The 72,089-nt window shown below is 42.3% G+C and overlaps 1 long non-coding RNA gene across 1 annotated transcript; it reads left to right on the top strand.

Moving 5' to 3' along the window:
• The first annotated feature begins 32,461 nt into the window (after positions 1 to 32,461).
• On the top strand, positions 32,462 to 61,668 carry LOC113963369. Its single transcript, XR_003532775.1, has 2 exons — positions 32,462 to 32,616; positions 60,949 to 61,668. It is a non-coding gene; the product is annotated as an uncharacterized LOC113963369 (long non-coding RNA).
• Positions 61,669 to 72,089: the final 10,421 nt, after the last annotated feature.

The following is a 72,089-nucleotide window of genomic DNA, read 5'->3' as shown; positions in this document are numbered from 1 at the left end:
TTGAATATTTTCACATTGTCAGGTGCTTCTCAAGGGATATCTGTAATGGTTTTGGGAAAGGTGAGTCTTCAGTACCACCCTTAGTCATGGTGCCTCCAGTCATTCACTTTGCACTACTAACAGATGACCTGGGGTTGTCTTTGGAAGGAGCAAGCTAGTTTCCTCTGAAATAAACTTCAGGTACACCTACGAACATAGTTCACTCCAGGCTTTGCTTCTAGTAGGCACTGTGGACGATAGACCAAGCCTGGCTGCTCTACAAAGCCCTCCAGTGCTAAACCAGCACTCTGTGTATCTTGAAATATGACATTATGTCCATAAGCCATGCTCATGAGAGAGACTGCAAGGAAGATATTTGGCTTATTCACACTCTCTAGTTTGCTGCTGGAAGCATTGATTTCCATGGTGCTTTTTGGAAGACCAGAGGAGAAATCTGTTGCTGCTGGAAATCGCAGTAGCATTATAGGTCTAGGTTGCTGCGAGTAGGACAGATGGCCCAGAAGTTGTGCAGGCCTAACTGCTGCACCCATCTAGAAAGTCCATTGCACAAGCAGGACCAAACTGGTCTCAGTTGCAAAGGAAGAAAGGTATGCTATGTAGGAAGGGAGCAGGTGTTTACTTTGAGTGTGCTGATGACCATGTACCTCAGTGGGTGGGGAAGCTCAAATACGACAAGTTCAGTTAGACTTAATTTTTCCTAGCAAGAAATGCCAGAGCACTGATGCACATGGCCAAAGTTTTGCTGCAACCTGGTGAAAAGGGATTCTCCTACATTGCTCCAGACTGTCCTGGAACCAGTTAATCCTGTCTCTCCTTTCTGCTGCTTCTGAAGATTTGTGCTGTTCCTACTACCCCAAAAATTAATCCAGAATATTTAGAGACTGATCATTTTAAATGCATTAGGAGCAGCGCAGGTGCTGGAAGTCCAAAAAAATCAAAAAACAAAAAAACCCCAAAACCCCGCAAACGAACAAGCAAAAATACCCCCCCCCCCCAAAAAAAAAAACAAACCAAAAAAAATACAGAAGGTGGGGTGAGAACATGGAAGAGAAATTAAAATGATATGATGTTCTATGGGTACATGAACTCAGTGACAGAGAGCAGACTAAGATCTTCCAGACCAATGCTCCAAACTCCAAGCCCCAGAGCTCACAAGGGCAGGTGTACCCAAAGAGAGCACCCCACAAGAGCAAGGCCAAGTGTTGTGTCCACCATAGGTCTTCCGTGAGCCCTCTGCTCAGTTAGGACAACCTTAAACCAGATAGAGGCTGTGTGTATACTAGTAAACTGAAAATCATCAGGGTATGACCCTGAACAGTATCTCATACTATTCATACTACAAATTATGGAGACAGTGCAGCTTGCACTTTTCCAGGCAGTGCAGCACCAGGGTTAGCAGATGGTTAACCCACTCCCAACAGTGGTCTGGAGAGAGCTCAGCTTTGAGGAATACTTGAATCTGTCCTGTATCATCCCAACCACGAAAACATGACTAGCAAAGCCCTAAATCAGATCATCTTTTAGCTCCTCTTGACTTGCCCTGCTCCTGGTTAGTAATGCCTCTTTTGAGGCCAGCTCTGAATTATCTGCCAGAGGGAAGTTCTTAAAAAGCTTTATGCTGAAGTAGTCTGCCTTATGTTCTCCATTAGGCAGGCTTTATTCCTCCCATGTTCAGCGTTACACCAGCAGAAGTTGGATTAGACTTGTATTTCTTGGCTAAACAATGACTAAAGGAAGCACGATAACTATCTACAAGTATTTGATGGGTGTAAACTCCAGTGAGGAAGAGGAATTGTTTAGTGTGGTTAAAGGACTTTTATGGCTAAGAGCGATTAGATTAAACTGAACAAAGCAAAGCATAAACTGAATCCCCTTTATAACACTAGCAGGCTGCAAGGGCAGCTCCCAAGAGATGTGGTAGAAGTAGTGATGTCTGGGTCAGTTGAAACGTCACAGGGAGCCAAGCAGTATTTATGTTACTGACCTAAGAACACCATCCCATGAACAGCATGTCCACTTTCTCCACCATGTCCACACCCACATTTCCCTGCATCTATGTGAGTGCACACCCCAATGAACAAGGAGGGAAGAAGGGTGTCACAGGATGGTTCAACCCCTGCCTGTACCTGATTTGTCCCCTTTGTTTGGTGGTGTAATCCATTACCCTAAACAATAAGTTTTTGTTCTGCTGACAGTGATTCTAATCTTGTGACTGCTAAGGGAGAAGTTATGCTTCCACTTTCCATAGTGAGCCATGAGTAATCTTTCCTCAGTACTTCAGCAGGATGGGGCTTAAGCCCCAGTTATCTTAAGCTTGCTAGTAATCTTGGGTTATCACATACCTACAGAAATGCCATCAGCATTCCCTTCAGGTTATACCTTTGTCATCTGACAGGATGTGGTATAGAGTGATCCACTCTGTACAAGAAGGGAACTTACAGGAGTACACAGTTCCTCTGAAAATATACTGGTGGTCCTTTATTCACTAATGGAAAAAACGAGCTTAGTCTCTCACATGTGAGAAGTAGTATGTCATAATTTCATCTTGCCCTTTTCCTCTGGAAACCAAACACAAGAGCGTGCAACCCCATCCATCAGGAGTTTCTGATGGAGATCATGAGCTGACTTGGGTACTGAAAACAAATGTCAGTGTCTCGAGCACAGCTATGTCCTCAGAATCCTGCAGCCTCTGAGGGAAAAAGAAATACAGAGAAACATGGGGTTTGATGAGTTGGGATGCTTTCCCTGGGCATGATTGTTTCTCTGCCTAATTACACAGACACAATAGCAAAGAAATTAGATATGCCAGGTAAGATTGTTATGAGTGTCCTGGTCGTCTAAGATACAAGAACTTTATTTACCTGATGTGACTTGTAAACAAATGTACCCTGTTTTTAAAACAGCATATTGCTTCCAAATTGCAGGTTATCCGTTCTGAAACAACACCACTTAATGGGTTATCTCTCCCTTTAATCGGGTGCCATTGTTGACATGTCATTAAATCCCACTTAGCACAAGTGTGAGAAGGCTGCTGTTAAAAGCTGCAAGCAGAAAGACAATGAGGACATACCATTCTCCCATACTGCTTTCAAAGAAGGCCCTGATCTGTTCATAAAAGGTCAGGAAGGCAGCAAGGAATTCAAAAGCCTTAAAAAACCATCCTGCACTGTAGTCTTCAGTAGTGCGTCATCACAAGTTCTCTTCTCCCGAGGGAGTAATTCTTCAGATGTTTTACATGCCCCTTGCTGGTGTCTCTCCTGTTTATCTTCAGCAGAGATTTTTCTATTTGTACATTTATTGAGCTTCCTCTGTTTAAACAGAGGCAGAGCTAATAGGCATCTCTGCCTATGGTAGAGAAAAACAGGGTTAATTAACACTGCCTCCCTTGCATGTCCACTGTGCAAATGCTAACACTACCTGGTTACGTGTGCACACTACGGACCATCCAACAGAACAGGCATGGCACTATTGCAGACCCCCTGCTGTGCTGATACATTCTTCCTCCCACACCTGGCTGGCTGCAAAGAGTTCAGATAATAACATTTTTTCTGGTTTATTCTCATAGGTATGGAATACCAACCTTGGTGGCTTCATTAAAAATTGCATGCTTAAGGATGGCATTTTACATAGGCTAGTTTCCCATCCTGGCCAAGATTTTTCTTCATATAAAAGGCTGGCAGGTGGTCATGCTTTTGGTAATGTTTAGAAAAGATTAATTTTTTGAGGCAACCCTCACAGGATTGCCTTCTCTTTTCCTTACTCTTGTGTCTTCCAGTAGAAGATCAGTATGCAACCAGGGAGGTATATTTGTCAGGCCAAAAGACCCAACAGGTGTTCTTAAAATTTAATTAGACTTTCATTTAAAAAATACATCACCAATAAGGTATCTGAGGACATGACTACCAGAATTGCCACCTGGCCATTTACCAGCTATGGAGCACATCTTATAGCGATCCCCTGGAATGACCTTTCTGGGAGGAATAGCTCATCCTGCCTGAGGGGATACCAGAAGTGCAGCAGAATCACTGAACAGGTAAGGTTGGAAGGGACCAGACCTTCTCCCTAGTCTCCTGGGTCAGCAGTCCCCAAGGGCTGACCTTGGCAATGAAGACTGAAACAAGAACACGTGCAGTATCTCAGCCTTCTCTGCAACCCCTGTTCCTTTCAGCAGGGGGCCCACATTTTCCTTAGTATTCCTCTTGTTATTGATGTATTTGAAGAAGACCTTCTTGTTGTCCTGAACATCTTTAGCCAGATTTCCTTCCAAATGGGCCTTGGCCTTCCTTGTTGCATTTCTGCATACTCTGACAACATCCCTTTATTCATCCCAGTGGGCCTGTTCCTGCTTCCATCTCATGTATCTCCTGCTTAAGTCTGGGTTTTGACAGGGGAGTTCCTTGTTCATCCATGCAGGTCTCCTGCTCCATTTGCTCAATTTCTTGCCACTGGGAATGTCTTGTAGGCACTTCCTGGGCTGCATGCACTTAGTGGAAGTGATCCCACTTGAGCCTTGTTTTGCTGTGTGAGAGAAAGGCACCTTGTCCCAATTTCAGGGGTAAGAAGAGGCTCAGGTTCAAAAATGCCCTATGGTGCATCCACGGAACCTTAGGCAGCATGCCAAAGCATAAGCCTAACCAACTCCCTTCCTTGCTTTACACATTATTTATTTGTTTTACCTAGTGATGCAACATATATGAGTCGTCCCTGGCACTCCTCTTTTCCCAGGGCAGGGACTCTCCTCCTATCGCACAGCCACTTCCTGGCTTGGCTGCTCTCTCTTGGCAGCTCTGTGAGCCTTGCCTTCTAACCCAGAGGTCAGTTAGCATGTCATGAAGGCATCAGCTCCAAATTCAGACTGTGGTGCTTAGGACTGCTCTGAGGACTGGAAAGATGCTCCTGAGATGGTAGGGGACCAGAACCCAGTTTCCTCCCCACGAGGCAGAGAACTCATCCTGTGTCCCATTTGAAGGAGACAGGTAGATTATGAGGTACCTCTTCTTTGCAAGGAGAAAGACTTGGAGGTGTTGGTTGATGAAAAGCTGGACATGAGCCAACAATGTGTGCTTGCAGCCCAGAGAGCCAACCATGTCCTAGGCTGCATCAAAAGAAGTATGGTCAGCAGTTCAAGAGAGATGATTCTGGTCCTCTACCCTACTTTCCTGAGATCCCACCTGGAGTGCTGTATCCAGGCTCCAACATAAGAAAGGTGTGGATCTTCTGGCATGAGTCCAGAAGAGGGCCATGAATATAATCAGTGGGCTGGAGCACCTATCTATGAAGACAAGGTGAAACAGTCTGAAGAAGAGAAGCTCCAGGAAGATCTTCTAGCAGCCTTCCAGTACCTAAAGGGGGCTACAAGAGAGCTGAAGAGGGACTTTTTACAAGGGCATGTAGTGACAGAACAAGGCATAATGGCTTTAAATTGAAAGAGCGGGTTTAGATTAGATATCAGGAAGAAATTCTTTACTGCAGGTGATGAGGCACTGGTACAGGTTGCCCAGAGAAGTTGTGGTTGTCCCACCCCTGGAAATGTTTAAGGCCAGGTTGGATGGGGCCCTGAGGAACCTGGTCTAGCAGAAGATGTCCCTGCCCAAGGCAGTGGGGTTGGAACAAGATGATCTTTAAGGTCCCTTCCAACCCAAACCATTCTGTGATTCTTTCTAGCTGTTGGAGGCTTCACATGCTCAGTGTCCCATATCTTATTCTTTGGCTTTCCCCTTCCCTGCATCAGGAATTGTAAGCAGTCATACTGCACAGCAACTATCTCGTTACTGGTTTTCCTTATGTGGCAGTTTGACAAAGGGGTGCCTTGGTGTAAAAGAGACATCTGTAAACTGGAGGAGATTCAGAAAACAACAATAATAAAAAGCACAATGCTCTTGGAAACATCTGTAAGGCAGCAATTTAGAGGCCAGTATGCTGGAACAGACCTCAAGTCAAATAAAAAGAAATTAACTTGTTAAATATCTCTAAAGCAGGCATGTAAAAAGTATTGTTGTCTCTATGTAGATAGGTTGTGTATGCAGCCTTTTCTACTTGGAGCTACATCTCCATAATTATGTATTATTTGCAAGAAGAATGAAGAGCGTGAGGAGTGAATATATTCCAAATGTGTCTGAACCCTGACTAGGCGAAGGCTGAGATTTTAGTTCACTTCAGGGAGAGGAGAACAAGCCCATGCTTTTTGTTTATTCTTCTTGAGCTCTTTGTGACAATTTTACTTTTCACTGGAAGTGACTCACCTGGCAAAGAAGATAAGAAACCCAGAAGAACCACTGAACAAAAATATAGTGCTGGAAACTACCCTCCAAATTTAAGGCTTACAGTCTGTCTGAAACTGTAATCATATTCAGGCCCTTCAGGCTTCCCTAATTACTGAGAAGAAGAACTATCATTCTTTTCTAAATGTGGTGTCAGCATTTGTTACAAGCAACCAGCACAAAATTATCCAAAAACCTTCTGGTGACCTATAAACCTGCAATTTGATATGCCTCACCCAATATTTATTCTGTAACAATCGAATTTTTTGCATAGATTTTTATTATAGAGACTCTTCAATCTACTAGGCAACATGTAAGACCCCATGGCTGTAGGCTGCAGCTAGCTATGTTTCAGCTAGCAATAAGGTGCACATCTTAACAGCAATCCATTAAGCACTGAAATTAGTCCTGAGGGGATATGATGAATTTACCGCTTCTTGAAGTCTCTGAACTTTGTCTTTCCAAACCTCATACTATACCTGAAATACAAAGTGTGGTCTTGGTACAGGAATTACAGGGAGGTACAGTGTTACAGTATTTCTTAAAGGCCATAAAAAGACATTTTCCACATCAAAACTACAGTTTCTTCCTTTCTTTTTTTTTTTTTTTTAACACATGTAATGAATTTCATTCTTTCTTCCAGTATCAGCTGGTCTTCTTCAGTGGAAATCAAGAGTCCACTGCCAAACTATACCAGTAAATAAAGCCAAACTTTTAAGAACGTACAGCTAAATTTGCAGTTGCCTACTGGGTTGCAGAGCAGAATTTTCAGACATGCTGCCGCCCGCTCCTAATTTTTAGCAATGTCTCTCTTCCACTGTCAAGCCTTCCATCTCCAGAACAATACATTGCTATTGAAATATTTAATGAGTCACTTGTAAATAACCCACAAGAACAACAGCGTATTTATCTCATGCTGCAGAGCTGTATTTTAAAAATAGTTGTCTTAAAAAAAGCCCCATGCAACAACTGAAAAAAGTCCAAATGTTTTCCCCTTCCTACTTCACAGGAGACTTTCTCTCTCTCTGCCTTTCCCTTTTCATTTCTCATCCACTCTTCACCCACGGGGTTATGCTGAGGTGACTATGAGGACGCCCAGGCTGAGACACTCTATTTGCATTCTTCAGTCAATTTGAGTTGGCTCTTCTCCCCTATGTGGGCTTGGCAATGTGAAAAAGTGACCTTGTGGCAAACTTGGGTGTGACCTTATAAAACAGCAACAGCTCCCAGCACGACTGCTGGGTCTCCTAACTCTTACTCCATGGAAAATGTGAGGCAGCTTATCCCATGTGCGCTCGCTGACAAACTTACATTTATCTTAGGGCAGGAGCATGCATCTATGGAGTTATCACAGTGGGGCTAACTCACCATGTTGTCACATCCTGGCCCCCCTGCCAGTAACTTGTCACAGAGCTCTACTCTGTGCCTCCTTGCTTTGTTAATAGTGGTGTGCCAGAGCCAGATCCTTGCTGTGCACCGTGGTACTTCTGCTACTGCAAGATCTCAGTAGCACCATGAATTTCTGCTGCTGCTGCAGCTTCCATGACTCTCTTGCTCTACCTATTCCTTCAGCTCAGAAGATGCAAGAGGAGCTTGGAGTTGCTTTTCAAAATTTCACCTTAATCTGATGCTATGATCCTACTCAACACATGTAAGAAGTGGTTAAGAAAGTAACTGCTGGATGCTGCAGCTCTGAAGCTTTTCACACCATGGGCACAGAGAAGACTCTAGGTGTGTGGATTCATGTATCTCCATTTTGGGATCAAAGCGAACCTCTGTTTTCCTAAGGATAACATCCAGTACAAGGACTTTGACCGTAAGGGTGATACCTGAGTCAGAGGTTCTTGCAAAGAGGTTCTGATGCACCAAGGAAAATTACAGAACCTGCAGCACTAAACATGATCCAGACACAACTCATAGAACATCACTCTGTGTCATCCTGGCTGTTCCTCTGAACTGGACCACATTCTCATTACTGTGCAAAGAGTGGACCCAAAAAAGCACAAACCATTGGCCTACCTTGTCCATGAATTGTGTACCCGAGCCTGCTTGCAAGGCTGGATTTACCCTCTGTTTACCACCAATGACCAAGCCACTCCAGCCTGAGCTACACAGCTCTGGGGGGGTCACACTGGGATTATCAATGCACTCCGTATGGGCTAGGTGAGTCTGGCCTTTGAGGGCATAGAGAGACCTTCCAAGCTTAAAAAGCTAGTTTGGAGGCAAGGGAGGACAACATCTATTTCTGAAAATCGGGATAATGATGGTCTTCCGTGTTGTGCCATATTTTGGACTAGTAACCACGTTGATCTGGTTTCATCAGTAATCAGAGAGAAACTTTTTCTCTGCGGAGGCGTCATTATGCATAGACATTAGCACTACTAGAGCAGCAATTGTTCTGTTTTGGGTTTTTTATTCAGCCTCTGACAGACTGAGGTTGGCATGCAGGTGCCAGAGCTGGCTGTCCTTCATTGGCATGCCACACAAACAGTTGCTTTGACCTGCTTTTCCCACTCCCCAACCCATCCACATACACTGCTTTGCTCCTCATGGGAGCAGAGCAACAGAGATGAAGCAGCTGTGAAATACACCTGCCCTTCCTCTGCAGCCCTGCTCAATTACATACTTTTAACTTGGAAATATAGACTAGTTATGCTGTAATATAAATACATTTCTTTCCTCTATCCACAGCTTTGGATCAATCAGCAGCTTGAAACAGCAGGAGGGAACTGAAGTAGCAACATACAGGGGAAAAAATAAGAGTTGAGGATGTAATCAGCCATCTAAATGCCCTTAGGACATAGTGTCCTGAACAGTGGGCGTACAGCTGCACTGGGCCGTGACCAAATCTATTAATAGGCCATGCAGAGCTCTTTGTAGTCCCAAGAGCAATGTTCCTCAAACTTTTGAGCCTAGAGTTCCTTCTCTGTGACTTCAGTAACTCCATTGGGGTGTTTAGTTACAGTAGCCAACTCTTCAGAAAAAATCAAAAGTCTGACTCTAGTCTCTTCAGACTAGAAGTCAGAAATCCTGCTCTTCATTTTTTGGCCAGGCTAGAAGAGAAAAATAATGCTAAGACCATAAACTTAGCCTTAATGTGGACAGAAGAGTGCCCATAGAGCTTCTGATTTGCTCTAGACTTGATGGTAGATATGAGGGGCAAAGATTGTGGTGGAAAGTGCATGGCTTGGTTTGCTGTTGATGTGGAAAAGGACCTTCTACATCACAGGGCCAGGGGACCAGGCTGTGACATGTCTGCAGTATCCTACAGCCTGTGGACCAGCACACTTGCCATGTTGCCCCAAAAACTGACTGTCATTTTGGGATCATATGGCTCCTGCCAAGAACACCTACATGAGAAACCATCCCCTTAGTCTGTAACTCTAGAGTGACAAGCAGACAATTTCAGCCTACAGTTACTGATTTTAGAGACATTTAAAGAAGATAATTTCTACCTCGCACCCAAGAGACACAGTATGAGGGAACAGGGACGATCAGATGTTTAATAGCCTTAGGGAAGGTAACTTCACGTATCAATGCACTGGGGAGCCATTACTCCCTGAAAATATCTGTAACACCCTTGGGCTGCTCCAGTCTCTTTCCTCTACCAAAGTCTGGTTTGTGGCTGTAGCCAAAAGCCAGAACTGCAGCTCTATGATTAATTCTCATCTTCCCCACAACTGGGGAAGGGACTTGAGGTCCCTGGAGGCAGTGAATGCTTTCTGCAGGACATGACCCCAAAGAATTGGAGTCTGGTGAATGTCTGCAGTGCTGTCTGAAACTTAGGGGTGAAATTGTGCTTGGTGGGAAAGAGCAGCAGCAATGTGGGAGAGAAATACTCGAGGGAGAGGGTGTACCCAGAGTACAGCAGAGGAAGCATGTGTGAGGCAGCAGCTGCGGAAACAGGCAGCAGGGAGTTGGTAAGCACTTGGGAACGAACCCTGGAAACAAGCAAAGACAAAGCACGGTTATGGAAGAGGAGATGAAATGAGGGCTGTGTGTGGAAATGGCCTGGGGACAGCCCTGCATGGTGACGGGGTCTCTCTGACTTGCACTGTGAGGGTGGTTCAGCCACTGCAGCCACAGCAGCCATTGCGGGCTGGGAAAGCCTGGCTGCAGCCTCTGGGGCATGGTGGGGAACCTCTCCAACTCAGAGCAGGGCTGCCACCTAAGTCCTCATGGGCTTGGCTGTGTAAATTTATTTATTTAACTGAATTGTCCAAGCCAGGAGTTGAGTCACCTTCAACAAGTGTCGGTAAGGCTTTCACACCTTGCAATGTCTCCTCTCAGCCCACCGGCAGCAGCAGGGAGGGCTGGTTGGGACATGAACACAGCAGGCTTACCAGCCCTGCCTGGGGCTCCTTCCCCAGTCAATGGAGGGATGGGAAGGGGGTGCAGCCTACCGGCAATGACTCAGCCCACCAAAGAGCAGAGGCGTTTTCATGAGGTGCGTGTTCCCCTGCTCTGACTATAGGAAGAGCTTAAAGCAAAGACAGCCTGTAATTTAGGGATCACAGCCCAAAAGCTCAAAGTAAGAGAGGATGAGTCTGGATATCCATGTAGATAAAGGATATATGCAAATGTTAGCGTTGCGTAGCAGAGTGAGAGTAGGTGAGTCATCTTGGAGAGCACTAGAGTTGACTGTATGGTCTTCTGCACAGTAAGCACCACTTCTTGCGTAAATATAAATATACATGAAGCAGGAACTGATGTGTTGGCTATGGCTCCCAGTATTGCACATTTCAGTTCAGCTCTCTGGAAAAACTAGCTGTCGGAATTAGTTTTGAGATAATGCCAGTGGGTAGTGAATGGCAAAGTATTGCTGGCAAACTATCAAACTGTTAAACAACCACTGAGAAATACAAGTTATGCATTTCTTTACTGTATTAATTTGACATTAAATATCAGAGATAAGCAGCTTTACCAGGAACCCAAATGAACCAGAGTTTTATTCATAAGGTGCATCCGAAAAAAGTCAGTAATACTTAATATTTGTATACTATTCCCCAACTTCATAGCTGATGAAAAGCTAGATCATTTCTATTACCAGGGCTAGACATACTATTCTGGCATATGCTGTTGTGTTTTTATGATGAATCCAACACAGATATGCTCTAGTCATTTTGGACTATAAAAATATTTCTGAAGGCAGCAGCAAGGCTTCCTACAATCAAGTCAGGGTGAGATTTCAAGGGCAGTTTTTGTCCTTTCTTGTCCTCACAGCTGATAGTACTACCAGACAGTACAGTATAGTGGGTTTTTTCTGGCCTTTTTCCCATGTTTCCTACCACAGATGAACTGCCTAGGTAGAAATGTAGAACCTACAACATGCAGCAGCCAAACAGCCTGTGCCTCTCTCAGTCAAAGCCCCACAACAGCAGACACCCTTCTGTCCCCTTGAGCAGGGGCCTCTGTCCCATTAGGTGACCCGTGCAGGGTCTTTCAGACCCCAGAGCTGATGCATGGCTTAAAACATGCTTCTTCCCACCGCATGATCTATTACAGTAGTTGATGTCTCGGCTGCATTGTAAAAGCTCTCAGTGCCCAGGGAGCAGCAATGCTTAAAGCTACATATACAATCAATGGAAATGTGTCAGTAGGTGGGTAAGAGAACATAATGGAGTAAGCAGCAAGCATTGTAGACTCTGGATACCATGGGAGAAAATACAGGGAGTGGACTAAGGCAAAGGATTTGAGTTTGTCACACATTTCACCTCTGTTCCACCTTCTTTTCACTCCTTTTCTTCATTTTCTGGTTGCTGGGATAATGCAAGCAGAAAAGAATATCCAGACCCATCCATTCTGGCTTTCAGGGTACTACTTTTTAAATAACATCTACTATACCGGAGTTTATGAGGAGAACATCATGGGTAAATATTTTATGCCATGGATTCAGTTTTCTATTAGGACCTGTATTAATAATACCTGTATATAGGTCCGATTGTTAGTGGGCTTCCAATGAATGCTTTGTTTAAATGTATATTGAAAACTTGTTTTTACAATGGCTTTCTTCTCTTTAATAGGATTTGATGTGTTGGCTGTAGTGTAGCATGCAAGTTGTTTGTATAAAGCTTTAAAATATATTTCTGAACGGTACCATATAAATACTGCAAGCACTGAATTGTACTATTTTATAGTGCAACTGAAAGGCTTCCTGTTCTATACCATAATATGATTTGTTATTTTTCCAGCACACACATTAGCCTGCATTCAACTTCTGCACAAGGTAGAAGAACTCAAATTAAATTTACAAGCACACCTGAGCAAAGCTAGTTAGCTCTGACCAGATCATGTTTCTATGATTACATAATGCTGGCTATTATAATACATTGCGAGAAAGTGCAGCTATAAATCCCTGTCTCAGTTTATTTCCAATGCTTTATTGTGCCATAGAAACTCTGCTATACTTTCTAGTAAGGCAAGACATGGAACTGAGTCCCCCTTAAGCAGATATGTTAGATACTAACTTGGAGGAGATAAGAGTAACAATGCTGTTCTCCCGTGGTCATTCCCCTCAAGGACTTTCCCATGCTACACAAACATTAATAAATCGATCTTTGCTGCACCCCACCACATAGTTTATTAACTGAGGAAATTGGTTCCCAGAAAGATTTAGCGTTTTGCTCAAGGCCAGAGAGAAGGTCCAGAGCAAGGAGAAAGAATTGTGATGGAGACCTTCACTTACTGCCATTTAACATTAACATTTAACACAGTGTGCTGAAGGCACTGGTTTCAGAGCCTAGTGCGCAACATGCCTACAGTGCAGCAAGACTGTGCTGAGCATGTTAGTCACCACCATGTATCCCTGGGGACCTGTCAGGGCAGCATGTCCCTGGCAGGGTGAGGGACCATCTCCTGCCTGCTTGTGGGGATGAGAAGTCTGTGGCTTCACCACTGTCCTCACTGGGAAGCATCAGTAGGTCTCTCAAGAGTCCAGGAGGATCTCTTGGGGGCCATGGCTATCCAACTTAGGGAACAGAGCTGGGGAGGTCCTGGTCCCACAGTCATCTGGCGCACGTTGCAGCTTGCAGACAGTTTTCCTTTTGTGGAAATGAGGGTGACAGTGCTATATGGGTGGTTGGTGTGTAACCAGCTCTGGGCTGAAAATATGCAATGTGTGTCCAGGACATACGTCTGAGACTGAGGACACTAGGGCAGCTCAACGCCGTCTAGAGTTCAAGGTTTTTACAGGTGGCTCTGACAGTTTTGCATTTTATTAAGATTTTTCATTTACCAGTTACTTACATTGTTGCCAAAATTTGACCATTTGCTATTAAGTTTTCCAATCCAGGTGTTTGCCTCCAGCTGAATTATTTTGGCTGGAGTGGGGAGGAAAGCTTCATGTAGAGCTGTTCCTCAAGGCCAAGATTTAGGCTGTGGGAAAAGACTTATATGTAAAAAAGTGATATGACTTACCCTTTAAAATTCTCCAGTGCTCTCTGAATGAAAAGGTAGTTGTATGAGGGAACAGAAAAAAAAGCAGACACAGAATTGGGCTCTATGGGAACAACTTAAATTGATGGCTACTGTGGGCAGAGGAACGAGAGTACGCTTTATCTCCCACATATTGTTAGAGCCGGCTCTCACCCCACAGGTGTGGTCTTTTAGCTGCCTTGGCAAATCTCAACATCGTGGTGTTTACCCTGCTGATAAGTCACACGGATGTCATGCAACAGTACTTAACTCCCTTTAATTTTGTCTTTAATTGCACACATGCACTTGGGGTTTCTTCACGTATTCAAAGTCCTTCAGTCTCATACTGTGCACTAGAAGAACATGTCTCAGCTGAAAAGCACTTATTCAGTCTGTTATTTTCCAGTATATTCCTGATTTAAACCATATTTTTTGAATCCTGAAATATTTCCTACATGGGATTTTCTATAGTCTTGCCATTGCAGAACGAGAGCTCTCCTGTTCATTTTAGCAGAATTTCTTTGTCATGAGATATCATGATATTGTCATTTGGTAAACGAGCATCTAAATCAGCACTTACTGTATGACATGATACTGTGAGTCACTGAAGCATTGCTCTGCCTGTCTTAGCTGAGATTGGGAGCTCAGCATTTCTGCAAACCAAACCACTGGGTTTGGAACTCAGTCATCTAGAAAGTAAAAGGACACAATTAGAACCCTTCTAAGAAAAGTTTGACTAAACAATATTTCCCAGCTCTTTGGAACAAAGAATTACATCCGAGGATGTAATTTTGTACTTCCTCTGCCCCACAGTCCTGTTCCTAGTTCACTTAGAGTTTTTGGAATAACATGAAGTAGAGATGCTGCCATAGCCACAAAGTGGGTCTCATTTGTGTGCTGAAGGAAGGAGCTGTGTGGGAAAATACTGTCTGATCAGACAATCCAAATTGTGTCTGCATAATACATGTATGTATGGGAACAGAATTAAAGTATCAAAGGTAATTTTAAATTAGCATTTTCTAGCATTTATATGCTTGTTCTGCCAAGCGTATTAGTATTCCTTAAAAGGAGGGATTTCATTTGTTTTGGAATAGAGCTTATTTATTCTAATTATGCATAGGAAATAGCTGGTTCTATCTTTCTTACAAAATATTTTTGTAAATGGTAGAGTGCCCTTCTTTGACATTCCTCACCAACTTGGGTTCAGCATTTGAAGATGATAAATGGGCATCAAACTCAGCATTTCCACCACCTCCTACCTACTTTGACTCTTGTTTCATTAGAATTTCAGAAATGTGCTGGTTCATGGCAGATAACCTCCTCTCCCTCTCTGGAGCGCCTGTGAATGTGTAGGGGGTGAGGGAATGGGTGCATTTCTCATCTCCTCAGCATTTATTACATTCCTCTTTCTCTACCTCCTCTGCAGCAATAAATCAATGGTACTTGTTATTGTCTACTCCTTGGTCAGAGTCTCAGTGGGAGAGGCAGGCTCTCCTGACTATAATGTCGTGTGTTTTATCAATTGCCAAAAAAGAAGTAAAGAGCCAAAGGAAAACAAAGTCTTTTTTTTTTTTCCAGATTTTGAAAAGAAGGACTGTATCCAACTGCACACTCATCAAGACACTTTGTCCCATGCAGGCTGCACTTAGCAGCCCCAGCCTTATGTTGCCTGCACAGGCAGAAGAGGACTGTGTGTCAGTAGGGCAATGTTTCTGTTTCTACTGTGGGAAAAAAAATTTAGAATTTCTGGTCCTAATTATTTCCTGCCTGCAGGTAGCTCCAGGACTGGGATGCTGGATGCACCATTCCTGTATGTGTGCTGAGATGGGTGCACATTCCTTGCACTTCTGCTATGGGTTAATGGCAAGTAAAGCCCTAAAATTAGGTTGTGGCTGGAGTAAAATACAGCATGATTATTGTTTACTCTACCAAGAGCAAAGGCACACACACTGGTGCCTGGAGAAACTGTAGATGTGGTGCTTGGGGACATGGTTTGGTGGTGGATTTGGAGCATCAAGTTAGACTCGATGACCTTAAAGGTCCTTTCCAACCTAAATGATTCTATGATTCTAAATGAAAAGCAGCTTCATAGTGGGTCTATTAGCAACTCCCTGGAGAAACTTTGCCCAGAAAGCCTCTGACTTCTTGTTTTGTTGCCTGCTTTCTAATCACAGCAAACTGTTTTGCTCCACATAGTCTTCCTGATTTTCTACTGGTAAAAAGGCCCAGCAACCAGGGATTAGATGTTCCTTCTCTCTACAAGAACACCCTGAAGAGATGGGCTAGAGAAATTATCAGAAAAGAAAACAGTGAGGTGAAGGAGGCAGTGAGAAAGGCAAGGTGCATGCCTTCTAGAGTAGAGGTGTTTGGCTGGTCCAAGCCCAGAAGCACAAAAAAATACCTGACACACCTGCATAAACATCCAGGACCAAATTACACAGGCAGATTTAAGCTGGGGTTGCAGCTGGAACTTTTTCATCCTTAACCCATTCCGATGTTAACTGGGGTAACTCATCTGGGAACCTTCAATGCAGAAGTTTCTGAAGGGGTTTGCAGGCAGATTCTCAGACTCTGAAGTGCCAAAAAAGGCCCCCTGACACATTAGCATGATTTTATTGTGGCTTTGTAGACTTATTTTCATTTTCTTTCTGCAGTGGTGAAAGGTGTACAGTTAGGTCCCCCCAAGCAAGAAATGTACTTTATCAAACCTCAGTTTGTCAGCTTTTACCTCAGTAAAAGCATGCACACACATGCACCTCTTTCTCTCTATGTCTTCCCTAAACTTTGCCTAGTTTTTATTAAAATGGCTGCCTCAAGCTACTGACAAAATAACAGGAGATGTGTGGGGTGTGAAAAAAACCCTCCAGCTTCAATTGAAGCTCAGATTCTTTCTCCTGCTCTGATTTTCACCATAATTTTCTGCCCCTAGCCTTGTTTTCAAGGGCACATGTGTAGGTCATGATGCTTTTTTCAGACCCTTCAGGGAAGATGATGTCCCTGCATCAGACCTCTTTTAGGCACAGTTGCCCCCCTCTATCAGGAGGACTGCCATGCTGCAGTCTGTGAGGACAAACATGCAACTTGTGCTGCAGAGGCAGGCCTGACATGCAGAAATGATGCATCTATTTCATGCTGCTTTTCAAGGCTACAAAATATATTGATGATAAGCAGATGAAAAAGTATTGTGTGCAGAAAAGGGAAGAGTTTGTTTCTGTTTCTTTGTTCACCTTTCCTAAAAAATATCTCCCTAGCCTTCAGACAGTTGTTAGGGCATGGACTCACGTTACAATAGACATCAGATGGGTTTGCAAATACAGCACAGCCTTTGAGGGAGAGTTCTAGTTCAAGAGCCCTCCTTGCCGCATGGTATGGTGGGAGGGGTTGGAAAGGGACAACCTGGTACAGAAATGGGGGAAAAGTATGTTGGGAACAACTGGGTTTAGCCTGGGAGAAAATGGGTTTTGTGGACGCTGTGGCCACTGCTGGGAAGGCATGGTCCTCGTAGTGCAGCTCTGGACTCTATTGTCTGCTGCATCTGGGGGTCTCCCAGGTGTCCACATCCTTGAAACTCACTTGGATTGGAGAGCTGGTGGTTTCTCTTCTTGTTGAGGGCTGCATTGCAGTTCAGCTTATCTCTGGTTGAAGGAACCCACTTAGACATGTGACTATTTAAGACAGAACGAATTATGCACAGCCCACATCTGATTTTTCCACAACTCTCTCACTTGCAGATTATAATTGCCCTTTGATTGCTTTTATAATTTCAATTATATAAAAAATAGGCTGTACAGTAGCTGCCAAAAGTATCTATTAATTTTGTTTATTTTGTAATCATTAATTGACTTAAAATAATTCCATAATTATGTGATTTCCATAGTCCTGAGAGAGCGGTGAGTTCATTCAACAGGTAGGTGGACTTTCTTTGCATACTGTCTGCTCACACTGGGCACAAGTTTGCCAGTTTCCTCTGTAGAGATTATTATTTTGATCTTGTAATGCTGACCAAACATCTTTAATGTAGACAAAAGGATTTCACCGTTTATGCAATCAAATACTGTAGGGGTATCCATCAGAGTGAATGCAGGCAACAGCCAAGAGCAGACCATTCATCACTGTCACTAGGCACTGTTTTTGTTTTGCGTGCCAGCTAGATGCTGAACTGGAAGATGTCCAGGATCTTTGCAAGATTGAGACAGAGACAGGACCAGCCCTTCTCAAGAGCTTTTATCATGTTCAGGGTAGAACAAGATCAGATACTGGGTTATAATGAGAGAATCTGCTTGCATAAAGCAACAATTAAATAATAAGGACAAGCTTTAGTTGGAGGCTAAATGACTCTTCTGGAAGAATGCATGAATGATCTCATGTGAAGTTGCTCTGGCTTTTTTTTTCCCCTGGACAAAACAGAAAGAACAGCAATGGAAAGTTTCATTTCAGACTCTCCTTTATTACTCTTGTGTAGAAGGAGTTGAATTGGGAAGTAGAATATTGACTTGCTGGTCAATAAGGAGCCTGTATGGAGCCTTCTTTCCTGAAATGTCACATTGGATGGAGATAGATTTCTGCAAGAATAAGGCTGACAATGATGGGTATTAGAGATATTCAAGACCGACAAGATTATCCATGGCTCAGAATAAGGTAAAAAGTGTAATGAAGGAATCCTGTGACTGATCCTATGCAGATTGTTTTCAGAATGAATAGGTTTAGAATAAGGCATATAAACATGAGCATGTTTTAAACCATCAAGCAAGGAATCTTGGTCTATAGTAGCTATTTTAATCTTGTCTTGCATTCTTATTTGTTTTTTTTTTCTTTAAGGAGAATATATTTTTATTGTTTGGTAAATACTAAATTGCATTTCTTAAATAAGGTATGGCTGCTATAAACGACCTTCTTCAGTTCTTTTTGTTAAAGTTAGTCAGAAGTATAAGAGGTCCTGGAGGATACACCGCATGGGAGGCCCCTGATTTTAAACAGTCATATATTTGTTTGGAAATGTAACTTTTATCATTTTTATTAAAGCGAGAAATAGTGAATAATCCACTCATTTTTTTTTCATTATTATTCCATTTGTGTTGGATTCTACTCTCACAATAAGTGGAATTAAATGAAAAGCAAAAAGGACAAAATTCCTAAAATACATTTATTTTAAAAGGATGCATTTGTGGAAATGATGCAATTGAATCTATTTAGTCACATAGGTTTTCAAGATTTTAAATGAATATAGATGATCCTCTCACCCCAGAGTCCAAAAGTGGGAAAAAAGTTGTCCTGGTTCTTCAACTCTTAAATATATTCTCAGCCTAAAGTGAATAAAATGGCAGGCTGAACTTCATCCATCTGTCAAATATCCATGGTCAGTTTAGTGGGATTGCAGATTAACTGTCTCGTGGGTGCAGAGACATGAGCTGGCTCAGTGCAACGTGGTTTATCAGTTCAGGTGCAGTGTCATGTGAAGGTGGCATTAGGATTTTAAGGTCAGAGAGGGTTCAGGAGATGTAGAGTTGTGTTTGCAGAGTAGTGAGCTTAAGCTAATAACCTCTGCGGGGCCCAGCCTGGTTCCCTGCACAACTGCCCCAAGTGTCTGGTGCCATATGTTCCATGGTATGCTTTCTTCTGGAGAACACACTCTGGCTAGCAGCTTTTACTGTTATCATCATTATGATGATGATGATGATGAAGAACCAAAACATCCTTATTGCAATACCACAGAAAATATGGAGGATGCTTGAGCTGAATAAACAAAGCAAACAGTTTTGTTTCAAAAGCTAGTTGAGCAGACCCATAGATTCTGCTTAGTCTATGATTTTAACAATTTCAGATTTTTTTACCTTTCCTCAAAATTGCTAAGTGAATTTAGAGTGCTTAGTATGACAAATATTCTTTCATTATAACTCAAATTGTTTGATTAAATGAGTAAATTCAGCCTTTAACATGTGCTCATCAAAACTTTAGATGGGCTCATTTTAAAAATAAGACAAATTACAATTTAAAAGAAAAAATATTTCCATTTGATCTGTTGTTTTTCCCCCCCCATGTTTCGTGCCACTGGCAATTTTTATTTTTCTGACTTCCTTGATTTTAGATTATCATGAAAAGCGTGGAATTCCATAAGAGGGGATCTAAATGGAAACTAGGAAAAATAAAAGGTGAATAAAAATGAAAAGAGTAATAAAAAATTAAGGTGTCAGAATTTTCTGTGCTTGCTTCCTACAACACCATGTGACCATTAGAATCTATTTCTCTTTCACTAATGATCCTTTCTTGGAGGGAATATCTGATTATTTGACTTCCATGACATATCCTTTTTCTCCCTCTTTCCCTTCAGTGGCTAGAGGGTTTGGGGATGGTCAGAAATACTGCAACATCAGTTACTTCAACTTTCCTCAGGAAATGGAAATAAAAGCACACCGTTCAAACATTTCGAACTCTCTTTAAAGTCTTGTGGAAGTAGCAGAAGGTTTGAGATGGAGTTTCTTAACCTGTCTAAATCAGGAATATAAATCAGGAATGGAAAAATTCAACCTTTTGGCAATTTGTGTAGGACTTCGATGATAATTCACCTAGAGACATCTAAGTGGTACAACATGGAAAAACAGAAACTAAAATTAATGGAGTTGAAATGGGATTGCATTGTGCAGGGCCCCCACATATGGTTCAAATTTGGTGCTTCCTCTGAATCCAACGGGATTCTTACAGCAAGAATTCTTCTGAGGAACTGCTATTGCACCCACCATGAAAGCATGGAGAAGAAAACCTCATCACACAGTGCCTGTTTGATCTTCTTTCTCCTCCCTTGGTGAATCTTTGTGGGTTTTGTTTGTGTTCACAATTAAACACAGGTCTGAGTTCACTCTCCTAAGCAGGCTTGTCCATCATTCATGATACAAACCTCAAGGCCAGCACTGGAAGGTCACCTTGTTTGAAAACAGTTGATATATATTCCATGAGCTCAGTTAAGTTGTTCACACGTAGTACCAAGAGCCACCAGAGATGCCATGACATAGCTGAGATATTCAGGCTGGGCTGGCAGATGTGATCCAGTATCTCCATGAGGCACATGTCCACCTGGAAGGCAACTGGAGGCCAACCATACTATTGCAGAACAACACCAGTGGGCAGTGTTTCAGAAATTGTAGCCATATACTTGGTGTCTAAAGATGAGACAGCCTAAGCTCCCACTGAAATCCCTTGAAATCTAGTCAGTGCAGACAGCAGCACCCAAAGAGCCAAATGCTGAGGTGCAACTCTGTTGCATAAACATAGGTATCAATTTTCTTTTGAGATGTCCTGTATTTTGGGTATTCACACGGGACTGGTAAATATGATTTGAAGCTAATGAGTTATTAATAGTATCTAGGAGAAACAGCTACATGATAGATAGGCTATTCAAACCAACCAGCACCTATGTTTTGGCAACCAAATCTCAAAGTCTAAAGAGAGGCACACGGTCTGTGGAGTGAACAACAGATGATTCAAGTTTAAAAGCAGCCCAATGGCAAAAACATCCAGCTTAGTTGAAAGAGCCAACTTGGCTCTTCCTGTGCTAGCTATGATGGTGTTTCAGCACACAGAGTGAATGAAAAGCATGTGAGTCATAATGCTTATGAGTTAACCTTTTGCTGAGTTAATTCTTCACCTTGTAGACGGAAGCTACAATGCCCAGTTAGCCTATGGCAACCATTGACCAACAGGTTGTCTTGCAGGAACACCAAGTAAGTGAAGTATATCACATTCACACAAACCTGGCAGGAACCAGGCCAGACACAAACCACTGAAATGGTGAATTTGTGCCAAAATATTAATTTGTCTTTAATTTCACTATTTCCATTGTACATAATTATTACCATCGGCATGAATAGTGAGTTATCCCCCTTGCTCAAGCCTGCAACGAGTGTGACTTTTTCATAGCTATGCTTAATTGTTGCCAGGGTTCCCTGTAGCAGCATTAGCATGCTTAATATTACATAGTTTGAGAAAATTAAATGATCGATACTGAGATAAGACCACTCAGTTGTTCTTTCTTTGCTTTTGTAATTTCTTGTGTGATGGGAAAATAATTACTATGTTGAGTTTATTGCTAGTCTCATGGTCCTCAGCTGGTGATTTTGTTGCTCAGCTGCGGATATGTCTCATTTAAATTGTCTATAATATTACTGTCTTAGAAGGAAATAGAAAGGAAAGGGGAAGGGAAATGAAGTAGGAAAATTAAAGGCTGATCTAAGATTAACACAGTGTTTACTCTAGCTTCTGGCAAGGTCTGTTTGTAAAGGGAGACCAAAGCAAAAATCATCTAGAGTGAATTCATTTAAAGTGATGCTGTCAACTTCAATATTACACTTCAGGATTTTTCTTTTCTCCCTGTTGTTATAAGTAACACCCAAACCAATTATATCCAGCTAATCCCATTGGAACATCTCAGATTACAGTTGACAGATAAAGAAAAATCACTTCTCTGTATTTTTGGGTTGTTTTACTGCAATTCCTGGCACTAATTTCATATTCTGACTTGGAAGGGATCCACAAGGATCCTTGAGTCCAGTTCTTAAGTGAATGGCCTGTACAGGGATTGAACCCACGACCATTGCTATTGTTAGCACTATGTTATAACCAAGTGAGCTCAACTATGATCACCAACTTGTGTGGAAAGCTTACACAGAAAAAGGGTCATGTGGATTTTGGCCATGCGGTTTCGGGTCATGCCCAAATCTTCTGTATTTCTTATTAGGACACTTTCTTGTTGTTTATGCAGCTTTTTGGTAGAGTAACACTGGAGAAAAAGCCACCACCACTGAATTTAGAAACAAGATTTTTAAATTCAGCAGGGAAAGTAGAAAAGGAGAAATCCCCAGGAGTCCTCTGTAGAGAGCAGGTACCCTCAGGGTCCTTGCTTTCAGCCATGCAGAGACAAGCCAGTCCCTAGTGAAGAGATTCCTACTGCCTTTAGACTCTGATGGGAGTAGGATGATAAAGAGATCTCTTTAACCATTATGCTTACAAGTCACTGGTGTCAGCGTTAAGACATCCTGGGAGAAAGAGGGAAACAAAATTGGTTATTCACTGCCTTTGTTTAGCTGCCTTCAGAGGTTTCAAGAGACCTGAATATAAAGACACTGTAGCATATGCCAACTGTTGACTCCATTAAATAATAAAGCAATCCCAGTGGGTATTAAGAAGCGTGGAATCATTCTAATGAGTCTGGCAAAATCTTGTTAGGATGAACAGCAGGTGATGACAAAATATTTGCTCTGTATGCAAATGACTTGTTTCCTTCTCCATCTACACACAGTTGCATGAGTGCTCAGAACAGGAGCTGTCAGATAATAGCTCACTGGGGTAAAGTACTGCATATGTGGTGGTTGCATTTCAAATATATCGGTGGAAAAAATGGGATAAAATGCTGGAAAGAGAGCCCCCTGTATCACCAAACTCTCAGTCTCCTACTTGCATAATAGACTGCTTCGCTGGGCATCCAGACAATCCAGCTGTCTTCACAGAAACACCTTCGAAGCAAGGACATATGGGCTGTAAGTTGTCAAAACTTCTGCAAGAGCTGTGAGTATAGAAAACATGATAGAAGGAGGGCAGGGGGTGTGCTGAATATTGCAAAAAAGGCAAAACATGGCAGTTCCAGTCGACAGAGGTAAGTTACCTGCATAGACCTGAGTCTGATCTGACCTGCCAGTTCAAAAACAAATCCACTAATCAAACCCAAACTATTCAGCTGCAGGTTCAGATGTTGCTGTTTACACAGTAAATCACTGCTTTGTCCCCTTCTGCTACCTTAACATCAGGCTACATAGCCCTTGATATCCATTCAGTTCCTGATGGTGTTTCTGGCATACTACACTTCCATTCTCTCCAGAGTATCATTAATAATGCTTCATACATTTATTTTTAATCATGTTGGTATTTATTTATTGCTGCAGTCCTGTTCCTACTCCTCATATATGTCAGATGCAAAATTGTTGCTTGTGGGTAATGGAAGTCCCCCAAGAGCCCCATTCCTCTGTGTGTGCTGGGAGAGAGGACGACAGGGTAGTTGAGTCAAAGGACATTCCAGATTAAATAACCAAAACCACACAAACACAAGTGTTCCTGCTGATATTCCCTGCGGTGCCTGGCAGTCAAATACCTTCACTATACTTTCCCCATGTAATTGTGGTTTGCTTTCAAAAAAAGGAGTCAGGAATGCATTTGAAGCCTTCCTTCTAAAAACACCTTTAAAATCCCTAGGGCCACGAAAAGCTTCCAGGTCTGAAAGGCAAAGGACTGTGTGTATGATGACCCTGTGCTCCCACCATGCTCATTGGTTCTTACCTGGAGACGGTTTGCTACAATCCGTCCATCAGTGAGGGAATTAAGTAAACCGATTATGAGAAGGAGCCATTTGCTTTCCTGCCGAAGTCCTATACGGACGGGATAAAAATGATACACTAAAAAGCTTAAATTTGCTTCCCTCACCATCCAGCACTTGCAGCTGAAAGTTATTCTTCTTTTTCTTATAAAAGTCAAGGAAAGGGGACCAGTCCCCTAAATTTTTCCCTCCTCAAAAGAAAAAAAATTAATTAATTAACTAGATGAAGCTTTGTGTTCCAAGGATAATAAAATGGGTTATCTGATTTTAATAAAAGTGATTATTTAAAATTGTTAACACTATTAGTTGATAATAATCTTAGGAACCTTTTAGTCTGTAAATCTTTATCAAAAATGCTTTTCATACAAGTGATTTGTCAGGTAAAGTCAATATCATCATTTTTCCTTTCATAAGTTTGGGAAGTCGATAAGGGTCACCAAATAGATCATCAAGAGAATTGGGAAGCAATATCTAGTCCTCCTGATTTCCAGAGCATCACTTCATGAGCACAGGGGCAATGCGGCTCACTGTGTCATGGTTGTGGGCCTGGGACCTACAGAGCTCCTTCTGTGGCTGGACGTTTTAAGAATAAGTTGGACAAACATCACTGGGGTGAGATTGACTCTCTGAGCATGGGGACTGGGGACTGGCAACATCAGATCTTGAGATCTGGACCTGTAGCCTAGGATTTGATGACAGTATCCTACATGGTATTCGTCTTATATTTAATAATTGCATTAAATTGAGGTCTGCAGTTGAAGTGCTGCCAAAATGACAGCAGGCCAAGAACCACATTAAGCGCTAAAACGCAGGCTCGGCAGGGTTTGCAGGGCGGCGAGGCTTGTTCTCACGGCTGGGTTATGTCCGCCGAGGTAACACGTTCCAACTCAAACCATCAACAGTGCACAGAGGTCATAGCCGTCTGGTTCTGCTTAGTAGGTTTTGCTGATCAGCAAAAGCAGTCGAAAACCCAAGCCCTCAAAAAGCAGTAGCTCTTAAGCAACTACTTTTTCTTTCCTTTTTTATGTTTTTGCTACCCAACTAGCTAAACAACTGAGGGTTTGTTTAGTGAGGCTGACTGCAGAAAGAAAACTGGACAGCAATGGCAGTGATTCACTTCAAACCTGAAATGTCATCTGATGCCAGTGGTGGTCTGAATCAGCTGACCAATGGTCATGCACATGGTGATCTCAGATACATATTGCTCTGAAAACAATCCTGTGGAACCCTCCCAAATGCAGGATAGATGAGAATGTTCCAGGTTTGGCTCCCTCTACCCAAATCAACCCTCCACCGTGCCCAGGATTTTTGTCCTCATTCTCATGCTCTAACAGCATACTTCCAGGCATGCAATGTGTGTTTGCGGGCATTCTGTAAAAACATCCTGTAGGTGAGCTGAGGCAAAACCACTAGGGTATCTCACACGCTTCTGAGTGAAAAAGACAACAAGCAGAAAGAAGCACTTCTCTCTCAGGGTCACAGGAACACCACATGGTCTTCAGATGAGATCCAAGACCCAGAAGCCTAGACTGGAGAGTGGAAGACCTAAGCAGTACGGGAAGGAGTCAGTATGTGCTGCTTGGCCTTGGCAGCAGTCCTTGCTTTCTTTTTTTTAGCTGTAGAGATGTAATCTTATAGAAAGAGGACAACTTACTCATGCAGAGGCCTCTAGTGCTAGTTGAGGCACCAAAACTCATCCTGTATGGATTCCACCAATTTCTTCCAAAGGGAGATGTTGCATGTAAGACCTCTGTAGTATATGTTAGGCTGCCCAGACCTCTTGGGTAGTATTAGGGATCTGAAATGGCATTACAAGTCCATGTTTAAAGAATGAGACCCCCTCTGTCTCTGTGCTGCAAGGTGTTCCAGTTGCTCAAGCTCTCATTTGAGTTTTTACTGCCTGAACTGAGCTCTATACTTTTGCTGCTGAGTTTGCAGTTAACACAGCAGCAAGCACGTATTCCCTGCAGACGTGCCTGTAGAGCAGGTCTACCCTGAAGAAGTGATAAATACCTCTATATAGTCTTGTTGTTCCCATAGGCCAGCAATAGTATTGCTTTCCTAGAAGTCCTTTGAGACTTAAAGTATTATTAACACACTGGTAAAAAGAGGTTGTAGGTGGGTATCTTTTGTCATGGGTTTGGAAAGAATAGAGAGACCCTATGCATTCATGTTGTTCTGCTCATAAGAATAATTCCTGTCAAAGCTGGGGGAGGAGAAATCTACCCTTTGATTTCTTTGTCCTCAGCCCCCTTCCTCTGAAAGCCTGGAGTACTTTGCTTTCTTCTTCCTTCTCCTCTAGTGCCAGCCACAGCCTGCAACTTCCTGACCTACCATTCTCATCCCCATCTACCCTTCCCAACGTCTTCAGCATTTATCTCAGACTTTTTGCTCAATCTTACCTTTGCTGCACCACCGCCTCCCAAACCTCTGTAACTTTTTTCTTCCATTCACTTCCTGCTCTTTCTACCTTACCCTGTCTAACCTTGGCTGTCCCAGACCCTCAGAGTCAACCTTCATATATTCTGCAGCTCCCTGAGGTCCATCTCTGTGTCCACCCTGTATCTTGAAGGACTTCAGTGCTGCTCTTCCCTTGGCCAAAGCAGAGATGTGCACATTTTCCCTTTGCCTGGCTTCCCAAGGGATAGAAATCCACCTGGCCAGATCTAGAGGAAAAGAAAATATGAAGATGAGAAGTGCTATATCAAGATTTAGTTGTCATTATGTGTTTGTTTAGATGAGCTTCTAGGAAGTCTGGACTGTGTTGGAGCATCTCCACAGTCATCTTTTTGCGGAAAAACTGCACTGCTGTCACTTGTCTAGTGTTTATTGGTAGCATATTGTAAATCCCAAGTCATTCTAGAGCAGGCAAGAAAAGGTTCTTAAGAAGAGGACAGCAGCGAAATGGATGAACACAGGCAATTTTTTTTTAACTTTTTTTTCTCTTAGTTCTCAGCATTATGCTGAGTTTACTCTTCAAATGTCTGACTGACAAATGTCCCTTCACTTTTATTTTAAGTAGCTCAGAAGGCAGATTATTCTTCTTTCCTGTTTTTCCTTTTTTTCTTCTTCTTTGCGTAATAAATCAAAATGGTAACCACTGGCTTACCTAGGCGTTTTTGTGGACTCTGGAACCAAGATTCATCCTGTCTTTCAGTCCGTGCTGAGGCATTTAAGCCAGTAGTCTAATTGCCCTTAGATATCCCACTAATCAGGTACTTTTGGGAATTCTGGAAGCAATTTGCCTTAGGTTGAAACACCCTTTACATGTGTTTATGTCACACTTTTCCCAGACCTAAACTTGCCTAAGGTACTAGGTGCATTTTGCTGCATTAAGCTTTCCTGCCCTCCAAGATGTTTCTCTTCAGCAGATGCAGAACTCTCTGTGAGGCTGGCCCACCAGTGACATTATACCCTATAAATGTCAGTACTTTTTGGCACCCCCACTTTGTAGGTGCTTGGGATTTTCAGGGGCAGATGTATCTCTCCAGCTCCATTGGTTAGCAGAGACAAACCAAGAGGAAATCAGGAAACTGAAGGCAATGTTATCCTTGTGAAGGTGGTTCTGTACCTCCTAGTTTGTGCACAAAGTTTCTGCCCTAAGCTGTGCATGCCCACACCTCCATTATGACAAACTCTGCTGGGCAGTCACAGAACACTTGTTCTTCGTGGACAATAAAGCATCAGAGAAGACTTTGTAGTATTTTTCTTTAATAAAGTTTAATGAAAACATGGGTCTTTGCCTTGATGTAGAGTTAAAAGGTTCCTGCTGGAGCTAAGAGAATATTTAAGGGTAATTTTTTTTTATCCACTGATTTCTTCTGTCTCCAGAGAAGACAGAAAATCAAACAGTCTGCTGTATATTTGCTAACCTTACACTACTACACAATTCTTAGCAACACTGGGAACAGTAACTTACAGGGTTGTATTCTGTAAGGGAGTAGTATAACTCCGAATCTTGTGTAACTTACACAAATTTAGCAAGATTTTTCTTCCATTAATTATGGAAGACTAAAGCATCTAGTCTGTCATATAAAAAAAAAATCACCTCTTTCTGGAATCTCAAGTCTAAGATGTTTTTACTGTGAAAAAGAGCTTTGTGGTAATGATAGCAGAATATCAGGTTACCAACTCTGTATAACAGTCCTCTGTTTGGTTTCTGTCTACTTTTTAACAACATTTAGTGAAAAGCTGAATGCTTTCTTGAGACACCTTTAATTTACATATTAAGAATGTTTATGTCTCTCAAGTGGTCAAATTAAATTGTATCAAATGAACTGTATAGGCTTGACCCAGGTTCTAAGGCCCTGTTTAAACTGTTGTGTGTTCATGAAACAATTACAGCTGAATAAACAGTGCCAAAAGAATTTCAGAGAGGATTAGTTCAAATGTTTAACTAAACTAATTCCTGCCATGGTTGGTTTCCATGGGCATTCATTTGATCTGGCAGAAATGCTCTTTCCCTAAGCATTTAAGCAAAGTCTGACTGTAAGAGTAACATCTGTTCTGTCAGGGGAGGCAAACAATGATTTTGCCTCCCATGATCATTTGTAACTGAACAGCTCCATGTCACACCTCTTGGATAGCAGGTGTCCAGCAGCCAAGTTACTCAAAAAGGCTTTTAATTATTTACTGATGGTATGTTATTTGGCTGGGTCTTAAAAACAGTAATTCTGTGTGCATCGACTGTTTTTGCAGACCGCAATAGCCTAGGCTCAAACATCTCAACTTCAGACTCTGCAAACTAGGCATGACTGGAGTCATGACATCTTTAGGGGAATGCTTTGACCTTACACCAGGTTTTGATGTCAACAAGGATAAGCAAGTCTTCCAACATGGTCTGCTGAACTGATTCATCTCTTCACACAAACCCTATCTTCATTCCACTTTCTGAAGTCTTCAGGAAAGCTTTGAGGATATAGGTAGGAGTATGGGAGTACATAAATGAAGAGGGAAAAGACCGATTGTGGTGGCATTATCCAATCCTTTCAGAGTAAATAGCCCTCATCCTATAGTCACTGAAAGTGTAAACCTGAAATACAAAATTCAAGTGTAGTGAACTTGGAATATTTTGTTTAATCCTGCTTCAAATCACAATACTTTTGCATAGGGCACGCTATCAGATATTACTAATGTAGTAGTTAGTAACCAGTATCTCAAGCTGCCTAGAGAGGTGCTCTCTCCCAGACTTGGATATGATCTGCAAAGGAGCTCAGCTGGAAATATTTTTTTTGATTACCTGTCATCAAGGATGCTCGTACAGAAGGTCTTCAATTCTGACATTTGCTCATCAGTTTTGTCTATGAGATCTTAGGACTCTAAACCAGTGGCCTTTTAATGCTAGACATGAGTTCTAGGTAAAGCCCAATAATTTATTGACCTTTAATCCTTTTGCTTATGCAACAAAATTGATTTTTCCTTCATGTTTTTGATAAGGGGATAGCTTATGGTTGGCTAGGTCAAGCTACAGGGCAACGGGCTGGACTACTATGGTCATGATAATGACTTTGAAACCTCTACGGCACTACTTAGGGTAATTATCTTTATTTATCTATATAATAATAATGTTTTAACAGATACCACCAGTGCGTGTCTGGAGGGAGATCTGCTTAGCATAAACAGTAAATATTGATCCTCCTTCCTCTTCCCTTAACACACCTGCCAATGCATCTCTACTCTTCAGTCCTGAGATCTGATACTCCTCTTTGTCAATGCACTTAGATATCACAGAAAGAAACTATTCTAACTGGTGATCTTTGCACTGTACTTAACAACATTGGGAAGTAATCATGGCTAATTGTTATGGCTGTAATTCCAAACCTGACAGCTGGCAGAGAATCAGAGGTCTCAGTTACGTTTGCTGAATGTCTTCTCTAATACGTTCCACCAGGTAGTTTATAGTAGTGCTCTCCAAAGCCTTGCCCTTTGACTACTAGCATTTCTCCAGTACTCAGGTAGTTGCTGCCAAGGCCATTCTCCTCTAGGGTAATTATTTGCACAGTGTAATTTCTTGACCAGCTGGCAAATGCTGCTTTCATGCAGGCTGGACTAGATCTATGTAGAGAAGGGTTGGCAGTGTAAAGATTTTAGGGGCACCTAGGCTGAGTGAATAAACACTGGTTATAAATAAAAACAAGATGCCATCTTCTCCCTCAGATAACTCTTGTTGACTTCAATGGGAGCATGACAACTTTCACGTATGTGTGTACAGTATATCTGTATATCCCAGCAGTGGGTGTCTGAGCTAAGATGAGGTAGGTAGCATTTTCTAAATGGCTTTGGTGCTATGGGATCAGTTGTTCTCATCACAGAATCCAGTCTGGAGAAAGTACCACCAAGGCAATTACTTCTAATAGAAAGTGATGTGCCAGAGAGGTGTAGAAACAGATGTGCCTCTGCCTGAGAGAGGTGTTGCCCCTTGGGAAATGCAGAACTCTGGGAAAGAGTACGTTGCTGCCTGGGCTGACATTTTCCCTGGAAATAAGCAGGTGATCTCATCTTGTAAGGTTCTCCCTTCAGGAGGAAAGCACCACCTCTGAAAGGGACAAACAATGAAACACAGAAAGGACTTCTGATGGGATGGTGGGTGTTGAAAGGTCTGCATCTTGTGCAGAAAAGAACAAAATGCATAACTAATCTTCTAGTGTCTGGGCAAGTGAAGAACATGGTGAAATGAATCCACTGGCAGCTCCAAGACAGTGGATAAAATCTGACTAGTCACCAAAGGGAGGCATGGAGGAGAGCTGGTTTGTTTTGCAAGGACTGCTGCACTTAACGTGGACACTTGAACTGAAATTGCAATAACAGATGTGAAATTACTGCTCCTTTTGTTAGCAAAGCTGTGGAATCCTGTAGAGACTGCCATATATCATATCCTATAGTTTTCTGGTTTTAAAAGTAGCACATTTCATGGTACAACAGGGCTGTGTAGAAGCCAAGTTGAGAACTGAGTTCAACTGTGGGTTCAACATACCACTGGAGAGCTTCACAAAGAGCCTTTGGCCATGGTGGCTCTCCCGGCTTCTTTGATGTGTGCACTGTGTGAACCCATTTTGCCTCTAGACTTGCCCAGACGCATTCAGGGCACAGGCACCTGGTCAGGTTAAGGTGCCTGAGTCATCACTTCACAGCTCCCTTCATCCAGTGAAGCTGCTGTAGAGTCTGCATGCTCAGCACCTGAGGCAGGAATGAGTAATACAAGGGTGGAAGAGGCTGTAGATAAGGCATGGGTACTTGATCATGTGTTGGAGCCTTTTACTCTAAAACCTGCATATTGGCAGGTAGCACACACCTCCCTTCAGGCTGTTTTGTTGATGCTGATGCTCCAAAGTCAATGGAGTGTACATGACCACAGTAGAGGTTAAGCAGCTGTAACTAACCCAGTACACTAAGAACACTTACAGGAGAATTCAGTAGTATGCACTTTTCTTTTGTTAAGGTGCCATCTAGTAGATCAAACTAACTGATCTAATGACCCTCTCTAACAGTCCATGGCTATTAAAGAAATGTACATCTACTTATGCATTTGACTCTATGGCATGCAAAATACACCTTGTGTGCTAGCTGGGCTGATACAAGCAAACGTGATGGCCTCTACTGACTGTAGTTCAAGTGTAGTCACCCTTTAGGAGTTGCCCTAGGCTCCTTCTGAGTTAAAGATCAAAAGCTACCTGTTATGAGGGTAGAAAAGCTCTTTTCTCCTGCTTACTATGTTGCCTTTTATTTCTATTGCCATTCCTTCCTTTCAAACTCAGTCCCAGGCACTAGTATTAAAAGATGCTTGTGGTACAGGGGTTTGTATTTCAGCATGGCACAACAGACAGGGGTGATGCAGTCTGAATTTGTGATTGTTTTTACAGTCTTCAGAGCATCTGTAATGAATAAGATGCTAAAAGGAAACTAAATCAACAATAAGTGCTTGAGATTTATGTTTTTATTCAAAAGCATGGGAAAGCAAGTAAGAAAGGAGAATGTCTGGATGTTTACAGTTCACCCAGCTCTATTCAGCATCTTCACATGGCAGGGAAGAGCATAGCATAGTGCACTCCTATGTTGGACCAACTGGGCTGGGCTTTGCCAATGAAATTGAAAAAGACTAGAGGACTTCAGGATAAATAAGACAGCAGGAAAAGGAATGAAGGAATTAAACTGACCTTCTTTAGAAATGGGTGAGACAGGGTAAACAGGGAGAGATCTTGTTTTGCTTTCATCCTGGAAAAAATAACATTTCTTCCTTTCCAGTTCAGCACAGTTGACTGATTTGGAAACAAATCTGTTTTCTCTGGAAAGATCTATTTGCCCAACAGACTTTTTTTTTTTTTTTTTTTTTTTTTTTTTTTTTTTGGCAAAAAGCAATAGGTTGAAAGAACAAGGCTTGTCTTGTTAGTAGGTTTAAAGGACTCAGTAATTAACTGGTACATTTGGAGGCATGGCATGCAGGATACTTGCTGCAACCTACTTTATTACAGTGTCAGAGGGAAGTGCTGTGAAATGCGCAAGAACTTTAAAAGAACACCGTTTATTTCTCAGGCAGTATCAGATAGCGGGATTATTTCATTATGAAGTTAATCCAGAGCATTTGCTGAGGTAAGGACACTGGCATGACCTTTGAGAATATGCTGTCATCTGTGACATGCTTTCTCTCTCCCTCCCTTTCTTTCCATCTTTCTTTCTGTCTTTTCTAGGTTGAAAACAAAGCAACACTTATTTAGTCTAGGGACAGCATGCAATTTTTCACATCAGTCCTTTGCAATACATAGTAGGTGCCTTCAAAAAACAAATTGACATCCTGTGATTTGGGGAAGTCTGTCACAAGGGTCATTTGTCCCTGAAGTCATCTCCTTTTGGTGCACAATGTATAGCAATGTTATTCACAGCCAAACCTCTTTTACTCCATTACGCTTTTTCTGCTTCTTCTTCTTCTTTTTTTTTTTTTTAATTTGGTTTGATACTGCAGGCAATTGCTGGCTTGAAAAAAAATTAACAAAAATGTTGGTGGCTCAAAATAGGACTATAATTCCATGCTGTGATGTTTTATGTCCTTGTGGCTTGACCTTATGAAGTCCTAAATATCTGCATCTTGCAGATACTGTAAATAATGTGGAGAAGTACTCAGCGCTCCTGGAATACAGCTACTGTTAGCCCATTCCCCAAATGTGGTAGCCAAAATAGAGGCATCCCTATTTGGAAATGCAAAGCTAGCAAGTCTCTTGAAGTGCCAAATAGACCCTCGTGGGAGGGAAGAAAGTCTCTTCAAGCATATTTCTGGAAATGCAAAAGATAAACATTTACCTTGCAAAATGATGCCTCGTATCTCAAGGGCAACCTAAGCACTGAAAATCTCCCATGACTCCTATGCAAAGCCAGATTCACCACTGGTACTGAGACTGAGAAGTGCAGCATTTGCCAATTTGGCAATTAACTTCTCAATTCTTGAATATAATGAACAGTGTATCCGCTTGCAGATATCCACATGCATTTCCTATTTTTATACAGAACCCTTCAAATTGAGGGCAAGATTTGGCCCTAAATATCAGTACATATTTATTGCTATATTCCATTTTTTTCATTCCTACTATTTACTTTTAGATTCTGCTCTGTTTTCACCAGGTATTAACAAGTATCTTGGTGTATGGGTGTATATTGCAGTAGGGTTGCATGGTACTTGGATCATAATGAAATTTGTCAGAAAACCCTATCCTCCTTTCCATTTAAAGGCCAGGTCACCAATTTTTCTTTTAATCCAGATCTCAGTGGAACAACCTGGGAGGAAAATTGTGACTTGCTGAATCATTGTCTCTTCCTGATCTCCTCGCTGCCCTGGAGAAGGACAGAGGCATATGCAGCAGTTCAGTTTCTCTAACAGCATCTTTTTGAGGCTGCACAAGTGCTAACACTTCGTGATCATAGTGTTGTATTTTCTCCATCTCCTCATGTGAGACCAAGACCACTGGCAGAGAAGACCCAGCCAAGCAACCCAGCAGGCAAAGGAGGAGGAGCTGTTTGCAAATCAGTATGATTTGCTTTCATGGTTTCCTCCATAGGGAGAAATGAAGTGCAGAGGGAAAGGATTATATTGAAAAGATCAAAGCGGATAGCGATGAACTAGTTAATAGGCATGCTTTTCAAAAGAAATAATTCTCCTGACATCTCAAGGGATGGGTGAAGGGCATATTGCCTTGTCAGTTAAACACAGCCGTTAGTTTCAAACCCATACTAATTAGCCAGCTTAGAAAAACACACTGCTCAGCATTTCTAAATGCGGACTGCAGCCTCTGCCACTCCTCAGCACAGATATATTTGTCCACATCCTCTCAATGTATCATACTTGTACAGAGGTGGCTTGGTTAGTAGTTAAAAGAGAATCAAGGATTAAATGAGGTTTCATCTGGTATTTTTCTCACTTGCTATATCCAGGTCAGTCCAGGACAAACCACTGACTGAATAAGGAGTGGGAAGCCTGCTGTGCACTGGGATCCCATTTGCACAATGGAGCAAATCATAGCACTGCCAAGACCCAAGTCACTTCCCTGTGACTGCACTGGCTTGCACCTGCATAAGCAAGAGTTGTGGTCCCTAATCTCTACTGAGCTTAACAGTGGAGATCAAGAGGGAAAAGCTTACTTTTGCCCTGCACTGAAAAAGGCAGGTAGGAAGAGACAGTAGTATTACACCAAGGGCCTGGGGAACTAACCCAGAGTGCAGAATGGATTTATAGGGAATCTGTTTTGCTTAAAATGGCTTTCAAAAACTTTCACTTTCCTGTCTGGTCCTTCACTTCCCACAGTGTAATTCAGGACTGCTAAACAATCACTATATTGAAGGGGCCCTGTAAGGCTCAAGTCACTTGTATTGCTTGCATGCAGCAGTGATAGGTGACTTGGTGGTCTATAGATGTGTAATTTTGACTTGATAAAAGTAACTCGATTAAGGTGTTTACCTCCACCCATTTTTCCCAGTAAAGAGGTAACTAAAACTACCTGGACAGAAGTCCATGAAATTGTGACTCCAGACTCACCATCTGCTTCAAAGGAGTTCAGAGATCATATATTACCTCAACCATGGAGTTTTCCCAAGGAAGCAGTGTTGGCTGTAGCTGTGCACCAGTGGGAGGAGAGCAGCAGAGCTCCCTTCTGCCCTGATTGTACTGCCTCCATGGGCTGGGTGTCCACAAGGCTTGTCTGGTCTTCAATTTTCTTCCCATCCTTGTCTTGATATGTGCATTTGAGCCAAAACTTCTTCAGGACAGGAAATATGTCTGATTAACTGCTTGTGTTTATGTTCAGCTTTGAGTCAAAGTAGACCTATGAGTGTCACTGCAATAACTGTAAATTTCCACTATCCTTGGCTTCCATGTTCTTCTTCAATAACAGCACTGAACATATCCTGGAAAGGAGATCAAAGCATGTGATTTCTTTATATGATCAACTAATCCCTGCAGGATCCCTTGTTGTCTCTGCCTTTGTCTTGCTGTCTACCCACCCAATGAGTGAATCATGGGACATCCACCTGCCCTGACTCTGGAGCATTCCAGCTGAAGCACATCTGCTCTCCTGCCACAGAGCCCTCAGTGCCAGGATGGCTCAGTAGAAACAGCTAAAGCTTTATCCACTCAACCTGCATCCAAAAACTGTAATGGTGTTTCTCACATCCCTTTTGCTGCCACAGGGGACATCACTATTTTTTTCTGGGTGTTTTGTTGTTGTTGTTGTTGTTTGTTTGTTTGTTTTGGTTTTGTTTTATTTTGGGGTTTGGGTTTTTGTTTATTTGTTTGTTTGTTTGTTTTTCTTTCATTTGGTTTGGTTTGGGGTTTTTTTGAGGTGGTGGGGAGGTGTTGAGTTTTTTTCCATCCCAAACACGGGGATTAGGTCATTTGGGCTCAAGAATCTCCTACAAATATATGTTGACCCCAATGGCACAAGATGCTACTTCATGCAAATGGAAGTCTTAGAGAAGGGAGCAGGAGATGCTTTGAATGAACTTCTCCTGGTCCATTTCTCTGCATTTACAGTATCCCCTAGTCAATCTGTTGTCTGCTTATTTTTTAATAGGACATTTGGCCTGGCATTCCTCTTACATTTTGCTGACAAGGGCCTCCCTCTCTCTCTGAGAAACCCAGCAGTTGCTGCCATACATTCAGTACCTTTGTGTTGGAGAAAGAGGCTGGGGACAGGTTCCTGAAGCAAAATGTTGCTGCTATTGCTTCTGTGTTGCTGGAGAGATTAGCAGGGTATTTATTGCCTTTTTCATTCTCTGGCTTCAATGTCCTGGTTTGTAATGTCAAACCTGGGTAGTTTGGCCAAAGGAACGCAGCACAATAACAGGCATAGCAGTTAAAGAGGTTACATGCATTTAAGTCACTGTCTGGGAAATGGCAAGAGCAGCTCCAGTCAATTGGAGGAATTAGACCAAGCCTCTATTTAAGCTATAGAGAAGGTTTGTAACTCGTCCAGGTTTTTCGGGTTTGGGTTTGGGTTTGCGTTTTCCTCCCCTCCCTAATAATAACAGCTTGCTAGGAACTAGACAGCCACAATCTCGTCTAAATGTTTTTCATCATCTTCCCGTGAATAGAAAGTATTTGGCAAACAACAGCAGCAAATCCAGAAAATTGGTTTCCAGCTGCTGTAAAGCTAAGCTCCTGTTTACATCCCAGCTCAGTGGGACAGACCTTTCCCATTTCAAGCCAAACCAAGACTTGTGTGCCACAGCTGTAAGCAGCATGAGGTAGGAAGCAGCACTGACAGAAAGAGTTGTGCTGTGCTGTGCTGCCAGTGCGGGACATAGTTGGGCTTTATGATTGCAGCTGCAAGGGAATCTAAGGGGAAAAAAGGATGTTTCCCAACCTCCCCTGCAAAACCTCAGGAGTGGATGTATCCCCTTCCTCCCCCATGGTACTGTTTAACAAGCAATGGAGCTGGGACTTGTTTAGCTTCTCTTTCTGCCAGCTGCACTGTCCCTGGGGTGCAAGGGTTTCCAGCAGCCAGGCAGCGGAACTTCCCATGCCCTGGGAGAATGGACAGCCAAAATGAGCTTGAGGAGATGGGACTGTCCCCCTGTACTTGGCATTGGTGAGGCTGCACCTCAAATCCTGTGTTCAGTTTTTGGGCCCCTCACTAAAAGGAAGACATTGAGGTGCTGGAGTGAGTCCAGAGGAGGGTAGCACAGCTGATGGAGGTTCTACAGTACAAGTCTTATGAGGAGCAGCTGAGGGAGCTGAGGGTGTTTAGCTTGAAGAAAAGGAAGTTGAGAGGGGATGGTGTCACTCTCTACAAGTACCAGAAAGGAGGTTGCAGTGAGGTGGGAGTTGGTCTCTTCTCCCAAGTAACAAGTGACAGGAGGAGAGGAAATGACCTCAAGTTGCATCAGGGGAGGTTTAGATTGGATAGTAGAAAAAAATTCTTCATTGAAAAGGTGGTCAGGCATTGGAACAAGCTATGCAGGGAAGTGGTGGAATCACCTTCCCTGCAAGTGTTCAGAAAGTGCATGGATGTGGAACTTGAGGGTAAGGTTTAGTGGTGAACATGATGGTGCTGAGTTAACGCTTGAACTCAATGATACTGGAGGTATTTTTCAACCTTAATGATTTTATGATTCTATGGCTTTTTGTGTTTTATGGGACTGCCTTGGGCACTTGATGTTTGGAGAGAATCCACTCCCTCCTCCTACCACTGTCCCAAAGAGGAATGGTGCTTACCCATGAGTAATAAGGGAGGTCTTGTGGCTGGCCATGGCCAGAAGGATGCTCCTGGTGGATTCCAAGCAGAGGCAACAGCTGTCTCTAAGGTGCTACTTTAGCACATGATGTTACAAAAGGAAGGAATGGATTCTGCAGATGAAATACAATGCAATATTGATCTTTTAGAAAATACAGAAGAAAGACATTTAAAGAAGCAGACAGACTCACTGCTCCCACCTGCAAAACTAATCTGCCAACATATCTGAATGTTTTTCTGAAAACTATGTGGCCTGTGTTGCCCAGCATTCATCAGTGTGCATTTCTGACTTGCTTAAGAGCACAGCTACCTCATTTCTGGGTAATTAAATAGTCGGAAGCATCAACTAAGCCTAGACAAACATCCTTTACTCTAACAAGGAAAGTTATTGTGTAGCCTTTCAGGACACAGTTTTCTGTAGTATGCAATGACTCTAATGTCTATTAATTATTTCTAAATGGTTTAAGCATTATCTGCCTTTGGGTAAATTCTTTCTTTATAGTGTAATCTAACCTGTGGGAGGGGAAATTAAAAAGCAATAGTTTTCCATATCACCTCCCCAAACATAACCGATTCTTCTTTTAATCAGTATCACCATCACACACCAGGTTTCGGGAGTTGGAAAAGGTTAGCAGGATGGTTTCCCGGATTCCACTGCATGTATCACTGCGTCACTAGTTTTAAAGAGAATATGTGTGGGGGCCTTTTTGGGACTCACCTCTCCTTCCAGCAAGAAGGGAGACTGTTTGCTCTTTGCCTTTATGACAGTTTAAGTATTGCAAGTATCTTGAGGCTGTTTTCATGAGGTAAAGAGTTTGGTGATATTTTACTTTGTGAAGCCACAAAAAATGTCTCACAAACACACAGCCAGGAAACCCAAATATATCAACTCATGTAGAGCAGTCAGTTTTCTTTTACAGAGGAAAAACTCTCTACGTGTGAGTCTGCATGGTTTTCTACTCTGTAGTGTCAAGCCCAGACCCAGAATTTTATGATCAATTATCAGTATCAACTGAATTGTGACTCATCATTGCTGAAACACAGTGACAGAAATATAATTTAAAATAAAATAGTTTGGGAATATGTTTTTCCTCTATTACTATACCTTCTTTAGCAACCACAGACTCACAAGAGATGTCATTCCCTTTTGCAGGACAGGGTGATGGGAGAGCACAATGCAGAAGACCAACGAAAACCTGAAATCCGCAGACTGGCTTCAGAATGAGAAGGTAAAGTCTTCACATGATTATATAGATGAAAACAGACCAAATTTTACTTCTATGTACCCAGCATCTTTGCATTCCTCGGCTATAGCTCAGGCAGACCAGAATCAGTGTAGCAAATGTTATGTAGCTGATTGCAGAGGATAAAGTCCCTGCTTACTCCCGTTGTTGTTTGTCACACTTTGTTGCAGAGTGCCCCCAAGGCCAGCGTTTCAGACACCAAAACTGTGACTTTCAGCCTCCTTTAGCCAAGAGGGCTTTCACCTTTTCATGGGAGTTTTCTCTTGAAAAGTTGCAGCCACAAGGGTTCCCTTATGTGACCATAAAGCACCATGCTTGTCTGCCAGCACTCAATAAATTCAAATTAATAATAGGTCCTCAAAGAACTACATCCTGCTTCCAAGATACCTCAACATGTGGGCAGAATGTTCTCCCCACAAATAATGAAGCATGCTCTGGCCTAATGGGACACTTATAAACAAAGTTGGTTTTTTGTATGAAAGATGGGATTTACAGCTCAATGTGTGCACGCAGCAGGCAAGTCTGTCCAGAAAAAATGCCCTTGTGCATATTTTACAGTGTATAGCAAAATTAGCAATCACAAAGAAAAAAATACAAACAGGCTTCATATTTTGCCTCCTCTACCCAGTACCACTTAAGCAAGGAAGACTGTGAAGACCTGAGTCAACCCTGACTCATCTGCTGGTTCCTGAGAGGGGATTCATTCCCAGCAGCAACCCACATACATTGTGCAGGCACACGCTGCTGCCTAGAAAAGGCAGCCACATGGGGAATTGTCTTGTAGTTGCTCAGGGTATGACGCATGCATTCATTCACCACCTCACCCGACTTGCCTGGCTTGCCCAACCTCCTTGCTAGTCCTCCCCTCATTCTGTCTCTTCTGAGGCTGCTTCACACCCCCTTCTCAGAGGGCTTTCTGCTGTCAGTCCTGGCAGGACTGATGGGAGGGTTGCAGCAGTTCTTGAACCTGCCCAGGTCCATGAGTTTGGGCTAAGCTGGCCTTGACTCTGCGCATGATAGAAACAAATCCCATTTCTACTTGCCTAGCTTGAGACCTCTGTGCAGGACATGATACCTAAGAAGATGTGATGTGAAGGAGTGAGTTCCTGGGATCTTTACAGTCACTAAACAGGTTGTGTGAATTGTTTTATGTGGATGAGCTTGGCTCATGATGTCTATGCCCAAATGCATAAGGACAAGTTATCGGTCCAGCCTAGGGAATGCCTCCCTCCCCTTTGTTCCAGTCAATCCTGAGACTTTTTTTTTCCCCCCAGGACAATGGTTTCCTCTTTGTAGTGTGGCTACTGCAGCAGGACAACACATACAGTTGTACTTCCATGTCACTTTGTGAGCCTCAGGAAGCAGTGGCATGGCTTGGTGCAGTCTGTGCAGGTTGGGCCACACAAACCATCACAGCACCACAGAGACAGATATGGCATATGGCAATCTGACTCCCTGTCCAGCCACTCACTGACATCATGTGAGGGACAACACACATCATTACACACACATGAGCAGCACAGTTTGCCTCCAAAAGGGATAGCCCTCGGGAAGAGTGCCAGGATCTTACCCCTTAGGTTGTAGAAATGGACAGGCCAGACTGGACCTTACAGCAGGATGAAGGTGAGCAGCTGGGTACCTACCTAAAGAGTAAAATGCTTTATAATGACCATCTGACAGAGTAACAGGGTGTCAGAGCAAGGGTAGACTCTGCTAAAGCATGCTTGCTGGGTCAGTGTCTTTGCATATTTCTGAGTCCATATTTCCAGGTGTGTCCCCTAGCCAAATCCTTGCTCATCACAAGGATGTGACTCAGCAAAGCTGTTTCCATGAGGTAGAACATGTTCAAAGTATTCTCCTGGTCTTGATGACTGGGAGAAACCAGAAGTGTGAGATGTCTCTCATGTATCTGCCTCTCAGATAGGATAGTAACATGCAACAAGTCTTGGAGGTCTCTGAGGAAAATGGGAATGGAAAAGATTTCTTTTCTTCTTGTTATCAAATTCTTATTGTCACAGAAAAAATACTCATTAAATCTTCATTGGGAAAGGACAGGGACACAGAGGATATCTGAGACCTGATGACAGTGTTGTGTGGTTCCAGGGTTAGACTATATATACCCATATGGCTCTATCGGAAGTCCATGCTGATAAATATGACATAGTCCACCTGGCTTTGGTACTGCTACCACTTAGTTACTGCCATGTGGAGTTTGAGGTAGAGTGCAGAAGACATTAGAGACAATGAAAATATCATTTGCTTTGGAGGCTCAGCTTTGGTCAGGAGGCATATCAGGGCCTGGCAGAGCATTTGAACCTACCTATGAATTTGCATGAGGCTGAGGAAACAGGAAAAAGATGAGAAGAGCTGCAGCTTGGAGTGGTTCCTGGACTGGGAGTTGGAAACAGATTGTGAGACCTTATCTTCCAACTGTGTCCCCAGGGAATCCTTCTTTTCCTAACAACTAACCTTTGCTGTAATTTTAGTACATTGCTTCTCATCCAGTCCTCAGTGTCCACAGAGAGCAGTTCATTTCCCCATTCTCGCAAAGTCATTCAGCCAGTGACAGTCACAAGACAGTTCTCATGTTTCCTTTCGCTTTTCCCCTATCTTACAGTCTGTACAGGGGAATGACTTGACCTTCCAAATTTTAGAGAGGCAAACTCATTATATTGTCTGTGGAATCCAGCACCTCCTTGAAATCAGAAACTGGTGAAGTAGGAGTGAGAGGAGATCCTCCCTTGGCAGTGCCAGCGGTGCACCGCAGGGCTGAGCAAACCATGTTCAGGATGGGTCTGCTGCAGCTGCAGTATTCCACAGAGCAGGTGTGCTCTGCACTGTTTTAAGAATAAGGATATTTGTCAAACCTCAGCTGAAGGAACGCTCTACCTATAGGGAGTGGCAAGGAAGAAGACAAAAAGTGTGGCATAAATAAAAAATGGATTGAAAGACAAAGGGAATTTAAACTTCATCAGCAGGAGCAATGTGAAGCTTTGCTGCCTACAGTCCTACTGAAGGGGAAAAGCAGGGCATGTCAAGGCATGGAGACAGAATCCATGTCACCTGCCATTGTATGTCTACAACACAACTATTTACATCTGAGCTAATCCACTCTTGGATCCCCGTTGAGTCAATGCAAAGGAATATACGGCGCATTTGAAATGTCTACCTACAGATGAGAAGTCCACCTTCAGGTGTGCTTGTTATTCCTGATGATGTAGAGGCACTCAGGATGCCTAGATGTAGATGTCTTAATTGGTTCAGAGGAATTTGACCCAAAGAGATCGCTTTTGGGTGAGAAAATTTTGACATTACTCAAAATGCTTCTCTCTGTGCCTTCCTTGTTCTTTGTGGAAAAGGAGGATGTTTGTCCTGCACCTTTCCTCATTCCAAGCTCCCCAGGCGTCCACGTCATGTGGGACCAACCTTCTGATGGATGTCTGAAATCATGCATCACAACACTGAAAACTTCAGCCCGCTTGTCCATGAGCATAGATCCACAGGCATGCAGTTAGCAGGATATGAGCCTGCTGCACCCATATGTCTCATCCATCCCATGATGACAAGGCCCTGTTTCAAACACCCATACCCATTTTCTATCAGGAAAACCTTAAGCTGAGCTGTGGCCATCTTACAAGCTGCAGGTGATGAAGGGCTGTGACAGCAAGTATCATTCAGTGATGATGATATGAGTGACTTTGATACCTCCTGTGTACTGTGATAACCCAGACTGTCACCATGCTATAAAACTTCTTGGAGAGAGTTACAACAAATTAGAGAGCTGCTTAAGAGGGCCCTTAGAGGGGAGGGTAGGAAGGAAGCAGGGAAGTGAGCAGGAGGAGGGACAGGAAATTGTGAGAAGGCTATAGAAAAAAGAGGTGAAGGGACTCGCCACCACCTCCAGCTCCCTATCCACCTCAAGAGATGTTTCACAGATGACTTTTGAGACATTTTAGGCCACCCTTCCTATTTCCATCATCTACCAGGAGGGTGGCTGGCAGGCAGCACATTTTTCAGTGCTTTGTCCAGGCCCGTGTTTACTGCTTATCCTCTGGGACTCACACTGTCTCCCCCAGAAGGCTTAGCTGGCAGTCTAGGAGCTTCTGGGCAATTAAGCTGTAATTTTCCTTTGCTTCATTTTATGCTATTGCTTCAAGTTGCTCCTCTTGCCCTGTCCTCAGCAACTCTTTCCTGACCTGGTGTTTTCTCTCTCCTGACTTATCAGCTATCATTATCTCAATCTTTGCAAGTACCAGACACAGTTTAAAAACACATCCTCAGGACCCTGGAAGTTTTTACTCCTTTCTGTTAAAAAACAGACTTGTGGACAATGTGACGTATCACTTACACAGTTCACAGGCAGGGCATTTCCCACATTATAAAAGAGTGGACTGCAGCCACAAAATTGAAACATCACTTAAAAACACTGCTATTTGAGAGGGAGGATTGCTCCTTGATGCTAAAAAGTACAATTGTACTTGGCAATTTGTGTATATTTCAAAATGCCGATGGTTTTCAAAGCCCTTTTTAGATACCAAGATCTCTGTGCCAAACTAAGATCCAGGAGTAAAAACAAACAGATAATGAAACAAACACTGTGGTGCCAAAAAAAGAAAAAGGGAGAGAAATTGTTGCAATAATGTACTTTTCCAGGAAAATTAAACATTACAACAGTGCTGGTAAATAACTGGATAGTGGCTCCTGCTTATAAACGTGATTTTGAAATCTTACAGTGTTGTTATTTACACAGTAGTATTGGCAGTAGCTATGTAAAGGTTTTTTGGCACAGAAAGAAATTTCTCCTTAGAACTGTGACTGGGATTTTTTTAATGCTTCCTAGAGAATTACATTAAATGAATGGGAGCTATCTTCCTAAATTATTTACAAATCTTTAAAAGTCTTATTCTAGCTCCATCATATGCAAATATTTGTAAGCTATGAAGCTGTTACGGATAAATATGAAGCATAAATACTCTTGTGAGGTGGGCACAGGTCCATAATTCAGATCTGGTAAAGAATCTGTGGTAAAGAAGGAAATCCTCTCTATTACCTTTCAGTATCAAATTGTGAAGACCTAGTACAAGTTTAGGTCATATTCAGCTTTTCCTCAAAAATCTTTCTAAATTCCAGTTTTGTTAGACTTTGTGGTCTTATATGTCAGAGTAGTTTGGGTGATCTGTTTTAACCCCATCAGGGAACTGCCACCAAACTATGATGACACCCAGAAAGAAGCTGCACTGTGGGCATTGGAGCAGAGACTAAGACACTTCTTTGAGGGACAGGAATGGAGATTTGCTAGAAATTATGCCATCTGAACATGGCATCTGACTGCAATCCAAATCCAGGCTGTGCTGGTGTCCACTGCAGCATGTTACCATCACAGTGCAATAGCTTTCATGGAGGGAGTTGCAGTGATCTAAGATCCCCTGACTCTGTTTTCGCCTACATACCCTACCACAGCTGGTGACAGACAGCATTATTGCAGGCAATTACAGTGGAAAAGATGGGATAAACATGAAGGATTAACTGTTCTCACTCAGCCTTTGACATGTTCCCTCTGGATCACAGCTTTTGGCACATCTGTGCTTCTATGAGCAGTGGTGAAAGTACTCTGCTAGTGTGATATCCATGACGGGTTATGCCTGTGATCACACACATGTAAACACAGGCACACTCACTGATTCAGGGCAAATTTCTCTGTAAACAACAACATGTTTCCAATGTGGTCTCAAGGGCTACATTGCCACTACGGTGGAATTTCTCGCCATTAGCCACTAGGTGAAGCGTGATGTTACCACTCCAGTGTTTTTGAGATCCCAATCTGTTTACTCACAGGGACTCAAACCTCAGCTAACATTTTTCAGTGTTCCTTGGCTGGAGATTCTTCCCTACATAAAGAATTTTTTTGCTGCAGTGTCTGCTGTATCTCGGACACTAAAAGTACAAATGGTTCACATCGATCGAAGAATAAAGGTGGTAGAAACTTTGAAGTTTTCATTACTGAGTTATTTCTTCTCACTGTTGTACCACTATTCCATTCATTGTTTTCAGCTCTTAAATATGCTACACTGAGCTGGACACGCATATACGTTCCAGAATCATTCAGATCCTTATTGTAGATATTCCCTGGCTTAGTGACCCGATTCAGTGCAATTGCTCTGAATCTGAAAGGGTGATATTAAACTGGTTTGATTCCTGTTAATGGAATCAAGGAATGACACCTCTCTTTCCCCCTCAGCTCAGAAAGAAATTGTAAGATGGAAATGGACAAGTGTAGAAAACATTCTACTTTCTCTGTAAGGAGAGAGGCAGGCTGTGGAGATGGTTTGGATGCTAAGCTGGCCAGAGTGGGATGGGAAAAGTTTAGAGATGAAGTATGGTTGTGTAGCGATGGGGTGAGGAAGGCCAAGGCAAAGCTGGAACTGAACACAGCAAAGAATAACAGGAAGGGCTTCTACAGGTATGTTAATCAGAAAAGGAAGGTCGAAGAAGGTGGAAAACCGATAACAATGGATGAGGAGAAGGCTGAGGTAGTCAGCAACTCTTTTGCCTCAGTCTTCAATGCAACTTCTCTTCCTACACCCCTCAAGTGGATGGACAGAAGGATGGGGACTGGGGGAGCAAAGTCACTCCGTTAGTAAAGATCAGGTTCGTGACCACCTGCAGAACCTGAAGGTACATAAGTCTGTGGGACCTGATGCAATGCATCTGAGAGTCCTCAGGGAATTTGCTGATGTAATTGTCAAGTCACTTTCCATGATATTTGAAAAGTCATGGCAATCAGGTGAAGTCCCAGATGACTGGTAAAGGGGAAACATACCCATCTTTAAAAAGGGTAGAAAGGAGGAGGATGCTGGGGACTACTGACCTGTCAGCCTCACCTCTGTGCCTGGGAAGATCATGGAACAGATCGTCCTAGAAGCTGTGCTAAGGTACATGGAGGACAGGGAGGTGATTCAGGACAGCCAGCATGGTTTCACGAAAGGCAAGTCCTGCTTGACCAACCTAATTGTTTTCTGTGATGCAGTGACTATATCAGGGACAAGGAAGGGTTATAGATGCCATTTGTCTGGATCTCTTTAAAGCCTTTGACGTGGTCCACCACAACATTCTTCTCTCTAAATTGGAGAGAGACTTGATGAATGGACTGTTAGAATGGGTAAGAAAGTGGTTGGTTGGTCACATCCAGAGGGTAGTGCTCAGTGTCTCCGAGTCTCTATGGATATCAGTGACAAATGGTGTCCCTCAAGGGTCTGTATTGGGACCAGTGTTATTTAGTATCTTCATTAATGACACAGATGAAGGCACTGAGTGTAGCCTCAGCAAATTTGCAGATGACACCAAGCTGAGTGGTGTGGTTGACACACCTGAAGGATGGGATGCCATCCAGAGGGACCTGGACAAGCTCGAGAAGTGGCCCATGGGAACATCATGAGGTTAAACAAGGCCAAGTACAAGGTGCTGCACCTGGGTCGGAGTAACTCATGATATCAATACAGGCAGGGGAATGATCGAGAGCATCCCTGACCTGAGGTGCTGGTGGATGAGAAGATGGACATGGGCTGGCAATGTGCACTTGTAGCCCAGAAAGCAAATTGTGTCCTGAGATGCATCACTATCAGTGTGGCCAGGAGGTCCAGGGAGGTGCTTCCATTCCACTCTGATGAGACTCCACCTCAAGTACTGCGTTCAGCTCTGGGGCTCCCAACACAGGAAAGAGCAAGTCCAAAGGAGGGCTACCAACATGATTAGAGGGATAGAGCACCTCTCCTATGAGGAAAGACAGAGAAAATTTGGTTTGTTCAGCTTGGGAAAGAGAAGGCTTAGGAGTGACCTAATTGCAGCCTTCCAGTACCTGAAGGGAGCCTACAAAAGAGCTGGAGAGGGACTTTTTGCAAGAGCATGTAGTGACAGGATAAAGGGGAACGTTTTCAAACTGAAAGAGAATAGGTTTAGATTAAGTATAAGGAAAAAATCCTTTACTGTGAAGGTGGTGAGGCACTGGCACAGGTTTCCCAGGGAAGTTGTTGATGTCTCATCCCTGGAGGCCAGGTTGGATGGAGTTTTCAGCAACCTGGTCTAGTGGAAGGTGTCCCTGCTCATCACAGTGGGATTGGAATTTTATGATCTTTTAGGTGCCTTCTAACCCAAACCATTCTATATGATTCTATGAAATGTTGAGTGGACAGGCCACAGGAATCAGGTCACTGGCAAATATATCTGGGATTTCAAGAACCTGGAGGTATAAATGCCCCATCAGGGACATCACCTCTACAAAAGCTCTGTTCTGTGTATGGCTAAACATGGCAGAGTCACACCAAGAGTCATCCATGCACTGGGGCCACATACAATGTCAAACAGAAACAGAGAGAAGGTGAATCAATGCTCAGCTGTGTCACATAAAGTAGATGTCTGCTAGCAGCAAGGAGCATGGATGAGGGCTGGCTGTCTCTCTGCATTGGGTGCAAAGGGACCTACCAAATTAATTTAGATTATAGAGTGAGGACTTGACAGCTAAAGCTGACTAAGTTAAATCCCACCTGTGAATCCCTACATGGACAAGAGAAAAAAAGAAAATGAATTTTTTAACATAGCTGATGATATAAGGAAATCCAGTGGATGAAAATGGTAGCTGGGCAAGTTCAGACTAGAAGTAAGGAATGTTTTTTAACCACAGAGGTAATTAACCATTAGAAACATTTATCCAGGCTTGTGGTTGATTCTTCCATCACTGCCAATTTCCAAATCAAGACTGGATTGGCTTTTGGACAGAATGAATGTGGGAAGTTCTCCTTTTCATGCCACATACGGCTCAGGCTAGAAGTTACTGAGAAGGTAGGTAGAACAAGCCTGCAGGCTCAAATCAAAGTATCTATCTGTGTTACAGGGATACTCTTTTCCTGCATATGTTATTGGCATTGCATCTTTGCAATGTCAGGACTCAGCTATATTGTATATCACAGCATATAGATCCAGACAAAACTCACTTAAGGCAGTTCGGGGCTTGTGTCAGACCATTTCTGAAATATGATATTAGCTTGAGATTCAGTTTCTAATGGCAGCTAAAATTTTCCCAAACACCAGCTTAGGTTCTCTCTAAGTGTATAATGATGATCTCCTTACAAACATGACTTGCAATCATTTTCTTGCATAAGAGAAGGATAATGGTGTCTGATGTCCCAGACACAGTGTCTTCTTTGCATGTGTGTATTGTAGGAGGATTTTAGGGGGACCTGCAGATGGCAATGTATTCAGAACAGTTTTACTTCTTATTTTAGCACTTCTTCATATCTCATTAAGAATATAAAAGAATTCTTAAGAACAAAGTCAGCGTAATCGCTCCCCCCATACAACTGCTCACAGATAGGTGCTGAAAGGAATTCCAAAGAAATAAGCATCAGAGTAAGACTTGTTTTAGCTGGTATTTGTAAGGGGGGGAGGAGAATCAAAATCTTTAGAGCATAACAGCAAAACAAACCACAGACAAAGACTTTAATCCCCTTTTGAGTTACTTATCGAAAGGTAGTTTCTCACAGATGGCAGCTAATCATATGGCTAAATCAGTAACTGCTGTTACCGATAGGCACTAGTTCATTACGAGACATTATCTGTGTGAGCAAACATTCAACCCCCTCCATGATCTGCAGCCCAGCTCAAGATTTAAATTGACACCAGAGTTTACAACACAAAATAAAGTTTCTTAATAGAGATATTATAGCTACGTTGATCCAAAACCACAGGCAAACAGTATTTGTAGAAAATGTTCACACCTTTTCTCAAGACCATTTCCATTGGGAAAGACTTTTTTTTTGGCTCAAAACCCTTTCTTTTGACCTGGTATAGAATAAGGTTTAGCTACTTTTAGGGTACTTAGCTTCTGTATTGCAACAGCTGAATTTGGGTCATATTTTATTGAACACATCCTCTACACACAAGAAAATACGGGTTGTGTTTATGCGTTTTCTCCTACTGCCACAGCTTTGGAAGTAATGGCCAACACATCTTCATACTGTAAAATGGAGACTGAATTCTGCTGCTGCTTGTATGGCAAAATGTTCCTTAAAAGACAGTCAAAGCCCAGAGCCTTTTTAGCTGGACGTTTCCCACTACCCTACACTTGACTGAGCAGAGAACTGCTTTACCAAAAAGAGAATGAAAAATCCCCAGATTTTAACGTAGTCAAATCAAAACAGCTGTATCAATAAAGAGTTAATTATTGAAGCCAAGTAACACCAGAGAGCTTAAAGAATAACAGTTGCCCCAGAAAGAGAGGGTTTGCCATGCTTGAATGGACACAGCCTATAAGCAGCATCCAAGAGTGGTTTTGTGCTATGCTTACACTGTCTTCAAGATCTTTGGACTACTTCTTGACGTTCATTGTTTATATGGCTCCATATAAAAGTACAGTCATCTGAGCATTTTCAGTATCACAGCTAAGATCTAGCTCCTGGAAACAACTAAGTGTGGGTGCTACTTTATGCTATAAGGCTCATTGACCTGGATCTGCAGAATGAGAGGACACGTCCAAACTGTCCTGCCAGAAACTACTGTATCCTGTCAGTGCACGCAGGCTGCAAACAGTAGTTGTTTGCAGAAGATTTGATCAACTTCATGTTTTTGTATATCACTTAAAACACATTTAACTGAATCTTAGATCAGTTGAAGTCCAGGGGAATTATTCCAGAAACAATATTACTCTTCTCCTGCTGTGAGTGATTCCTGAGAACAAAGCAATTGGAAAGACTAAAACCTCAGACATGGAGAGATTAGTCAGGGGTTGGTGCCACAGCCAGGACAAGTGTTTAGTCATCCTGACACATCCTCATGCTGAGCCCTTGACCAATAAGTTCCAGCTTTGCTTGTTGTCTTCACAGAAGACAGAAATATATGAGAAACTAAAGTTCTGTGGTAGACATCTGGGTCAAGCACTTACCACATTGCTGTCACACCCACTGCTGTTTGGTCTACTCCAACGTAATAACTCTTCAGTGCATTACATGGATTATGGAAATGCAGTAACTTCAGTCAGGTTGGCAAAGCAGCATAAAGCTATAAAGCAGTGGGCTGTAATCCTTCCAGCGGGCATGGTGGTCTCTTCATCTGTCCCTCCATACTGTAGGTTTGTGGGTCTCTGCCCACAGAAATTATCCTGATGGAATACGTTTGTCCCTGACCAGGTCTACATAACTTTCTTTCCCATCAGAAGGATTGACTAGTAGGGGATTTACTTTTTGTTTGAACTAACTGCTTTGGTTTCCCTCTTTCTCTTAAACTTGGGGAAATTGACCAGTTTTACAGGGCTATAACACTATTTACCAAATTACCAACACTTTTTTACCTGAAAACTTCAAAATGTGAATGCCACGGAGTTACATCCTCTTAGAAGATCAGTCTGACTTGGCTTTGTTTGGATGTTCAGCAATGTGCAATTTCATCCCAACTCTTTCCCAGAACACCTACATTTATGGATATTGTTGCAATCAGCGCAGATATGTCTTACAGGAGGCCTGGAAGTTCCTGAAGCTGTCCCTAGTGCATGACCATTATTCTGTAAAGGCAAGAAATTCAGAAGCCTGTTTTGGTAATTTCATTTAAGAAAAAGCAGGAAGAAGTGCACTCTTGGTGCCTCTAATAGGAATATCTCAAAGGAAAAAGAACACGTATTTTGGTTGCTAGACTTCACAGTGTGTATGTAGGTATGTATGCAAGTATGTATGTAACTATCTATCTAACATTCTAATATATTCTATGTATCCCACAATATCATATCCTCACAGATTTTTTTTAAATTGTATTAGGCTAACACTGAGTAGAGAACAAATGCTCTGTAGAAATTGCAACCTAAAAAAGGCAAAAAAAAAAAAAAAGGAGAAGGAATCATTGTTACCGCTATTAAAATAAAGCATAGAAAGGTTGCCCACTTGTTTCCAAGACATCTAGAAGAACTGTCTGTCTTAGATGCCTCAGCAATTGCAACGCTTAAGCTCAAAAAAGGAATGAGTTTCTAAGCGCGCAGCGAGTCAACTCCTTGCTTATTATACTGCCAGCGGAGACGGGTAGTAGGGGATATGAGCAATGGGCAATGTCACTTGCCAAAACAAGAAAAAATAAATGAACACTGATTTCTGTGTCTTTACCAAAAACCTGACTTCATGCCTTGGAGGCTATATTTCTGTGGCTGCTGAGTCTGCAAGTTTGGTAGAGAAAGGAAAATAAAAAGCAAGTCGAGTGATCTGACTCTGGCATGCTGTCAGGGAAGCATCATGTGCATGTGCTGGGAGATCTTTCATACAGACATCAGCATATGAGTGATTTTCAGCTGGGCTCCTCCAGCCTGACAGAGTGGTTACAGCATAAGAGGAGCTGATCAGAAGGCAAAATACACAGCTCTGAACTCCCAGTCACTGGCAGCCTCATTAGCAGTGTCTCATGAAGGGCTATGAAGATGATGAAGGGACTGGAGCATCTTTCATAGGAGAGGCTGAGAGAGCTCAGACTGCTCAGCCTGAAGGAGAGAAGGCCAAGGGGGGGTCTTACTCATATGCATAAATTTACTCCACCTGAGAGTTGAGTAAAGACAGGACCAGGCTGTTCTCAGTGGTGCCTGGTGACAGGACAAGAGGCAATGGGGACAGATCAAAATACAGGAAAGTCTTGTGGATAATAAACTTACTTACTATGAAGATGGTTGCCCAGAGAGGCTGAGGGCTTTCTAGCTTTGGAGACATTCAAAATCTGACTTGACACACCCCTGAGAAACCTGCTGTCCTGTCCACATGAGCTATTATTCTGTGATCCCATGAAATGGCTTTGCTCTCCATAAAGAGTTCCTCTTTCTGTGGGAGCCAACAGAGCATGGCCATGCCAGAGGTACCTGCCAAAGGGTCTGCCTGCTCCTCCACTGTAGCATGCCAGCGTGAGAAAGACCACCATACTCCACCTCCTACAGGTCAGAAGCCCAGCCTGCTCTCCAGGCTGCCCGTGGAATGTAGCAGCCACTAAGTGCTTCCTCCGATGTCATCTCACCCATAAGCTATGCAAACAGGGAAATGAACCAACCACCCAACTGGCTGAGATGGAGGTTTTCTCCATAGCAGTGCTGGCTAAGGGGAATGGAAAGGAAAACAGGCCCCCCCATCTCTTTTGCTCTGTTTTGAACACAAGAGCAGCCGAAGAAGGCATTAAGTGCAGTAGCAATGTCATAGCTTCTGTCCTGCTTACAGCATTGCCACTGTTGCCTCTTATCAGCTCCTCTGAAATGCAAACAATTAAAAAAAGGCAGAAATAAGAAGGGTCAGTGCCCTCAGTCAGCTAATTAATGTCTTGAATGCAGTGGAAACTCTAGCAAAAAGCAACGGGTACACAGAAGGAAGGAAGTGCCCTTCCAGAGATGTTCCAAATGTCCTTACAGGCATACAAATTTGTGTGCTTTGGACTGGTAAAAAGCAACTCCTTAGAAACAACTGCTCATCAGTGGGGATGTGCTGCAAAAAGTGTCTTGCTTAGGTTTCCTAAAATGTTAATTTGATGCAATTGCTGGCTTTCCTGATTTGCGATTTTTCGTTCTGCATCTTGTTTAGATAAGGGGGATTAATGAGAACTGCCTGTAGTCAGCTGAACTGCCTTTCTGGCAGAGGCTCATGAGGAAACTGTGGAGATCAGTAAACAGAGCTGAAAGTGCGGGTGGCCATGATCTGTCTTTTTTTTTTTTCCTTCATCTTCATGTGTAAAGGAAATAAGAAATGCAGCAGTCAGCCCCGTCAGACAGGGGAGATATTTCACAGGAAATAACAGACAGCTTCAGACTCATTTTTTTTTGCAGAAGACTGTACCCAGGTACCTTGAAAAATAGATGCTTCAGGCTAATTTGTGTTTCCTTTGGATACATTGAGGTATAGTTCATGCATAAAAGCATAAAGGAGAGGCTGAAGAAGCCTAGGCCTTGTTTGTTTGCATAATTGTATATGTTCCTGTTTTGGAGGACAGTGGATGACAGAAAGTTCAAGTTTTCTGAAAGAACAGGTGTGGGATTTCTTTTTGGTGATGAGCAGCTGCCAGCGTAATCCAGAGCAAAGGGGTCCTTTTCCATATATTCATTTGGAAGGATGTGAAGCAGTAGAGTACCTGAAGGACTGTAATGCCAGGGCAATATCTTTCAATACCACAGAAGGTGCCTTCTCAGCATTGTTTTCATTTTCCTCACCCCTGTGTACCACTTCTTGCAACCACAGACTCTCCTTTAGCTGCAGACCAGGCTCAAGTACATCTCATGCTGTGTCCCACCAGGAGAACTTCCACAGAGAGAGAACATGGCAGAAAAACCATTGCTGGTGGCATACCTGAGAAGAGTTGCCAATTGGCAAAATAGATGGGAAGGGAGTGTTATCACAGCTTGTATGCTCTGTATGGCCGAAAGCTTCCTGGGATGTTTGCAGTGTCTGTAGGCTGAGGAAGAGGAGCTCTGTGTCTCCAAGGAATGTGAGCCTACTGTCTCATGAGCTGAGGAGTGAGGCCCAAACATGACTCCAGAGAAAACCATCTTGCTAAAAAGAACTTCCTATTTTGGGTAGCATGCATCAGATCAAGACCCACATGCATGGTGAGCAAGAGAAGCTCAGCATGTGAATCACCATCAGTGACCATGGCTTGGGGCCAGCTCCAGGTGGCTGAAGTCTGTCCTTGCTGAGGTATCACACATTTTGGGATGGTCAGGAGCAGATGCATGTTTCTGGGAACACTGGGATGGTCATTTCCACACCCATGACCTTAATGCCTGCCTGGTGACCTGTCATTATACTCTCACAGTGACGGATGTGGTGACACACCCCAGGAAGACCTCATCATGGTGGTCCACTGCTGCCAGCCCTCCAGCCCTGCCACTCACACTGGGCTGCTCTTACCACCTCAGAAGTCATGACACAGCCTTAATACTCCTCCCACGTGACAAGGACAGTCAGAGCATCCCAACTACTGCAGCTTGGCTAACCTAGAGCAGACCCAGTGGCTGACAGCCTCAGCTGGAAAGGGGCAGCAAGGGAGGGCAGCATGTGAATTATGCCACCTTCTCTCTCCATTGCCTCTCTTCCTAGGGGCTAAACAGATTGATCCTGTTTTGATAACCTTTTTGTTACACATGACAGATTGCAGAACTGCAGCAGCCAGGAGAAAAACAGCTCTCTATCATTTTCTGCTGATGGCTAATGACTTTCAGCCATTCACTCTCCTACTCTGTGTTTTGCTGGATATTTACTCATACCATATTCCTTTCTCCTTGGGCTTGTACCATGGAGGTGACTGGAGCGGTTTGCAGGTGCAGGTACCAGAGAACAGCACAACCCGGTCCTGCACAAACTGCTGCTCCAGCACTACTACCCTTGCCAGAGTGGTTGTAGGACTAGCCCACAATCACCTGTCCGCCTATTCTTAAACACTGTTTTCCTTTTGACTGATTGAACAACAACTATGTATAATTTCTGGATTTTTTTGATGGTAATATTGATTTTTCAAAACATTATTTTGATTCATAGATTTTACTGAATGCTTTGGGAACCCACCAGTTCAGTTATGGTTGTTAGGTTTAGTCCTTTCACTCACTTCTGTATCTTACCTTATGGCTTTAAGGAGTAATATCTCAACAGACCACTTCCCTATGTATTTAACTTTATTCCACCAAAAAAAATTTTTTACCCTAAGTGACCTACTCCCACTTTTCTTTCATTCTCATATCTTTCTTCTGCATTTTTACTGGAAGAAGATACACATTAAAGTGATAGAATTCAATAGAACTTTGGAAAAGTCTGTCTTTAATTATGTCTATTCAGTACTTTCATTGGCAAATCAGATGATAAAAACCACACACTCAATTTGGAGATCAAACAGATGGGAAATACTTTGAAGGAAAGAGTTAACATTCAAAATTACCTTAACAAATTGAAGAAATGGTCTGAAAAGAAAAATCCTTATGGTATTCAGCAGGTGCAAAAGGTACTGTAGTCTGTCTAGAATATTCAACTATATGATTATTCAGTGGCATAAAATCAGCTGATATCAGTTTTGGAGAGGACCATATGACTGTACTGAGATAAACATGTTATTGAAGAGGAGGGAAAAACTCTGGAAGGTCTGGGAAAATCATGGAATATCTGCTGCTGGAGAGCTTTAAGAAGGGGCCAGGCATGCATCTATGAGAAATGATCCTGACAAGGGAGGGTCCTGCTATGGGCAGATGAATAACCCTCTGGATTTCTTGAGGCCCCCTCCTGGTCTTGGTCCGCTTCCTGCCCAGACATGAACCTGCATCTTCTGCTATTGCTTCTATCCTGTATGTCTCCCACAATCTGACCTCTGCCCACACTTGCTTACCCTTTTGCAGGAACATGTTTGCCAGCTTCTAGCGGATCACTGGAATCCACCTTCAGTTTTCTGTCTCATCTTTCTCTTGTCACTTTTCTCCTTGTCTTTTTCCCTTTCTTTCCCCCTGCACTTTACTTCTTCCCACTCACTGCAAACCTCCATCCTATTCCAGGCCTGACACCCAGCCTTGCCCCTCTCTGCAAACAGATCCCACAGGGTCTGGCAAATGCCACCTTTCATGATATAGCTTGTATGAAGGAGATGGATCAGAAATCTCTACTCCCAGGTCTCTGAATCATTGCTCCAGACTGTTTGCCTATTCACCGCTGCTTTGACTACATTTGGTTACGACTTGGTAGCTCTCTTTCTCAGCTCCCAAGGATATGTCTTTGCTTGTTTTTGGAGAGGGCCAGGCCACATGGACTGTATGTTTTAACCCAATCTCTGCTCTATTTATCTCATCTTTTTAAACACATCCCACAGGTGCTTCCAACTCAGACCAAACCCAAAAGGCTTCAATTCTGAGAAGTGTTTTTGAGCACACAATGCTGAAGGACTGGATTTAAAATTAAGCCAAATGAGCAAACGTGCCCATAAAAGGAGAGCACAGTGGGCCAAGACTGGGTGTAGACTTGCAAATCTGCCCTAGGATTTTGATTTCAGTAATAAACCCATCTGAGATTTGCTCTCACAATTTACACTCTCCTCCAAAAACAAGCCTATGGAGAGTGTGATGCAGCAGTTACCATAGCAGCCAGCACCAGAAGAATCCATTAAGTGATCACAGTCCCAGCTCAAAGTGAATTACCAGACAGCAGGTAAACTTTTGCACCTTAAAAAATGTCTCTTGGGGAAAATATGTTGTCGTGCACAGTGGAACAAGAGAATGCTGATCGGTTGCACTGACTCGCTGCTACATTGTTATCCTTAATTATGTCTGTGCTGATTTTTAAAAAGTACTGCACAGGCTTTTCCTTTTTCCTGTCAGGTGTTTCTTGTAATTTATTTTTTTTCCTGAAGGACAAGACAGACTAGCTCAGTCAATAACTACTAATGAAATGTGCTTCAGGCCTCCCTTCTTTCTGCCACAATTAGATTGTCAGCTGTCCCAGGAGAGAGGCTATTATCTGCGTGGGTGTGGAAAATGATCTATCACTGTTAATAATTTCTATTATCATAGCAGGTAGCACTCCAAACATATCAACACCTCATTATAACACTGTTTTTCACACATGGGAAGCTGATGGTCCTCTTGGATGCCCAGACATAAAAAGTATATAAATGGAGCTGGGAGGTGGAAAGAGGATAGATCCTGGTGGGTTCATAAGAGCACAGGAAAACACACTATTCCCTCATAAACAGAGCTCCTTAGATAGCCAGAAGCATGTACTGCCATTATACGATTGGGAGGAGCAGGTCCAGCATACAAGCTCCAGATCCAGACCTTCCATAATATCTCTTTTTTGTCTCTGTATCATACAACTCTGCCTTATTATAACAGCAAGTGAGGACAAGTGTGCAAATACCTTTCTCAAAAGCAAAGTGCAGCTACGCATACTGACATCTTGACCCACAAAGGACAACTTGGGGCTTGCAGTGGCAGAAGACCCAAGTTAAATTAGCAGAGTGGTTATTTAACCCACCCTTGATGCTCTTCCAGAAAGTTACTTGAAGCCTTTAAAACCCTCCACATTATGACCACCACAATAGGCACATAAAGAGCTACTAAAAACTTCCTCTGAAAGAAGGTAATGAGAAAACTGTAGTGTCTGGGAAAACCAAAACAAACAAATGAACTAACAGACCCAAGCCTTCCCAGGAACTTGAGTTGAGCTTGAACTCCATGAGGTATCATTTGTTTCCTGTTTGCTGCCTAAGTACAATGAGGTTTATAGTCGGGCCCCACCTTTCAGTGTCTGGGTCTAAAAATATAACAATGAACTTGTGACACAAAAGCTCTGTCTCCTGGAGAGGCAGAATTTAGATCTAGCTGCAAAGCACAAATTCTCCTGTCTTTAAGGCAGAACTAATTTTGAGTAGGCGGTTTTTTGTTTTTGTTTTGTTTTGTTTGGTTTGGTTTGGTTTTTGGTTTTGGTTTTGGGTTTTTTTTGTCATTGTTCTTTATTTTTTTAAATCTTTCTAATTTTAGGTTACCAGACTTGGGAGAATTTTATTAGGATTAGGTCAGACTTACACAACTGCTTAAGTTGTTAAGTTTATCATGACTATAGTTATTTTAATGCACTTATCTCTGTGGTTACCTCTATGCCATTCTCTGAGGTGTCTGAGCTGATACATGGCTGAGAGGGAACACTGGGCTACCTGAGTGGGAATAGACATGGATGTCTAATCTATAAATATTTTATTTCCTTGAAAGTGTTGAGTTTCAGCTCCATGGATAAGAAAAGTAGGTGAATACTTACATTTAGTCCATGCTCAGATGCTGCCAATTTGACTACTTGATGGTCTTCAGACAGCTCTTACTTTCACATAAGAAAAACATAGGATGACAGTGTGAGAAATACAGTGGGGTGAGGGCAAAATGACTTTTTGGGAGACAATTCAGTGCCTTAATTTTAATTCCATCTGAAAATTTACTCTTAAACCTATTGCTGCTTCATACTGAACTTTCATTCCTTCTGGGAAACCCACCACTCATGTCTACTGGGAGTTAGACCAGATGCATTCTCAGTTTCCCAGCAATGGACTAAAACTGATGTTTGTATGACTCTGGCTTACTTGTTGCATCTTCTCTTTCCAGAGTTTACTGCTTTGTTCTCCCTGTTCTTTCTTGAAGCATTTCTGCTCCCCCCTTTCCCTGTTTAAGTTATTTTTTTCCCGTCATTCCTAAAGGAGTTATATTCTTAGTGGTTATTGGAATAGTTGGATGTGGTTTTGCTGACTTGGTGGAGCACTTCAAGAAATTATTATTTCCTTATTATAATTTTACAAGAACCAGAGTCTCTTTACAGCCTCATGTCACTCCATGGTTTTCCTGGGGGATGCCTGACCATGGGCCCTCCTTTTGCCTGCACAGGAGTGGCTCTCCAACAGCTAGTCCTCATAGAAAGAGACTTCGGGTGATTCCCCATGCCATTGTACAAGGGGCAGTGAGAGACAGAGCATTTCCAGCCGGGAGACACAAGTGCTGTTGTATGAGAGGGGGAGCACTGGAGCACTGCTGCCAAAGCGTCACACCATGGAAGCCTAGGGGTTTTATCTGTGAAAGCAGAGAATCACTCTGTCCCTTTCCATCCAGTACATCCATAAAACTCTAAGGGGAGCCACTTGGCTCTCAGACTTGACTGAAGCTCTTCTCAGCTTTGGAAGATTCCTGAGTACAGCAGTTATTGAGAGCCTGGACTAGATCAGCAGAGATATTGCATGATATGGTTGGATAGCAAAGAGTTTGCGTGGTACAGATAAAAAGTAAAGAAGATGCATGGTACGACTGGATAGTAAAGACATCATAAGAATTAAAGGATCCAATAACAGCACCAAAGTGGCAGCAGGGACTTTTGCATGGTGCTTACTTGCAGAATGGCTGGTGTTAGTCATGTACCTGCTTACCCCAGCAGCTACAAAGTCTTCCCATAAGGTTTGTGCATCTTACTGAGATGAAGGTTTAAGACCTGAAAGAGATTCTACTGAATCCAGTGTTTGTGTAAGAGGCAGAAATGTGAATACGTGAATATTTTAATCAGCTCTATCTGTTAAAACTAGCTTATTCTCAGAGCCAATTTCTCAGAACAGTCTGGAGCCCTTTCTAGACCGCCTGGGTACTCCAGTAGTCCTGAGATGATGACGGTCTGACTTCCTTCAATATGTCCCAGCAGCAATGTGAAGAGCAGAATATACCTGATAACTCATTTACATCCAGTACCTCATAAGATTTTTTCAAGCACTGACTAAATAAAGATCCTTTTTATCCTGGAAGGCTCATAAAGATGCAAAAACTCATAAACAGATCTAGATAACATTGGAGTTAGTTATCCTCAACCTGTCAGTACCTTGTGTTCCCCATTGGGAAAGCTAGGGGTAAGGAGTCCATCAAAGAGGAGCCCATCAAAGACAGGGTGACAATGGCTTGGCACCTGCTTACCTCCCTGAAATTAGTGGTTACGTGTGGCAAAGGAGACCTGGCCAGAAAAAGAAAAAATGTGGTCTGTATGAGGAATAAGCATGCAGCAGGACCTCCCATGCAGGGCTCTCTCACTACTTGGCCACTGTGATGCCCAAGGACATGGGGTACTGCTTTCTGGGTTTAAGAACTGATGAGGAGCAATGGACAAAGATTGATGGTGAAGGTGGCCTTGGGTGTGGTTAAACTGGGGACAGTGACCAGCTGTACCGCTGTAATACAGCTCTCAAATACACGCATGCATACAAAATCAGAGTAACTTCTCCGCCCTGCACTGCCGTGCACTCTGTATTAGCGGATCTTTGAAAAGCAGTGAAGTCACAGTAATACAAAATGGCTGTGTCGAGCACTGGCACATCAGTTTTTCTCTTTTCTACTTCAGTCTTGACATTTTCCCCCTTAGAAACTGCCCAAACTCTTTCAAATAGAAAAACTCACAACCATCTGCAAAAGGCAGTATGTGATGGGAGCACAAGAGTAACTGCATTCGCTTGTAAACAAAATACCAATCCAAAAGTTTAGTTGCCTCAGTAGGTGTTGTATGTTTGTGTAAGGGCGTCTTGCAGCATGTTTGGACAGCTGCTGCTATTAAAATTTTTTGCCAAGTAAATTAAAAAAAGCCACCTTCTAACTGTCATTTTCACAAATACATAAGGAAATTTGAAAGTACTTCAATGCAAAACTGAATCTTTTTTGAGTTATTTTCAAAATATCTTAAACCTTTGAATAGTATGTTCATTTTTACCCTATATATCTGCCTCAAAGTAATACATTAATATATTAATGATATACAGTTTATGGTTGCATGCACATACATCCAAGAATGTTTTCTATCTTTGATATGATATTCAATAATATTAAATTTACTATAAAATTATAAAATTATAAATCATAACGGTAAAGATAAATGAAGAATATTTGCTGCCAAATTTGGCACAGGACAAACTAAATTCTCTACTGCTAAACAGCAACAGTTGATTTGGGACATATTCATGGTTAAGAAAGACCTCTTCAAGACCTGTACCACTTGTGCAATGTGAAGTGTAGACTTAATTCCATTGGAAGCCTAGGGGCCTTTGCACTGGGGGTGGAGGCAGATAGTGCAGGAACACATGCCTCTGGGGCTTTTTTCCATTGTGTCACTCAATTGACTCCCTAAGGGAAAAACATTTATTCCTACGTTTTCCAAATGCGCATGATATTGTTCTTTCTATTTTCCTTTCGAGTCTTTGTCACCAGTTACAGTTCCAGAATACAGGGCAGGAATGGGAGGAGGTGAGACTGAAGCTAGAGGTATTTGAAAGCATACTGCTTTAACTCTTTCCACGTTGAAAAAGAGGAAGGATACCACCCTGGGTTCATCTCTAGATTACAGTGGGTGAGGCTGCCTGTCTTTGTGTTGCAAGGATTTTTCTTCTGACTCCAAACTGAATATTTTTTTGCAACAAACTGTTTTTTTTCTTTCCAGGTTCAACTATAGTCCAAGAATTCCCTCCCACAGGAGTGTAATGCAGAAGCTCAGAAGAAGCCCATCCCAAAGAACAGTTTGAGATTTTTTAACCCTGTGGACACTCAGTGGTGGGAAGATTGCTAGATACCATCCTGTACCATACATCCACTACTGGGATGCTATTCCCAGTCAGGAACATTGCAAGCTCTTTGTTGATCATATTAAAGCTGCTTTGGAGACCAACACTCTGTATGACACATTTGCTAAAGAGAGTTGTGTTCATGCAGTCTGAGCACGCGACCAGATGCCATGCAGTCCATGCAGGGGACCATTTTGGGTTCTGGCACTCATCTCCTATATACACTTTGTTCAAGTTATTTGCAGTTTCCCCCAGTTTCATCAGATGTAGAATTGCATTTGTGGTGTGTGCTGACAACTGTTCATCCTCTGTGGAGGGGATGAGATGTTTTGTTCAATCTCTTATGTAAAAAACACCATGAACAGGAGGATATAGGGCTGAAATATGTTTCTTAAAGAATATAATCAAGCTGATCTAGATGTGAATCTGAGGAGAAAATTCTTTTGGTAGTAAATATTCTACTTAATCTATAAATAGCTCTTTAGATTGCCAAATAATCTTTGTAACTTATAACCCTATTGGCCTGAACAAGAAACAAAATGTAGTCTTCAGAATGGAAGAGGATAAAATAAAATGTCAGTGTAACTGACATGACCTTAGACCCAGATGGTGATTTCTGCTTTATGATCCACCAAACTAGCTTACCATGTGGTTAAAATTTCATTAAACATTTCTGCAGTCCTGATGTGTACAGTAAGCCATTCTTCTTCCAAGGGAAGCAGCTCATCCTTTGGAGATGTTTGTATTGCTATCACCACGGCAACCAGGAAAGATGAAAGTCAGAATACAAAGAAAAAACCAAAATCGTTAGCTGAAGTCTGGATAGGCAGTGAGACTGTAAAACCATACATGGACTTTTAAAGGAAATGACTGTTCTGTATTAAAGAAACATAGCAGAATTACAGGTACCATAGTCCAAAAACAGCACTCCTGGCTTCACTAAGTATAACGGCTTTTATAAACTTTGTTAGAACAGATATCAGGAATGGAGGATTGTTCCTCCGACAGGAGGGAGAATCCATGTTCCATCCTGCTTCACAGGGGAATGTGTCCCACAGCACAGACTGCTTCCAAGCAAAACCATTTGTGGTCCCACTTTTGACACATGTTTTGTGAAACAGAGCTATGAACAGCTGCAATGCTCACTCTGCCTGAGCTGGGCCATGAAAACGAGACTTCAAATGAACCCCAAAACCTGGGCCCCAAATAAGACACTTTGGATCCTACTCCAGTAGACTTGGTTGAGACTCATTGTCTAACTCAGCTTGAAAGAACTTCCTTGGTCAGCTAGGATTTGGTGTCATCCTACACTGAGAGTACCTTTGCCCAGATGCTCAAATTGGTAGAACAAACTCATAGAATTCCATAAAAACTATTTTCAGGAGAATGGATAAACCTATGTTTTCCACAGACTAGAAGTCTGGTTATTGAAAAGTAGCTAGAAAAGCTACACATTTCCCACAGCTATATTACCTTAAGGCATAGCTTGGCCTTAGATTTGAACTATGAGTCTCTGTCTAAAATTAGACTAAGTCTGGCTCAAAACATTGCCTTCTCACTTGTTCCTGAGTTCCACCACAAATGAGTCTGGCAGAAATGGTAATTTGAAGACAGTTCTGAAACCCAGTTGCAAACCTCAGGGTAGGCAAATATTACCTCTTTTACCATCATGTTTGAGGGAAGAAGATTTGCTTAAATCAGTCTAAAATATTGCTTCATCTCACAAAGGGAAGACCATGCAACACAGGCTGCTTTACTATGAAACAGAAAATTCAGCAAGATTCTTCCAGGTCCTCCTTTTTACTTATTTGTCATAGGCTAATAAAGAGAGGTTTTTTTCCCTTGGAGAATTTAGGGATTAGATAAACAAAGCACAACGCCACTGAGTCAGATGAGGACTTGCTTTTTAAATATTAACAAGCACTCAGCCTTTTCAAGTGTCTGCTTACCGATACCTCTGCCACAGGCTTCAGGGTTTGTTTTTGCAAGTTTTTTACACACTACATTAAGCAAGCCTGTCTGTGTGACCACTAGGGTCAGACTCCTTTGGCTCTCTCCTTCTGATACCTGATGGAAGGTGAGTTATTCATGGGAAGGAGAAAAGGGGTTTTTGTTGTTGTTTTTTTTTTTTCCTGAATCTGTACACCAGAGTGGGCAGGAAGAGTCACCCAGACTCCCACTTATCCAGTTTATGCTATATGGGGCAGCAACACCTACTATGTAACCTGCTGGTGCCAGCATCCAATGCTGTACCCAGCACACAGGACATGCAAACCTATTGTAACTCCAAGGTGGGGGTGTCCTGGTTTCAAATGCAAGGTGTTGACAAAGGGCTCAGATACACTCAAACATTCCACAGACTTTCTTTGTACCTAATACCTAAGGTCAGCTTCACCTACGCGCGTGCATAGACCCAGTAACTGGTCACAGACAAAAGGCTTAATTTTAAATCCAACTCATGGCGCTTTTCGGATTACTCTCCAATGGACTGTTTCTCTGTGTGTCCTCCTGCAGTACAGAAGCTTTGGTCTCCATACACAATCCATAAAAACAGAGACAGTAAAAGAGAAACAAATTATGTCAGAATAGCCGAAGGCTTAATGGGAGCACAAATGAGGCAAAAGTCACTATATTTGCATTTATTTTCATTAGTTCTCAGATCTACAGGAGACCCAGCAAAATGTAATTTGATAGTAAACCCAGTTAGTTACAGTATCCAAGCAGAGTGAAAATCCCCTCAAATTAGATGAAACTTGATACCGCCAGCATACTGCTGAATCCCCTCCGGTGTATTTCCAAATCACATTCCTCTTTTACTCTGCTGAGTGCTGCCCAAAGAATCAACAGTAAATCAAGTAGACTGCAATATACTTCTTTTTTATAATGCATCTATAAATTTCATGGAACTATGGATTTCTTCTTATGAAATTTAATTTGAGTCACTTGGGGAAACATTTCCATATTGAAAGGAGCTCCTGGCTTTCATTGTACTTATACTTTGTTCTTACTGAATTGCACATGCTGTGATTTAAAGGGACAGAGTCAAGGTAAACCCTGCCTGCACAAAAGCAATTGGGTCCATTTCCACTTGGCAGATAAAAAGCAGACAGCTGCTGAGCTTAGCAATCTCATCTCCACCAGCCACTTGAGGATGGGCACAGTGAACACAGGCTTGTGAGTGATGCTGGCTTTTCTGCCTACAAGATTGCCGTGTCATGGGAAGGACAAGGCAATAGCTTGGCCATCATTTCCAGCAGGCTGACTCATGGAGAAATTTGCTGCCGACCTCTCTCCATCCCAAGGAGCACCAGCACTAACCTCTGCATTCCCATCTCTGGATTTCTGTGAATAGGGCTTTTTGAAAATGTGTGGGTCTGAATAAAATTATGGGTGCACAGTATAAATTGAGTAGGACCTTCACAGCACCAAAACTGATCAGAAACAGCTTTTTTTTTTTTTTTTTTTTAAATAAGACCATTCCATACGATTACTGGATTCCCCAGGTATTTCCTGACAAGATCTAATCCCATGGTGTTTTGTAATACACACAATCTCAGGTGCAAATGAGTCAAATTTTGCTGTTAGCAAAACAGAGATAAGATGGTAGTGCGATAGTTTTCAGCTTATGGCTCATAAATTAATATCATACAGTCTGAAAAAGGTAGTTAAGAAATGTGGCTGGACTGTCAATGGAATCCAGTTCAGTGTGCATAAATACAACATGAAACTTTAAGAGGGTAAAAAATTAGAAATTACTGGAAACATCAGAATTGGAGAATGAAAAGGGGATACGAAGGAGGAAGTAGGACAGAGGCTTATATTTAAAAGTCACTGAAAGAAAATAAATTCAGGAAAAATCCCTCAGTTAGGCTTGAATATCAATCCAGTTTTCTTTAAAGGAAGAAAAAGGCACTACTTGGTGCCTAAAGTAGATATAGACATAGATGGTTACTGAAGTAACAGAAAAGGAAATCAGAAGTTTGTAAATGCAAGAATAGAATGAAGAAGAGACGGTGGTTAAGAAAAAATTTATCTGGTTTGACCAACTTGATCTCTTGATGTGTCTGTCTTTGTGGTGGTTGGTCCTGTCTCTCCACATGGACATATATCACAGCTCACAGCTTTCTGAGACCAAAGGTAACATGCCAGAAATTTCCCAAAACACCCACTAAGCAACTGGGGTTGCTGCTGCTGTTGCACATCCATGGCAAAGACTCCACAAAGCTTGTCATGCTGTCTGGTACCTACTCTGCAAGCAGAACCACTGAACAGAGATGCTGTTTCACATGAAAGTATTTAAATATTGCTATGCACAGATGTAAATTGAGGGGTCTCTGGGGAACACACTGACCTGAGCCCAGTCCTTAGAAATATAGGCATTGAATCCTATAGTGACAGGACGGAAGCAGAGCCCACAGGAACCCGGGGCAAAGAGGAGGGCAAGCAGGAGAGAGCCATGACTTGGGCAGAACAGGAGACCTCAATTTCTGTCATTGCAAAGAGACCAAACCAGCTGCACTCTGTGGCTCACAGAAATTGATGCAATCCAGGAGCAGCTCGTGGAGAAAACTGTTTGAATCCCCTTCCTCACACTTTTGCACATGAAGCCCTAAGGAATAAGGCATCATCAGGAAAGGCACTGCAAAGAAAAAGGTTAGAGTAATACAGCAGTCACCTTTACTGGGTTTTCTAAGAACTGGTTAGAGAATAGTTCTTAAAAAAATCTCTCTGAAAAGAATTTTGGGAGAGTTTGCTAGTGTCACATAGTGTCATGAGCAAGGTAGTTGCCTCTGGCAAGCTTGCTTGGCCCCAGCAGATGAACCTTAGGATTAAAGGGTGGGCTCAGTTCAGCGCATGCTGTGTCTCACCTAAAAAATCCATTGCGCAGGCTTGAAAGGTAAAAGACCTTTCCCCAAATCTTCGTTCGCGAAGACTGGCCATTATTATTATCACCCAATTGAAAGTTAGATTCCAGCACCATTCTCTCTGATTTCTCACGACTGTCCTACACTCCTGGTTGCCCATTTTTTCAGCATTATCTACTGAGCTTTTTGCAACTGTCTTCATAAATAGGTTATCACAAGAAATTGGTAAGCTGCCTTCATGAACATCCTAGAAATGATTTTGTATAGCCCCAATGATAAGTGTCACACAGTCTAGGAATACTGAACCCAGAAAATGTTTTGAGATCCCTTCCAGTGCTCCATTCCCTGGTTCCTGTGAAAAAATGGCATGCATCCACACACCTGAAAATATGTCCAGCTACCTACAGAGTCTTTTTCTTTTTTCCAAGAAAGGCTTGACTATTTTTATTTTATGAACATTTCCAATATTTTATTGAAAATATTTATTTTAAAATGTGAAGCAGATATGGGATTGCCAGTACAACTTTGGTTTGACACAGTTTAGGTATCTGGAATTATTTGCTAAGTAAAAGAATTTTACTGTTAAACAATACATTAAATATTCCCTTAAGAAACCCTTTAATCAAGGAAATGCATTTGTCTCAGGGTGGAATTGGTTTATGGGCTAAATCATCATACATGTTAACTAGGGTTTAAAGCGTCAAAAATTTGTAACACACAGAACATCATTTATAACTGGTAGAGCTGGCTTACAGCTTGCTCTGGGTCACAGATTATCCTTCCACCTACCTAACATCTGCACATCTATTGCTTGCACGCTGGCTAAATATTATTTGAAAGTATTACAGCATAAATAAAATTAGCAGTGGGTGAAATGAAATGAATTTAAATGGGCTTCTCAGTTTCAAATCTTAACAGTAGTTTAAAAGGATTTTAACAAAAACTACTTGATATAACCTTATTTCTCAGTCATCTACAGAATGTTGTGTTTTCTCACAGGAGTGGGATTCACAGGTCATACTCAAATGAAGGGATCCACTTAGCTAATTTTGTGACTTTCCACTTCTGACTTAGTATTTATATCATTGGCAGAAGAGATAATTGAAAAATGTCTCAGTGTCAAATGTGTTAATTAACATAATGCCGATATGACCACCTGGGCGGTGGCAGAGGATCTGGTCCCTTCTGCAAATCACCACTGAAGTTCCTGGGAACTTGGAGGTATGAGTAGGTCAGAATCAAACCGTAAACTCCACAGCAGTTTTCTTTATCACTCAGGAAGTCTGCTTCTAAACTGTACAAAAGCAAGCCCTGAGCCTTTTGTTTATGTTCCTTTCCTTTCCACAGCATAAAGGGTTTCAGTGCACATGTTCCTTTTTGCTCTGGTGTTATGAGTGTTTACAAGTGGACTTCCTTAGTATGCATGCTGCAGCACCCACCACAACTCCCAGATTTTTGTATTGCAATACAATCCACATGTAGCTGACTTCAGAGAAGTCCTATATGTCTTTCCATCTTGTGGCTCTCCCAGGTCTGCAACGGAAGCAGCTCTCACTGTGTGTAAAGAACTGGCAAGATCAAAGTGTGAGGCAACAGTTCTCTCAGGCCTGCCACTATTGCCTTTCCAAAAAGATTTTAGGCAGCCATGCCATGCCGTGCCTGCACTTCCTGTGTGCAATGGTCTGATGCACATTTTCATTAAATACCAAAGCACGATTGCAGAAAATTGGTGAGGTGATCACTTCCCTGCAGGCAGGCTGGTCACTGTCTCAGGGCTTCCCTTCATAGCACATGGATCATTCTCTCAGAGAACCTCAAGAGATTGTCAAAACAGGGTCAGCAGTAAATTCAAATCAGAACTGTAACAACTTGATTCTTCTGCCAATCATCATGAGAGCAGACCCCTCTGAGGTTTTCTGCTATGGAGAGGAATGGCTGTGCAAATGTTTGTGAGAAAGAGGAGGCAGGAAGGAGATATGACCCATTTTAGGAAGGGAGATAAGAAACATTTCAGGCAGTTGAACCCAAAAAGCTGTAGGGGAGGAAGGAAGAGAACACAGAAATTAATCTTGGGCCATTGAGATAAGAGTCATGGTTTTAGAAATGGTTTAATTTTTATTTATTCTTCAGAGCTTTAAGACTGAGAACAAAATGTGATATATGGTCTAACTTTTCTGACTTTTAATTTCATGCATTCATTTGCAGTTAGACCAGTTGAGTGAAGAAAAGTTGTGCTGCTACTTGCGTAATCTTGTACCCCCGCCCAGGATAGGTACAAATGGAAAGCACACCAGGTACAAGAAAGAAAGAAGTCAAGTCTACATAATACAAACTGCTCTTGAGGAAAACCACACACACAGATTAAGCCCAGCTAAGGATCAAATGCAATTTAACCACCACAAAAAAAACCCAAGCCAAACCAAACCAAACCAAATCAAACCAAACCAAACCAACAACAAAACCTCCACACCTCTGTCTTTCCACGGGCTGCTTTCTTCAAGTAGAAATTGCTAACCACTTTGTTTGACCTCCACAGTCACTAGACTTTATTCTACTCAGGCCTGATCTGCCAGGATGCCAGCTGAGTTAATGTTCTCAGGATAGTCACGAATTCTGAAAATGTATTATTTTGAAAGGTCTGAAGCACTTGCAGAAATACAGCTTGCCACTTGCACCTGCCCAGATCCAGCTTAGGGACATTATTAAAATAATTGCATATCCTTTAAGACAATTTTTATGCAAGTATATGAGCATGTAATATCTGCAAATATCAAGAACATTTTATTGCTCACTCTTTTTGAATGATGCACAATTAGATCTGCCTGCCTTAGTTTCAATGCTGATCTCACATAATGATTTGCAATTGATAGTGCCTTAATTTTATGTCCCCATACCCTTTGAGTTAGACAGTGAAAGTAAGGAATTGACACCAACGGTTCACTTATCACCTCACTAACTCCTGTTTAGTCCCATTTCAGTGAGAGTTATACATGAGTACCAACCTGGGCCAAGCACCCTCAAAGTCGTCTTCAAAGCTCACTGGCACAGACAGCACTTGCTGGGATGCTCAAATGTTTCTACGCTGGAAAGGAACTTCAAAGAGATTTAAAGTGAGATTTGGGTATCTTTGAGGATCCCCTCTGCTCCTTGCATTCCTATAGAATCTACTATAGGGCGGACTAGAAGCAACAAAGGGCTTGAACTATACCTATTCCCACCATTTCTGTAACAAGAAGACTCTTTTCCTTCGTGTTGTTCAAAGCCCCATATGGTTTGCTGCAGTAGCTTTCCCCTCGGTTAAATGGGTGATTAGCAGCACATACAAATGAAGACATATCTTGAAATGCAGTGATTTTTTTCCAGTGGAATTGTAATAATTTTTACCCCTAAAGAAAGTTGCTGCTAATTTTTGACCATCTTCATAACCAGTAGACAGAGTGCCACCTGCAAATAACTACCTGTTCTGCATAATTAAGTTTTTTACTTTATAGATACCGACAAAGAGTTTTGTGAAATGCCAGAATAATAACTCGTGGGGGAATGGAAATAGGAACATGGAAATATTTGTACCACATTTGAGTACTTTTGGGTGGATGGATGGATAGATAAATCAATAGGCGCATAAACAACAACAGACAGAGAAGATACACAGTTTACTAGAGTTTACAGTTCTCTGGAAAAGTAAGTCTTGCATAATAGCTCTGAGTTTGCACACAACAGCACACTGCACTATTATGTCCTATGCATGTGGCGGGTATATCAGTCCTGAACACAGCAGAGCTCTACAGCATATGAGCTATAAAATCAGAGTTTGCCATTCTATCCAGCTTTTTCATCTGGTGGGGCAGCTGCTCAGCTGATTGCTGGCAACCATTCCCTGTTTGTCACAGCTAAAATGTTAACAGCAACGGCTTTCCAGATGAATTTGGGAGCATTTTCTGTTTTGAGAGGTACAGAATTTCTGTGTAATGATTCCTCTGAGGAAGGGGGCTTTACAGATAAAATACCAGGTCTGAAGCCTCTGTAGACCTGTATCCTGTTCCTAGTCACCCTGTGCTAAAGGGATTATGCATTATTCCCACTGCACAGTGATATTTTTCAATTTAGTCCTCTCTTCTTTAGCAATCCCTCTGCAAATGAACAATCTCACAAGGGATGGCATGTTGGCTTGCAAGACCCCAAAGATTGCTCCTATATACATAGGTGCTTCCTTTTATTGAAGTATCCATCTGTAATTTCTAACGTTTTTTCCACTTCAAACATATTTGCAAAGTAGATAAAATTTACCCACACTAATTTATGTAAGATAGACCATCCACAAGCAACTCTACAAGGTCACTCCGAAAGATTTTACTCATCCAGAAAGAAAACCATGATTTCTTAATCTCTGTTTGAATTGGCCAGTGGAATAGCATGGGGGATACTGTGGGGTCGTATTCCTTTGGAAGTGCAGATAAGAGACTTTTCAAACTGTCAGAGCTTTTGTCCAGCCCACACACCCACTGGGGACACCAAACCCTGAAGGGGTTGGGTAGCGTCTGCCTGTGTCTCATTTCAGCACAGAGTGGGAGCACACACCTCAGAAATGCTCTTGGGTGCCCAGTATAGAAATAGATTGAATTCCTTACCAACATCATTCCTTCTCCCTCACACTCATTTCTGTAAGGAGAGACATCTCAAACTCAACAGGAATATATTTTTTTCTGGTTTGATTTTCTATTAAACAACAGATATGCTGTGGTGCTTGCCTGAGACCTACAGCTTCAGACTCCCGGGTTAATGTATAACCGGTATATTCCTGAAGTATTTAAGTTGCTATTTCCCTTCACTTTGCCAGGGTAATGAGGTGTTTGATGAAGGGAGTTCAGCTGCAGAACTGCAAATGTACATTCTGTAAGCTAGAGAGAAACCACAACAAACTCTGCATTTAATATTCTGATAAATTGGGCATTTCTGCACCTTACAGCAGGCAGTGACACAATGCACCCTTGTTAATCTGAATAGAAAGTGCTCCTGTAGTAATGGAGTCTAGGCCTGTTACAGAAAATTTTATTTGCTTCACTAATTCAAAACACACAAAAAAATAAATCCAAAGGAGGCTCTGGAAATAGAGGTTATCTGCTGATCTGTTCAGATAAGTGAAGCATAACTCATCAACAATGTGAGGAGGTAATGGAACAAGTTGCTGCCAGCATGCTGTGCTGGTTAGTTAGATTAAAAGAGGATATCTGGTGATGATTGTCTTCTGGTTTTTGGTTGTTTTTTTTTTTTCCTTTCTGAGAAACATATCAAGAAAGTGTATTAGAACAGTTCAAAATCACTGATGGGTTTTGTTATCTATTGCCTGGCGTAGAATTGCTGATAACTCCAAGACCTTCTTTCTTTTTCAAGACTTTGAACAATCTAATTAAGGTTTCTTGGAAATAAATCAATACTTGATATCACCTGTGAACAGCATACTGGCCAGACATTCTGCTGGCCTTATTGAGACATGGCTTAAAGTCATTAGTGTCAGAGTTTAGGCTCTCACCTTTTTGCTTCTGCGTTTTCTTTGTAGAGAAGGTTTTCTTGTTGCAGTTAAAGCTTCATACCTTTCCTTCATGGGGCACAGCTGCTGAATGGCAGCACACAGGCACTCCACTCCAGAGGAGTGTTGTGATTGACTCTGATTTTGTTAACCCTTGCTGCAGGTCTGGGTGGGCGGGGGGTTGTGACAGATTGATTGCAGTTTTTTAGCCATCTTCAGGAGCAGTTCATTGCACTTTGTCTCTCCTTTGTCCTTTATTCCCCAGTAGTATACACAGAAAACTGAGAATGCAGTAGACTTTCAAATAGTGTTACTCAGTCAGGAGGGGAAAGGCACTCTGTGAGTTGTTGAGGAGGTACTACCTAAAGGCAATTATGCCTCTGCTTTTAGTTGTCCCTAGTAAACACTTCTCTAGGATTGGCAGTCATTTTAGTAAAGATTATTTACCTTTTTTTTTTTTTAAATGATTAATTCAGAACCTGACAAGGCTTAAGTAAATTCTCTGGAGGCTTGAAACTGTTTAGTCTGAATTTTAAGGGAAACAAAATTGCACATCTGAGCATTAGCTCACAGGTAAGCCATAGGACTCTTGCTTTGAAATGATGCTGAAATAGGAGGATTTGCTAAA

Source organism: Neopelma chrysocephalum, unplaced genomic scaffold (genome assembly GCF_003984885.1).
Source record: "Neopelma chrysocephalum unplaced genomic scaffold, ASM398488v2 Primary Assembly neopelma1_25, whole genome shotgun sequence".
Lineage (NCBI taxonomy): Eukaryota > Metazoa > Chordata > Aves > Passeriformes > Pipridae > Neopelma > Neopelma chrysocephalum.
The sequence above is the reverse complement of the archived record's forward strand: the minus strand, read 5'-3'. Positions and strand labels throughout refer to the sequence as shown.